Raw genomic sequence first — 60,742 nt, forward strand, 5'->3', positions numbered from 1 at the left:
ATAGACTCTTACGTCACAGTCTAAAATTACGAACACAATACCAATGACTCGACCACGGGGGTAACAAATAACCTAGGTGATTTTTATATGAACAAATTGAAGGGTAAGATAGAAACCCACTGGGGTAAACTGCAAACCAATAAAAAGGGATAGATTTTGTATTTTTTATAAGCGACGCTTTTCGTTTTACCATACGTACAGCTAGGAAGTGGTTCTTCATATTATTAGAGAAAACGAAAACATACTACTTTTCCATTTGACTGTAAACCTAGCCTTTTACTTTTCATAAACACCTGTAATAAAGCCCTCTAACTTTTAGCTTTTTTGTCTACAATATCAGATGACGTCACCACCGCAGTCGAGCATCAACCATAAAAATACAAGTTTCAGAGATTCGCAAGCACTAAGCTTTGATCGCTTACCTACCGTATGCTAGTTCTCAAATCCATCAGAGCACTGGCCGTGATAACTCCGTGCCTCTGCTTGCCCAAACAGCCACCGTAATCCGCGTCCCCACCTATAGTAACTGTGGAAAAAGAGGTCGAATTCCTCCTATGTTGCAATGTGGACTTTTTGCCACCACTCATAAACCCTGTCTCTGAAGGACTCTGTCTTGTCACTGGCTGGAAATAATCGCCATGACAGTTCGTATTTTCGACCCATTCGTGTCTATGTTCAAAAAGTTTGGTCGCCCTTAGAGGTTTGGTGACACTCTGGTCGGATCTATGTTCTTTTATGGGCCTTTCTAGGTGAGGTCGCGGTTTTGGTCGCGCTTTCTGGTCGGCTGATGAGCTCAACAGTTTGGTCTTCACGTAGGATTTGGACAGTTCCGATTCGTGGAAGGACTTGCTGCTTTTGGTTGTTGTTGTAGGTAGAGGATGGGTTTTGTTGCTGTGAATAAAGGAATGTTATAATTAGATTTTTATCCTCAAAAGAATATTAAATGTGAGGATAAGATATTATGGCTGCGGGTTGTTCGAAAGAGATACCGCGGCCCTGGTACATAAAAGGCCTATGACGGAACACGACGGTTTTTAGTCAGTAAGAGTCTGACACTCCCTCACCGCTGCTAACCCAAAGCGGGAGGGGTCTTTTGAAAAAAAAAGGATAAGATATTATATAGTTTTTTTTATGAACTACATCAGATCATAAAAAACGCTATTAAACTATAAATTACACTCAATAAGGAACATATTAAAATTAATTAAAAACCTAGGACTCTCTCAAGCATTGTGGGTCGTAAAATACAGTCTAATTTACCTCGAATGAGTCTTCCTAGTCTGTCCACTAAACGCTTGGGATCCTTTAGCCATGATGCTGTACAATTTGTTCCTGTAGTCATCCACCGACATTTGCTTGTCATCTCTCAACGGTAGGAGGACGTCGGATAATAACGTTGGTTCATCACGTTCGCGGTGAAATCTATTAAAAAAGAAATTAAGAACAAATAACAATGACGTTGTTTATGATAATGCAATTTAAACTGCCTTAAATATGAGCCTGATTTAAAAGTCATGAAAATCTAATATTTTTCTATAAATTTCTAAAAATTTTTACATTTTTTCACTACAGAGACAAATAATATTTAGATCAACGGCCATTTTTAATCTAATGTCAATTTATTTTTATCGTCTTTACACAAAAAAAAATGCAAAAATAAAGTAGCAAAATTATACTGTTATTTAAACTTAACCACCTATAGCCACAGATTACTATAATAGTTACTCCGTAACTAAAGCTTTAAAAAGCACTCTCATTTATCAAAGTACCTAGAAAATAAAAATCCCACTCACTTGCCCACATACTCATGGTCCAAAGCCTTTTCAGCGCTCAGCCTCTTAGCAGGGTTGAAGACCAACAGCCGTTGTACCAAGTCAGCCGCATCCCGAGGGGCACACGACAGCAGGGATGTCAGCGAAGCTCCCCCGTTCGGGTTCCCTGCCTGCTCCCGGATCAGGGACGACCCGTACCCGCTACATACTATCGCTATATCTACAAGAGTTTATGAAGTGGTTTAATTATTCCCAATTTTGACAATATTGAAGAGTTCGTCCGATCTAGTTGGGTGTAGGCGAAAACCAGTACCTAGGTATTTGGCAATTATTATACTGGAATTTTATTATCAAAAGTTCAATGGAGCTAGTGTTCAGTACTTCGGACTTTTAATTATTTGACGACGATAATATCCATAATGTTGATGTTGTCTACTACAGTAAAAACTTTTCCAAAATGGCAGCAGAACATGACAACAATATTTTTCATCACAACCTTGATACCTATTTGAAGGAGATCAAGTCTGATCAATTTTTGTGCACCTGAACTCACTGGTGGAAAATAAAATTCTATGATATATTATGTAATATTCACAACACTCCTATTTTAAAAAGATCAAGTCTGATCAATTAAATACAGGCATTTGAACACAGTGGTAGGTAGAAACAAAGTCTATAAAATACGTAAAGTAATCTACTCACCCTCAGCAGAAGGCCTAGGCAAAGCCGACATGATCCTCTCGACCTGGTTGACCGTGGAAGTCCCGGGGAACAATGGCTTGCCCGTCAGCATCTCGCCTAGAATACAGCCCAGAGACCACATGTCTATGCCTTTGGTATAACTGGGAAAGTAAAGAAAAATTGAACTGTTACTGAAATGCTTGTATTCTACGTAAAATTAGGGAGAAGCATATTAGTTTTATCTCTTTTGTATGCTTTGCCTCTAAAAAGATCCATCATGTAGGTAGGAATACCCTAAAAAAAAGAACCAGCGACAATCTGCTGTGTAGCAATCTGCTACTTTAGCAATCTGCTACACAGCAGATTTTAAACTATGTAAATTTTGATTTACGATTATTGTAGTCGGGTATTGGCCGCATTATTAACACAAATACAAGCTTCATTTGTCTTGAAATACCTAATTAACGGATCAATATTGTAAAAAAAAAACATCCTTCTAATAAAAATAATATGGTAAATAAGAAGCGAATTAGTACAAGTTGTATACTAACTTCTTGCTAGCGATGAGTATTTCAGGGGCGCGGTACCATCGGGTCGCCACATAGTCGGTGAGACAGGGGTCCGCTCCCTCCTCGCCGCCCGAATACAGGCTCGACACAGACCGAGCTAGCCCAAAGTCTGCTAGCTTCACCCTGAATTATTTCAACAAACATAGTATAGTAAGTATATGTAAGTATCTGCAATTTATGTCACATGTTTCTATTGACGGTTAAAATCAAATCAGATCAATTATTTCCAAAAAACAATCAATTTTACAAGAGAAAAAGAAAACATTGTCAGGAAAATTAACATTGAAAATATTGAAATCGCCAAGACACCAAGCAAGTGTGGTGTTTAATAACCACTCAGAGGAAGAAAACTACTAAAATAGAGTTAATAGAGAAACGTTGATGTTTAGCGATTAATACAAAAATTATAAGTAACCAAACAAATTATTCCAAGTCTTTTTTTCCTTTTTATATTTTGATAAACTTTTAATTTGATTAAATCGAATGATTAATCGTCACCCTACTAAGGATGTAACTGTTGCTGACAACGATTTTTCTTTACCTACTGTGTCAAGGCAAACTTTATTTAGGTCAAAACATAGATTTTTGTATTTACTAAACAATTGCCAATCATAGTAGTATCACAACATGCAAACTGAATAATTAAAATCCTTTAGACATGCCACTAGTTATTGTAATACAAACTAAAGCAACATTTGTAGGTATTCGTTTTTAGCATAATTTATTATTTTAACTAGCTTCCGCCCGCGGCTATATAAAAGTTTTTAGTCTAAGAAGATAATGTGAAAAAAAAATTGTTTCGAATCTATGTCCGACTCCAGACTACCCATTTCCGAGCCAAACTACATGTCTATTTGTTCATCCTTTATAGCGTTAGCGCATAAAGGGGTCTACACACCAAAGCCGCTGAAACCGGCGGCACAGCCCGGCGGCTTAGTGCCGGCGGGTTAACCCGGCGGCTTCAGAATGTCCAAGCAGAACGACTTTGCCGGCGGCAATGCCGGCGGCAAAGTCGACTACTAGGATAGCTACTGTCGTATTCAAAATTTTAATTACGATTGATTGTAAAAATATTTATTCTACACATAAATATGCAACAATTAAAGAGAAAATTTAGGTTTCCTGTCTTCTTTAAAAACCGTATAACATTAAGATTGAGTTGCATTATCTAACTATAATGATAAGCAAACCATAACCAGCCGTGTAATTGGCCCCATGGACCAAGTCGGCGCGGCGATTTGACAACTGAAAATGGTTCGGTTATCGTCATAGTTAAATGGTGCAACCTTAAGAAAGTCTTACCTGCAAGCGCTATCAATAAGCACATTACTAGGCTTCTGATCCCTATGTATAACATTACCAGAATGTATATACTTAGTCGCCTTCAGCATCTGGTACATAATGTACCGCTTATGTATGTCCTTGAGTATGTTCCCGCGTTTGATGACGTTGTGCAAATCAGTCTCCATGTACTCGAAGCCTAGGTAAATGTCGCGGTTGTTCAGCGCTCTGGGGGTAAAACGTAAAGTAGGGTAAAACGTAAACTGGGGTAAAATATAGAAGGGTAAGGAACCGTAACAAGGGTAAAGAAAAAGAGGTACTTTTAAAAAAAATGTAAAATTGTAAATGATGTTCATGGTATACTGTTAAATGGACTGTCTATGAAGATTTTAGCAATAGTCTACACCTCACTGCATTGGGTGACAAGGAAATAATCTTGATAGGAATTATATCACTATAGCATAAGTGTGTATAGTCTAAATAAACATTTAAGTAGGTACAGCCAACTTAGCCTTACATTCTTACATACTTAAAGAATTTGCAAGTTAATAGTGCATCTTATCTATTAGAGCCCTATGACTTTAAAACATTCCACTTTAAAGAATAAGAAAATAAAATCCAACGATACATTCATGTAATACCTAATGTAGGTATTGAACGAAGTACATCAGTTCAACTCATTATAAAAGATTACGATTTACCTAAGACGACCCACTGACCTGACTGATCTATAATCTAGTAGTTACAGCTCAAAAAAACATCCCCCAATGGATAAAAATCTGGCCCGAGTTCGGGGGTTTTGCCCATACTCAACGTGATATATAGATCCATATGAGAAATGTACATTCGGTTTAATTTGATTGAGTAGGTAGTCATGATGGGTAAAGGACTCAGGTCGGGCAAGTACTACCAATACAACTTTGTATGTACTTTAGTTTCTCTTAGACACCATTGACTGTGTTTCAGATGGCATGTAAAACTGTAGGTCCTGGCTGTTATTGAACATCCTTGGCAGTTCTTTAGGGGGAGTCAGAAGCCAGTAAGTCTGACACCATTCTCACGGAGGGGTTGCCCGGGTAACTGGGTTGAGGAGGTCAGATAGGCAGCCGCTCCTTGTAAAGCATTGGTGCTCAGCTGAATCCGTTTAGACTGGAAGCCGACCCCAACATGGTTGGGAAAAGGCTCAGTGGATGATGGTTGAGTGGTCATACTATAGCTGGAACTTTTGGTCAGTCTGAGATATCAACTGGGCCACCACATGTTACTCAGCAACTCAGAAACATTGTGGGCCAGACCAAGATGTACCCACAGTCACAAATAAATAAAATACTAAATACCTGTGTATACTATGCAGCTTCACAATGTTAGGATGGTTTCGGAACGATTGGAGAAAGATAATCTCCCTGAACGTCCTCTGAGCATCGGTCTGGTTCCGGAAAGCGTCGAATATCTTCTTAATCGCTACCACATCCTTCGACTTTTTATCAACAGCCTTCCAAACAATTCCGTAAGCGCCTTTTCCAAGCCTCTTTTTAATTTCAAACCTTTTAAGTATGTGTTCGTCAATCTCCGACATATTCTTATCGGGACTCTTCTTTTGAACTGGTTTTTGGCCCACATCTTTTTTCCTGTCGTCCTTCTTACCTTGATTTTGTGACATCAGTACTTCTTTTCAAGTCAAATAGTTACGCGGTGACTGTAAAATCAAATTCTGCAACCGATACCAATTAAAATTCATATATTCGCAGTTTTCATGTTTTGCTATCAAATGGCTATATAAAATGTAAATTCGAAGGGTATCGTGAGCTTATTTGAATACCAGAAAAGCGTGACTACCATCATTGTCAAAATATTGATTATTTACGCTAAGCAACCAGAAATATGTCGATAACATCTGATGATTGAAATTTAATCAAAATTTTGAAATGTAACGTTTTAAGAATGTACTTACGTAAAAAACAGCAATAATATTTCACAAATCCCATTATACATTTGCTATTTTTTAATCAAATCTGGGTATTTTGTCAATATAACTAAATAGACGTCGGCACATTTGAATTCTGCAAGTTGAGTTTCATTTGTTTACGGCCGCTCAAACAGCATGTCTGTTTCCATGGTAACCAAGGATGTCAACTATAGTAATGAGTAAAAAAGTATAATCGATAAAAAAGAAAAAAGTGAATCGATTGATTATGATTTCGTTTTGTAGCGTTAATCTGCGTTAACAAATATTTTAATGGAATTTGAATCCAAGATGCGCTAAGATGAATTTTTCTTATGTTTTTTTATGAATGATTTTCCGTCCCCCTGTGGAAAATGTCACGGGTTTATTTAATTCAAAATTAATTCAAAACAAAACAAACAGGTTTTAAAAATGATTTTTATTTAACATTAGTACAGTAATTCTGTCAATAAACATTTCTCTTTAATCTAGGAATTGTCTCAAAATACTTCGACATTTTTACTTAGACAATAATTATTGAATGCATAATACTTTCTTAGAATGCGATTATAGCAGTTTTAAGTCATAACACCTTTATAAAATGTAAGATAAAATCTAAAAAAAAACATAATTCTTATCGAGATATGAACAATATTGTAAATGCAATAAAAAAAACGTAAGCCTTTAAAAACTGACCCACGTAAGTAATCTAATCAAAAAAACATTATTAACAAAATATAAATAATATCTCAGATACGTAACAAGAAATCTACAACCAACATTCGACCCTATTTTATGGAAATAAAGGTAGTTTTAACTAAATCTACTTTTGGCGGTTAGGCCTTATTTATAAACGCAGTGAGGTAGCATAGCGTGATCTTTATGTTTGCCCCTTGTCGGGTTATTAGAAAGGGCATTTGTCATGCTGCCAATATCGGAAGTAACACGGAAGAAGAAATATAAATACAACGATTACGAATAGAAGTAGTTAATTAATACTTAAATTAACAGAAAATAAAGTAGAAAAGATTATTAAGGGATGATGATACTCTGTAAGTATATAACATAACATACATACAAGGAAGCAAATGGGAGTACAGTATTTGAGAAGAATATTTTAATTTTATTAAACATAGGGGAAGATTTAAGGATTATTATTTATTGATTTTTATAATAGGAACCGCGTTTGGAGAACGTTTTTAAAGTTTCATTGATTAAATGATAGCCGCAATTTGTAGCAATTTGATTAATTTTAAAATTTTAATGTACGCCATTTAAGTACGCCAATTTTTCAACTAACTTAGATTAAATTACATAATATCTGCTAAGAATGTAATAGTTACAATACACCATAGAAAACTGTAACTTTTATTTTAACTTTTGACTTCTAGAATTAACTACGTTTTTTATTTCAATTTGATAGTTGTGCCTCTAAAATCTAGCTGTCACTATATCTGCATTTCCCTTAGGCGAAAACGTTAGTAGGTAATAAAAACGTCATGAAAAGTGCTCAGCAGAGCACTAAAACTTAACGACTGACTGTGACTGTCGGGCAAATGGTTTGACATTGAATCCGATAAGAATTCCTCTCTTATGTAAGAATCCGCTGCGGTTACTCTCACTTACTTATTCAGTCGTAAAACTGAAACTTAAATGGAGTAAGAACCTACCTATTGAATATTAACATACATGTCCCCAAACACACATTTGTAACTTTTAACCTTAAAACGACATTATTTATGAGCTTAAATCGTGTAATTTGGTACTGCTACAAATTATACATTTGAACTCTGTCTATTATAAGAAGCCTTAGAAGTACTGACCTTGTCACTGAAGGTTTAGAACTCCAAGCCGCAATACGATTTTATTTACTTTCGAAGGTTCATCGCGTATTATCGGTCGCGTTACGCCAACACAGACAAATATACGATAAAACATTCAATCTTTCACACCTAACCGATGATGCGTTAGAGCGTCGATCATACATTTACGATACCCTCGACGCATTTTCCATCAGATATGAACCTTCTCTTACCACTAGGTTTTCAAAATGTTCCATTTTCGCCAAGAGAAATGCAGTTTTTTCAAAAGATGAAGGTCTAAACTACCCGCTATTTTGATCTACTTTGCGGTGAAGGCACACGTAGTTCTTAAAGCTTCATCTTTACAATAGGGGAGGATGTATTTTCTTCTTTTCTTCGACGTCAAAGCGTCCGAGATCGATGGAAGATGGCGTCGGAAGACCGCAGGGATATTCGAGGTAGTCCGCTTCGTGTGTCATTATGTGTTCGGCTTCCACTGTAACGTACATATAGACCTTTAAATAAAACTAGACTTTGGTGATAATTACAAGGAAAAGACAGAAAATGTAGGTATACAGTTCGTCCTACTCATACTATGCGTAACAGCTATGCCGTTGGTTGTCACGACAATATATTATGGCTCAAAGATTCTTTTGAATTGTGTTCAAAATTTAGCTTGCCTTCCGAATTCATACTACTAATAATATAAATCTGAAAGTTTCGTTTCGTTTGAACGTTCTATGACTACTAGTATGGTCGGAAAAAAGTTCATTTATCGAGGAAGGTCGAACTTCTAAAGTAGAAACCTTAAAAGCTTTTAACGACCTAAGAATCTAGTCTAGTAATTAAACAAAAGGTCAAGGCTATATTATTATGTTTAGTACGTAACTACAATGGTTATGCACTACATTGGTATCTGAGACGAGTACTGATAAATCAATAAGCAGTATTTATCTGTATTTGTGCAATACAATAAGGTTTATCCCAGTAGATAAGTGGCTATTTTAGGATTAAGATTTTGTGCTACATTATTTTCCAGTCATCGTGAATCATCATATAGATTTCGTAAACTTGGTAATTTTACGACAAATCAATCATAAAATAACTTATAGCACATAATGATGACTAAGCAATAAGGAATAATATACCTGTAATTCATCATAATGCCATTTATAGTTAAAACACTAATCGATTTTTAGATTCCTTACTAAAAGATTTTTCCGTACCAAATTATAAAGTCGCTTCCGAAGAAAGCTGCTGAAACTTAAGAAAGCGCTTTCTGAAGGAACTACTTTCTGTACCGGGATAATAGCGTTCCCCTGGTACTTGGGATAAACCGAGAGCGGAAACTTATTTACCATATGAATTTTATCTTATAAATAAATAATGTCTGGACACATTTTACTTTTTTACCAACACTAACATCAAATTACATAATAACTTAACTTAATCGAGTTTTCGTGACAAAAAGTAATTAGTCGCAGTCATATTAGAAACAGTTATCGAGCTATAATTTTTAACCTTTGACTTGGTGATATAATCTCATAAAAAAAACTTGTTTACCGGAATTGTATAGTCCAAAGTACGTATTTGTTTAACTTACTTCTGATCCTGTGGACTTTGTTTCCATAAGCGAGGTCCCAATAGTAAAGAGTCACAAAAGTGAGAGGTATCATCGGCACTAAAAGATATGGCCTTTTTGTCCTTCTGAAACTGTTGAAAACATATTTCTTTAATTTCTTTGAAAAAAATATATTATTTTTTTAAATATTTCAGTGAATTTTTTGTTATTAATCATAAATAATAACTTCAAAATTACCCAGTGATTAGGCCTGTTGCTGCTGTAATATAGAATGTTGTGAACCAAAGGCAGGTGTCTCTACTCCTTGCAATCTGCATCGCCATTAACCTTTCTTGCATTTGATATTGCAGCTGAATTTGTCGTTCCATCTAAAAAAAGTATAAAAAAAATAAAAAAATGCAAAAAAAACCTTTTATAAAATAACCTACTGTTATCAATATCTTACATTAATGGCGTGCATGGTTTCTTGATTTTTTCTCATCTTTTCTTCCAAATTGCTTGTGAAGTAGTTTCCCATTTTAAAGCTCTTTACTTTCGTTTTTCAATTTTATCACAACACAAGACGACTGCGCCCTGCCCTTTACTGATAAATTATTGTGTAATGACAGATGTTTGTTGTCATGTTTTTATCAACGCTACAGTATTGACGTTTTGTTACTGCGTTTACGCTGTTGGTTTTATTTCGCTTACTTCTTATATAATGAAATATCTTTAATTTACAACCATTTGTTTGAATAAATCACAAGCATAATCAAGTATTCGAAAATCTCGACTTACCACATGTTATAATCAATATTTTTCAAACATGCACATCACTATTCAGTGTTGAAAAATTGACAGTGACACTGACGATAGGAACGTGCATATTCCCGCCAAATTCGTTACGCGTGAAGAATTTGTTGGCAAGAGAATTCTATTGTGATTACATTTTTCTGTGAAGTTATAAGTAAATAAAAAGCAAGATGGGTATTCTAGGCTTATCTAAATTAATAGCTGATATAGCACCACATGCTATCAAAGAAATGGAGATCAAAAACTACTTTGGTGCGTAATATTTTGATGGAATCAATACGTAACCACGAGAGCTTGATTTTCATTGTTTAATTTCTTTTACAGGACGTAAAATTGCAATTGACGCATATATGAGCTTATATCAGTTCTTGATAGCTGTTAGAAGTGAAGGTAAGTGATTAAGTTCGTATCACTAATTAAGTACGATCCCTTGCCGTAAGTACTTATGGTACAAAAACCCGTTCTGACTCGTCTGTATCGAAATTGAGCCGATTTATTTACAGTAGAATTTAAAATTATACATCTAACCATCAATTAACAATATTGTTTAATGTATTTTTATTCAATAAAATCATGGCACAAACAATTTTCATGTACTCTGTTATTTAATGGCGGCGGCCTACGTTCAGCACACCACATAGAACAACCTATTCAGTTTTTACCTCTATCATCATCATCACCACCATCTTGCCAGCTTTTCCCCCAATGTATGTAAATAAGCTTTTACATGAAGCGAAATTCTGTCTCACCTCACACACTTACCTTAATATTAGGGACCGCTTGACTGCTCTCTGTCTGATAGATTGTTAACCTGTAATTGGCGACTGTGTAAGTCCTAGTAATAACAGAAATTGTACTCTAAGCTTTAACTACACAGGAGCTGTTGGTAAACCCTTTAATAAATAAATAAATAGATCCCCTTAACACTTGAAATTGATGAGCCACTAAAACACATTTCTTCACACTCCTAGGATCACAGCTAGTATCCACCGACGGAGAGACAACATCCCACTTAATGGGCACATTCTACCGGACCATCCGACTGGTGGAGAATGGCATCAAGCCTGTCTATGTGTTCGACGGCAAGCCTCCGGACATGAAGTCTCATCAGCTGAACAAGAGAGCCGAGAGGAGGGAGGAGGCGGAGAAAGAGCTGCAAAAAGCTACAGAAGCTGGTAAATAAAAAATATTAATTAACTTTTTATGTAATACATAAGGATCTTATTATTATCTTTTACTATTAAAATCCTTCCTAACTGCATAATTGAAGATGATGTCCTCCTAGCCGATTGTCGGCTACGGTGGCTGTTCTCATGTAAGGAGAATAGCAATCTGCACAGGATATATTAAAGTCCACAAGCATTTGCACACATCTGACACGACTGGAGAGAGATCAGGCGCAGGACCGACATTCATTTGCTCTCCGATGCACGGATGTATCAGTCACCAACTCTCAGGCTCCAAGCTGCTTTGTGAAAGTTTATAAAACTCACAAAGCAATTTCAGCCCAAGCCGAAAATCGAACCCCAGACCTCATGCTCAGTAGTCGCGCTTGGGATAGCTAGACCGTCACGAGGCAGTCACTCGTTCCATAGTTCACACCAATGAATTATTCCACAGGTGACCAGGAGTCCATAGAGAAGTTCAACCGTCGCCTGGTGAAGGTAACGAAGGTGCACAACGAGGAGGCGAGGCAGCTCCTCAAGCTGATGGGTATACCGGTCATCGAGGCGCCTTGCGAGGCCGAGGCTCAGTGTGCTGCACTGGTATGTAGTCATTACAATTACAATTACACATATAGCACACAGACAAGAAAAATAGAACAATCAAGTCAGTAGACTGCACATCAGTGGTAACTGTCATGCACCTTAACTCAATAGTAATAAGTGCGATTGTCCTATAAGACTGTTACCACTGACCTGAAGTTGACTGTACAAAGGCACAGCTTATTTCAAATGATTCTACGCTTTCAGGTGAAGGCCGGCAAAGTATTTGCTTCAGCGACAGAGGATATGGACGCGCTGACATTCGGCACCAACGTGCTGCTGCGTCATCTCACCTTCAGTGAGGCTCGCAAGATGCCCGTGCAGGAGTTCCATCTCGATGATGTGTTGAAGGGACTTGGCTTGGAGCAGAAAGAGGTAATTATAATTATATTAACTACCTATTTAAAAATACTGAAGAATTTGTTTGTTTGAATTTACTGATCCCAAGAAGTATGTATGTGTTACATAGCCCATTTATCTATGAAGGCTTTAGGCCAGTTTTTATTTGATTGCGCGGAGTATATTTTCCACGCTGGTGAAAACTAGATATTCTGCGAAAAACTTGCTCTTTAGTTAAATATAGTTTGAAAAATACAGACAAATTCAGCAGTCTATTTTTATTACACATTTATCTGTTTAATGATGTAATCTAATCACGTGCAGAGATATCTTACGTGAGATCCTAATTGCATGTTTGTTATTGTACAAAAAGATAACATCTAAGCTTCTACTTAGATCAGATTTACTCTCTAGACTTCTATAACACATAAAAAATGTTTTAAAATTAATATTTTTGTCCCCAGTTCATCGACTTATGCATCTTACTAGGCTGTGACTACTGCGGTTCCATCCGCGGCATCGGACCCAAGCGAGCCATCGAGCTCATCCGACAGCATCGCAGCTTGGAGGAGGTAAACTATCGAAACTTCACGACGAACGAAATTAATTTATTAGGGTTCCGTACCCAAAGGGTTAAATGGGACCCATACAACAAACGTGATTTTTTTGCTAATTTTTGCTCTGGTACGGAACCCTTCGTGCGCGAGTCCGACTCGCATTTGGCCGGTTTTTTTCTATTTCTAGATCAATCAAATTGTGTGGTATTTAGGGGAAACAGGCAAATATACGATAAACACTCAATCATTCACAACTAACCACCTTAATACTCGTGCTTAGTAGCCTTAGTGCGTCGATCATACATTTAAAATACGCTCGACACATTTTCCGTCAGATATAATAATAATAAATCATTTATTTGCGAGAATTATGGATAGGATCTTCAAATGTGTAAGTTTGTGTACTGAACATATTTCACCCTTATTTATATGAACCTTCCCTTACTAGAGTAACAACTACATGTTTGTAATCACTTCACTGTTGCACTAATTTGATTTATGCAAATTATGTTTAATGAAGTTGTAAACGATATATTTATATAAACTAGGTGCTGCGCAACATTGACACGACGAAGTACCCTCCCCCCGAGGAGTGGGACTACGAGCGAGCGAGGGAACTCTTCTTACAACCAGACGTCACTGATCCTAAGGAGATTGAGGTTGGTTGCTTATGTTGCTACTTGTTTTTAACAGGTTAAAGTTGCGATTTTTTATGAAATGAGAAGAGTAATTTATAACATGGCAATATATTGTATTCAAATCGATTCAATTGAATGCATCCCATTTTTTTTTGAATAAGTTTAAAGAGTAAATTGAAGATTTTAAGTTATAAGGGACATTTTTATAGACCATATATTTTATACAGTCAATAATTATTAAAAAAAAAAACATTTCTATTCGAAAATATAAAAAAAAAACGTTTTATTTATTTAATACTACTTTATGCTCATTTTGTACAATGGCGGACTTAACGCCCTAAACGTTTTCTCCCAGTCTACCTTTGGGTGGTCACAGTTTTTTGGAGTCTTACTAATATCAATTGTTATATTTTCCAGTTAAAATGGTCGGATCCGGACGAGGAGGGCCTGGTGCAGTTCCTGTGCGGCGACAAACAGTTCAACGAGGAGCGCGTGAGGAACGGCGCCAAGAAACTCATGAAGGCTCGCAGCGGCACCACGCAGGGACGACTCGACGGATTCTTTACGGTAACGATATACATATATACTTGTAAACTAATACTAGCTTCTGCCAGCAGTTACACCCGCGTCCTGTGGGGGAACCTCTTTATGAACCCAGATAAAAAGTCTATAGCCTATAGTCTATAGCGTTCCTCGATAAATGGACTATCTAACACTGAAATAATTTTTCAAATCGGACCAGTTCTTCCTGAGATTAGCGCGTTCAAACAAATGTCAGCTTTACATAAAGGGCTCCAGAAGGAACATGGTGGCTTTTAGTCAGTAAGAGTCTGACAAGCCCTCACGCTACATCCACAGCTGGAAATCATCAAATGGCCAAAACCAAGGGCCCCAAAAAGGGAGGGCCTCCCTGCGCTCACGCCGCCTGACCACACAATTAATTACTTTGGACCAATAGCAGCAGTCAAGTCAACATCAACATCATAACGTTTTTATAGTGTAAATTAAGTAACAAAGCCATACTTTCAATAAAATATTTTATAAATTCATTATTTTTCCAGATATCAACAACTCCGAATCCTAAACGCAAAGCGGAGGAAGACAAAAAGAATTCAGCTAAGAAGAAGGCTAAAGTCGGCGGCGGCGGTAGAGGACGTAAACCTAAGTAAAATAGTTAGTTTAACTAATTTAAGCATTATTTGTATAGAGAACAAAATGACCAGCGGAGGTGCCATAACAGAAAATCTCCTAAGAAAGTAGCGCGACAAAATGTGGGTATCTCACCCTTATATGCCTTCTTTGGACCCGACCATGTTCTGTAATACTAAAAATCGTTGACAGATGTCTCAAGGAACCTGAAAGCCTCGTTAATTCACTTGTATCTGATCATTTTGGTCATGCCCACCGTATGAATTTTACCTAGAAGGGGCCTGACCCACCTGCATTATAAAATAAATAAAATAAAATAATCTTTATTTCGGATAAGTGACATCCATATGGGTTAGTAAACAAAGAAAAATAAAACCTATGTTAGCAAAACCTAATATATATCTATCTATTTAATCTATTTAAAATTCTTTTGAAACAAGGCGGTTGTTCACGTAGCATCTGTGAACAACATCACCTAACAGAGAGAATCGTAAACATATTACATCGCACTGCCAGCGCCCTACGTTCCCTCTCAATATCTTCTTGGTCATTAAGCTCCTCAGTGACGTAATGCCCCAAATATTTAAACTTAGCCACTTGCAGTAAAGCTTTCCCATTAAGTTTTATGGGGGGAACACAATCAGGAAATTTACCACCAACAGCCTTAAAGACCAAGAATTAGCTCTTCTTGGCATTATAAATGAGCCCATGTTCCTGAGCATAGTGCTCACAGCAACTCAGCAGCTTTCTCAGCGCCCTAACTGTTGGGCTCAGCAGCACCATATCGTCAGCATAACGACTGTTATTGACGCTCACGTCATCAATGCGACACCCAATGTTGTCAATGGCATCTTCGCTCATCTTTCCTTACTCCTTGATTATTTGTTACTACAGTATTTCTTCAAGATATTAAAATTGTCTGTTGCTCAAGAGACCCCATGGCCTACCTCAATCTTATTTTTAGTTCTCGTCCATGTTCTATTGATAAGATAAGTTATATAAATCTTGTGTACCTATGAATAATGCTCTATCCACTCTGACGTCCGTGGATAGTACAGTATCCAAGAAAAAAGTAGCGTCATACGCCCATGGATACTATAGTATCCAAAGCGACGAGTTGTGTTTAACTCCATCTATTTTAAAATTCAGTATTATTTGTTGAGTTTTGGCAGATTATCTATACAGCTGATGAAATAGTTCGACGAAAAAATAAGAGATGGTAGTGTAATAAGCTTTTGACAAAAAAAAAATATTTTTTTAAGTTCAGTTGACGCGTTTGTCGTTCGTTTCGTTAAGTGTTTTTATAAGTGTCAACTATTATGTCGTTTTGTTTTATATATTTTACAAGTGTTATACATCAAAATAAACTAGAAGATTTGGGCTTTACGATGATGTTTAAATATCACAGTTTTAGCTGATAAATCTAGTCTAATTTTAACTTCAAACGATTGTTGTTTCGAAAAAAGTCCGGTCAAGGTCATAGGCCAATCTTACTTTTGTTTATGCATATTTTACATACTTTGCATTAAAATATTATATCTAGTATCGTAATAAGCAAAATAATACATTTTTCAAACAGAAATATACTAAATTCATTGAAATTTTCATAATAGCCTTCTAGAGCGCGGGAGACATCGCGGTAAAATTACGAAGAGTAGTGTTTTGTTTCGATTTAATTAAAATACTTAGAGTTAACCGAATATAATCAAATATATATCAAAAGAAAGGGTAATAAGCCTAGTTTGTTCTGAAAATATTTTATTGATAAAATATGCAACAGTTGTCCCTTATATTTTAAAATGGTAGAAATAAATGTGTTTTTTTCTTCTTAAAATCATGTTTAACCCGGATTTTAGTATCAAAGATTATAACTAACGATTTTAAAATATCATTAACTTTGATCTGTATTCTTTTATAATTTTTTTTTCTTTATTCTAGCCATTACGGTTCAGTAGCTGTATAGGTTTTTTGTTACGACGAAGTTGCGAATCGCGCGCGGCTCGGACGCCGCGCGCGGCTGGACGTTAGAGAGAGAGACGGTCGCGCGGCCCGGACGTTAGAGTGGCTATGACTGAGTTCCTGACTTAAAATGCGCAGGACCGCATTTATTTTGTAACTGCCTTAAATGTTAGTGATTCTCTATTTTTAACCGACTTCTCAAAAAGGAAGTTTTCAATTCCTATGTTTATGTTTTTTTTTATGATATAAGTACTGATCTTTAAAATATTTGAAATAAATAAGTAGTTTAAGAATTGAATATAGTTGTTTTGTTTTATCTCTATAAAGGGAAGTCTAAATAAGCATTTGATCAACTAATTATTATTAAAACTTTTAAATTATGTGATGGTTTTTTAAATTCTTTTGCTCAGTGTCATAAACAGTTAAATCTGTCAAAATGGTAAACAATTGTAAAAGAAATTGACACAAATATTCGTGTGAAACAATGTTTTATTAGTAAAACATCGACAATAACATACAATACATAGACATTAAATACATCTCTCTAGGAGTAACAGCTCATAAATATTTCATACATGATAAAACGCATACACTTAACATAAATACACTTTAAGTAGGGGCTTATATAGAAACAAGGGTCGGTTGTAACAATGATAAAATTAGTCATTTTATGTATTTTTACTCTTATGTATTACGAATATGTATTTCGCTCGCTTTCCGTGGCAACTACTGCTAAATATAGCCTATGTTACTCGGGAAGAGTGTAGCTTTCCAACTGTGAAAGAATTTTTCAAATCGGTGTTGAAGGAACTATTGCAAATACGCTATATTAAAATGCGATATTATATGCTGTTACAACCGACCCCTAGTACATATTAACTGATTCTACATATTTTTGTAACAATAATACCATTTATAAAGTGCGCTATACACAGCAAAAAAAGCATAAAAACTCATTTGTTCAAGATCTAAGGTTTATTGTAAATACGAGCAAAATGTACTTTTGAAAGTTTAGATCTCAAAATAATAAATGTATAAATACGCCGTTTGTTGAATGCGTTTTTAAAAACAAATAAAAAATGTCAAATAATTTAATAACTTATCTTTTTTATATAAAAAATGAGATTTTGTGGTCCACTTTTTTTTATAACGAAATTAACTTAGATATTTAGGGTAGGTTTCGTTAAAACTACAAACCATAGATCTAAAAATGTTTTTAGACACCTTTAGTACTCGAAAAAGTATGAACATATAATTTCAACGCAACCTATCCCAAAAAAAAGAAATTTCAACTTTCGAACGCAATCAAACGGCCTTTAAATTTGAAAGATGACCTTCCAAACTTAAAATTAGGGCTTCTAAATTTAAAAGTTGGCCTTCAAGAAGTTAATAAGGCCATTAGTGGATCCGTCGTGTGAGGAGACGGGTGTATTGTCCTGTAGCTCGGGCTCGATGGCCTTGGCGAGCTGCTTGCCGAGCTCGACGCCCCACTGGTCGAACGAGTTGATGTCCCAGATCACGCCTTGAGTGAAGATCTTGTGTTCGTATAGGGCTGTGTGGGGGAGAAGTAGAAAATTAGGGAATTTTGTTTTGGCTCATTGCTATTTGTAAGTGAAATAAAATAATGTGTGAGCCTAATCACAAAAAATCTGTATCATGTCCGTTTTTCTTAAAACAACTGTTTATTTAAAAATTTAACAATCAAAGTCTTATTAAACTTTTAAGAAAACAGTTGTTTTAAGAACGATTATGTTGGTAAACTTGGGTCTAAATCGAGAACAGGCATTTTTTTTAATATGGTCCACCCAGGTTACTTATAAGATTGAGAAAGTAGATCCTTATTATAATTAATTTGCCACCACCTTTGTATTTCATCATTAAATGATCAGTCTAGTTAAACTGTTACTGAATTTGATTATGACTGATCTTATGACAAACCTCTTGATCTTGTGACCTACTCTATAACTGTTCAAGATTTGTCATATAAAAGCCAAGAATAACTTTTTTTATATCAAAGCTAGAATCAGCCTAATTAAAATAAAATACAAAGATATAGATAGTTCTTTAGACATAAAATACCATAAAAACTTTATATTAGAACTAGAATCAGCTTAATTAAAATAAAATACTAAGATATATTATAGTCAGTTCTTTAGCTACTTCAAATATACATACCAATAAGAGCTCCAAGAGTGAAGGGCGTGACTTTCTTGACGACGATAGAGTTGGTGGGGCGGTTGCCCTTGAACACCTTGTGAGGAAGGATCTTAGCGACCGCGTCCGCTGCCATGCCTGACTTCTCTAGCTCTGCTTTAGCCTGGAAACAGAATATGAAGTGAGTATCATAATTTGAAGAAGGTAAGGAAATGTATAAATACCAATAAATATTTTTTTGAAAGAAACATGGTGGTACAAAAGTATAGAAAAATTTATGAGAATAGGTTGAAAGACTTTGCTTTTCGAAAGTCAGAATAGTCAGTATTGTTGTTGTAAAAATGTAAATGTTCAAAATAGCTTCGAATGTGGGCTAAAAATGTAACTTCAATCTTAGAAAGTGAGCAACAGTAATTTCTGATGGTTTATTCATCAGATCATCGGAGTTTAAAACTCATACTGACAATTAAAATTAAATCTATACATATAATAAATCTGTAAAAAAACTGTGTCTGTACATTGAATATATTTAAAAAATAATAATTGGGTGGGGTTTAGAATCAGTAGTGGAGCACAAATCCAAAAAAAAAATTCTGTCTGTTTGTCTGTATGTCTGTATGTCTGTTTGTTTGTACACGCTAATCTTCGGAACTACTGGACGGATTTCAATGATTTTTTCTTTGTTGTATCAGTATTAAGCCTGGTCAACATATAGGCTATAATTTATCTTCGAAACTTGAAGACCTGGTGCAGAACTCCAACAGACCAATAAAACTATAAGAGATACAAATATGGTGCCATGGTAAAAATTGTTTCATTTGATGAGCATTTTCAGCTGAGATAATAAATTTTAAGATCTGGAACACCTGATGTGGAACCCAAAGAGCCCAGCTTCTCTGTACCATATACAGGTATGACGTTTTAGCAAAAGTTGTTCAATTTGATAAGCACTTTCTATTGACTTATACAAATTGAAGATCTAAAACACCTGATGTGGAACTCCAGGGGCCCAGCTAGACTGTAGCATATAGAGGTATGACGTTTTAGCAAAAGTTGTTCAACCTGATAAGCATACTCTGTTGACTTATGAAAATTGAGATGTAAAATACCTGATGTGGAACTCCAGGAGCCCTGCTAGACTATATGAAGCATAAGAAGATATGACGTTTTAGCAAACGTGGGGCCGAAGCCAACACGCTGAAGCCCTTTTGAGACAACTAATGAAATGGTGACACAAAACCGACGATTATCCCTTTAAACACAATAGGAATTAACCCAAGGACAAACCCCGGTGGACGTCGTTAAAAAAAAGACAATCCCCTGTTCTGTGCTAAACTATTGCTAACTATGGACGAAAACTACTTGGGCTATTGTGATGGGATGTTAATGGATGACAATGTTATAGGTACATGTAAAAACAGCAGGTGGAGACTCGCCACCTCACTTACTGGGCCCCTGGGAACCAGTCACTGAATAGCAACAAGAGGGCAACAGGGACATGAGCGGCTGAAGGGTGAGGATACCTCGGCGGACTTTAAACGCAGATTACGCGCTCACTGTGCTTACCATGAGGCACCTACCCTCCGAGCAGGGCTACTAATCCTGCTCTAGCGACTCTACTCTGGACGGCCAAGCCAAGCCAGAGGCGTGAGACCTACCCCCGTCATGGTTCACTCCGACCGGCCGGAGTTGGGGGACAGTATGCACTCCCTGGAGAACTCAGTATATATAGCCCCGCGGGGTCGCTACTACCCGTCATCAGCCTCAGATGTCCCAATTATGTTAGGGTCGACATCCAGTCACGATGCAACTGAGTACCAGTGTTTTACAAGGAGCGACTGCTTATCTGACCTCCACAACCCGGTTACCCGCTCAACCCAACACCAAATCCAAATAACGGTCATTGGTATACAAAATATACGTAGAAAGTACATACGAACTTAGAAAAGTTGCATTGGCAGGCACTTGCCAGACCTGGAATCAAAGACGCACGCTCATACTTGAGAGATTGGTTCTCTACCCACTAAACCACCACGAATTCCACTAAGTCACCACGACTTTGTCATCTATTTAATGTTTTGTACGTAATAATACGTGTAATATTTATGCCTCACGCAACTTAAATGCGGACTAATTAGAATCACTACTTTTATTCCGTCACGTCTATTGCGACTATTCAGATCTTTGATTTTGCTGACCCCGTAGTCGCTGGCATAAGGGACAGGATCCGCGTACGAAGTCGCGGGCAGAAGCTAGTACATAATATTTTTTTCCAAAATAACAGTTTTACATGTTTAAAGTATTCTTATATTTTTCCATTTTAAGCCTAGTAAATAAATGACGATGGATAACTTTTACTCCTATAGAATATATATTTACCTCGTCAGCAGTCTTGCCCTTCATGAGCGCCTCTGTCTGCGCGAGGAAGTTGGCGAGCAGGATCTTGTGATGCACGCCGCCCGAGATCGGGTTGTGTGTCTGCGCCGGCGCGATGAAGTCGCATGGAATCAGCCTGACAACACATTCGTTGTAGTCAAATAAGTTTGCTTTTCCGAGGATAGCACGCATGCGTAGTGTTATTTTGTTTATACATTTCGACTAACGTGTGGTCATGTAATTTCGGACAGCCAAAGATTCTCGACGAGGTGTATCTTCTGGTATATAACAATAACCGATATGACTTGAAAATGCGAATCACATATATTTTTATGTAGATGTATCTTTTTTTAAGATCAATATCGCTTTATTTCACATACCTACACTTACATTTTTAAATATTAATTTAAAAACTTAGGTTAGCCCCGATTGGGCATATTTTGGTTGTTTTTAGAGGTCCAGTGAAGGTATAAGCGAAGTAAAGGATAAGCGAGATAAAGTTTGTTGGGTCAGCTAGTAAATAAATATACCTATGTATAACATTAGTATGCTATCCTGTTACCTGGTGCCCTGATGTATGAGCTGGTAGAAGGCATGCTGCCCGTTGGTGCCGGGCTCGCCCCACACGATGGGGCCGGTGCTGTAGTCGGCCTGCGCCCCCGACCGCGTCACGTACTTGCCGTTACTCTCCATGTCGCCTTGTTGGAAGTACGCCGCGAATCTGGCCAGAAATAGTGGGGAAGTAGGCCAGTTAGAAGAGCTGATTAAAGAAACAGCTAGGCTATTGACTAATTAACGACATTCAATCTCACATCTATACGTTATTTAGCCGGTTTGTTTTAAAATAAACTAAAAACGAAATCACTCAGTCCTTTGACTAAAATGAAACTAATTGATTGAATTACTTTTTTCACCAGTTGGCTGCAAAATCAACCTAAACGGTGGATCCTTTTTGAGCCACCCTTTCAAGCAGTGAGGTTGTTTGAGTGTATCTCATAGCAAAGTTTCTGCCTCAAGCCACGAGAAGTTTCAAGATATTTCCTTGAATACAAACTTAATTATACAAAATAACGTATCACTAATTACATAACAAGTCGTCGAAGTCGAAGTCGTGGTGGCCTAGTGGGTAAAGAACCAAACTCTCGAGTATGAGGGTGTGGCTTCGATTCCAGGTCAGGCATATACCAATGCAACTTTTGATTGGACATTGGTGTCTAAGATATACTTAGAAAGTTTGTATGTACTTTCTAAGTATATCTTAAGGGGTCTACACACCAAAGCCGCTGACCCGGCGGCACAGCCCGGCGGCACGACAGCCGCGGCATGTGGTGTTCTAGTAATTGTCAAATACTCTATGAAAGCCGGCGGCATGATTGTACAAAATACGGCCGGCGGGTTGGGCCGCCGGGCTGTGCCGCCGGCATCAGCGGCTTTGGTGTGTAGACACCATTAGACACCAATGTCCAAAGATATACTTAGAAAGTTTGTATGTACTTTCTAAGTATATCTTAGACACCAATGGCTGATAAAAAGATGAAGAAAAACATCTTGAGGAAACCTGGACTATAAAGTCTGAAATCACCAACCCGCATTGAGCAAGCGTGGTGATTAATGCTCAATCCTTCTCCGTGTGAGAGGAGGCCGCAGCCCAGCAGTGGGACAATAAAAAGGCTGTAACAGTAATTACGTAACATATTTAAATAGTATTTATTATTTGTTTACCTGTGTAAATACTGGTCGTAAGGCAACAGCGCATGTGTCTCGGCGCCGTAGAAGTTAGAGTACCAAACTCCAAGCAATGCCAGGATTATTGGGGCCTATAGACAGACAGACATTAGGAATTATGATAAATGGTGGCTAATTATGATAATTATGGCTAGAAGTAGACAAACGTGATTTATAAAAGAAATATGTATTGAAAAAAGGAAGGCCAAATAATAAAAGCCTCAGTTGTTAGTCGACCCGTCCTGTAGAATTTCAATGTTTTTTTACCAACTTCAAAAAAAGCAGGTTCTCTTTTTGTCGAAATCTTTTATTTTTTTAATAAAAAATCGTATATAAATATGTTAGCGCCTGCATAAAAAACCTTAGAAATAAAGATATAAAAGTTTTCTTACATTCTTCTCAATGGGCGCCGTAGTGAAGTGCTGGTCCATGAAGTTGGCGCCTTCTAGCAGTTTTTCGAAGTTATCGTAGCCGATGTATAGTGAGATAGACAGACCAATGGCCGACCACAGTGAGTACCTTTGGAGATATAGATTTAATTGTAAATAATTTGTTTTTAGCTGTTTGAGTGATTATTTATCCTGCAGAGGTATTGTACATAACATACTTGCTGGCCAAAGATCTTTTGAGGATAAAAGATATGCAAGCTATCACATTAGAAAAATAAAGGTAAAAAATCTTAATGTGTCTTTTTATTATTTTAAAACTCAGTTTAAAACTAAATTTTTAATTTTGGCTAAAAGTCAATGTAAATATAATGATAACAATTTATTAATCAATTGAACTTTTTTTACATTAATTTATTTGTTTAATATGTATTTGTGAATAAAGTCCTAGGTATATAGATTTTTACGTATATTACCTGCCACCAACCCAGTCCCAGAAACCGAACATGTTGTTAGCATCGATGCCGAACGCCGTCACCTTCTCTCCGTTGGTCGACAACGCTACGAAGTGCTTCGCTACGGCTGATGGCTGAAAAAAACAAGTTTTTATTGTACTAGATTCTAGAGAATTAGCCATATAGCAAGAGAATCGTGTGTCCCGGGAATTCTTCTCATATTCAGATAAAAATAAGCCTAAGTATATTAACCGATAAATGGGCTATATACTACTTTAAACTAAAACATTTTCAATAGAAATCGGAGCCGTGCCTGAGATAAGCGCGTTTAAGCAAACAAACTCTTCAGCTTTATAATGAAAATATAGATATCAAATGTCATTTTTAACCGTATTTATGTACAGGACTGAAACCAAAAAGAGTGCTCTAACCATTATGACTATTAGCAACAACATAGGCCCCTATCGCAGGGCTCAAAAGTTGAAGGGATCATACTAAAGTACTGAAAGTTAGTGGTACAACTCTACCCACTTAGGTACTCTGTACTTTGGGCTGCTTTCTGAGAAAATTTTGTTCTACCAAACCTAGAATATTTAATTGCTATTCTAGTGTACCTAGTTTCTTTAAAATTATCCTGTATGAAATATTTATAGACTTACATCTTTAGCGGCTTCGAGGAACCAGTTCTTGGCTGACGTAGCGTTGGTGATGGTCTCCTGCGTGGTGAAGGTCTTGGAGGCTATGATGAACAGCGCCGTCTCAGGGTTCAGGCGTTTGAGCACCTCGGCCAAGTGTGTGCCGTCTATGTTGGATACGAAGTGCACCTGAAGGAGATTAGGTGATCAATTTAATGATTAAGACAATTATATTAATAATTGTGAGTAAACATTTATACGAGGAAAATAGGTTCTAATTTTTTTTTGGATTGTTCAGACAATGGCTTTGTAAAGTCAAAAACGTTAATTGAAACTAGGCTAGTTTTTAGCACTTTTCACGTCAAATTTACAAAAGGACAGCACCCCCAAAACGCCCCCCTTTCACCACTTCCTAGTGTTATGGCTGGGAAGAAGAAGTGGTGGTTATGTTTTTAAAATGCCCTTTTTTATTGCAACAAGCAAATTGTTGAATTTTGTTTCTAAGAACTATGTATGATATAATGACTGCGACATAAAAAAAAAATTTTAGCTATCCTCAAAATATGACGTAGGTTATCAGCATTTTATGTTTGTAGATAGAAAGTACTCCAACTACTCCAAGAGAGAGTAGTAATGTAAGTTCTGGGGCTTAATTTTCTCAAATCTTGAAGTCTGCCGAACTAAATACTGACCCCTTTCAAAGAACATAATATTATGTACATTAATATATATTCATTTCACAAAAATATTTGAGTATCTTACCTTCAAATGGTTGGCATACGGCTTGAGTGCCTCAGTGACCATCAGAGGCCCGAGGTCGGAGCCACCAATACCAATGTTGATCACATCGGTAATAGGCTTGCCTGTGTACCTGATAATGAAATGTTAATTAACTACTGTGACAATAGGTGTATGGTCTAATGAAGTTATGTGATTATGTACCTGCATCTAGATATTGTCTATATTTCTATACTTATCTAACAAACTTAATTCTTTTTTTCTTTCTCCTGCCCTGTTCCCAATTTAACTTTTCTTCCATTTTCCCCTGTCACTCATCATACTGACAGTACTGACACTCACTTCCTTCCTATTCATGTCATCTTTCAGGCAATCCATCCATCTTTTCTTAGGTCTTCCTCTCCATCCATCTACATTCATACTTAGCACACCCTTTGTTGCATGCGTATCATCCCTCCTCATTACATGCCCATACCATCTATCAAACTAAATTATGGCAAGTTAAACTGTATGTAGGTCTTGGCTGTCATTAAATAACCTTGCCAGTCGTTACGGGTAGTGAGCTAGTAAGTCTGACACCAGTCTAACCAGGGGATTGCTCAGGCAGCCGGGTTCAGGAGGTTCGATAGGCAGTCGCTCCTTGTAAAAACTGGTACTCAGCTGCATACAGTTAGACGGGAAGCCAACCCCAACTTATTATGAAGTTGGAAAAAGGCTTGAGAGATGATGACAGAAGATTTATTTATTTATCACATCACAAAATTACTTTGCCTTTACATCACATACAGCCACGGAAGGACCTAAGTGTTAAAATAACAGCCAAAACAATCTCGAACACAATTAACGCCATGCGTCGAGGAAAATCTCCTGGTCATGACGGTCTCAGCATTGAGCATCTACGTTTTGCTGGTCCGCACTTGCCAAGAGTGTTGGCTATGCTTTTCACTTTTTGTCTGGGTCATGCTTATATACCAAGTGACATGATTAAAACAATGGTGGTGCCTATAGTCAAAAATAAGACTGGTGACGTGGGCGATAAGAATAATTACAGACCAATATCTCTGGCCACAGTCATATCAAAAGTGTTTGACAGTGTGCTTAATGCTCAACTTAGCAGTCATATACATGTACACGATAACCAATTCGGTTTCAGTTCTGGATTATCCACTGACAGCGCTATATTGAGTGTGAAGCATACTGTGAAGTACTACACGGACCGTCACACTCCAGTTTACGCATGTTTTCTGGACTTGAGCAAAGCTTTTGACCTGGTTTCATACGACATCTTATGGAGGAAGATGGAAGAGGTAAGTGTTCCATCAGAAATGATAAATACATTAAAATATTGGTATGGAAACCAGGTTAATAAGGTGAAATGGGCTGGTGCCCTATCTAGGCCGTATGGGTTGGAATGCGGGGTGAGGCAGGGAGGGTTATGCTCCCCTACGCTTTTCAACCTGTACGTCAATGAGCTCATTGGCAAGCTTAGCAGCATGCGTGTCGGATGCCATATTGATGGAGTGTGCTGTAATAACATTAGCTACGCTGACGACATGGTGCTGCTGAGCGCGTCAATCTGCGGGTTAAGAACACTCGTAGCCACTTGCGAGCAATTTGCCAGACTACATGGTCTAGCATATAATGTTAAGAAGAGTGTAGTCATGGTGTTTGAGGCTCGTGGTAAATACCCAGAAGCTGTACCTTCAGTGAAATTGAGTGGTGTACCCCTAGCTAGGGTAAACCAAGTCAAATATCTAGGGCATGTATTGACCACTGGCCTCAAGGATGATGACGACATTGATAGGGAGCGGAGGGCGTTGTGTGTGAGAGCAAACATGATTGCCCGCAGATTCAGACGTGCCTCTAAACAGGTCAAGAGCACTATATTTACTGCTTACTGCACGTCCTTTTACACCTGCAGTCTGTGGGTTCATTACACTCAAAAATCATACAGCGCCCTGCGAGTGCAATATAATAATGCATTCAGGATATTGATGGGGTTGCCCCAGTACTGCAGCGCATCGGGGATGTTTGCTGACGCTCACGTACAGTGTTTCTACACAGTGATGCGGAAACGGTGTGCTTCCTTGGTCCGTAGGGTGCGGGGCAGCGCCAACAGTATCCTGTCGATGATCGCAAGTAGGCTCGATTGTGTGTACGTAAATCACTGCTGTAGAGTTTCAGCGGGGCCTGTCACCTTGCAGCAGTGACGTCTCGAAAAAGTTTGTTTTGTGTAGTACTAACATAGTTTATAAGTATAATAATTGTTACTAACACTATGAGTCCTGTTTGTTTCGTTTTGTTTGTCCATATGTATAAATATTGTGTATTTGTGTATAGCTAGTCTAATAATGATAATAAACTCACCCCTTCCACTGTCCACTGATGACCTGCCCGGAGAACTCCTTCATATGTGCGAGCACAGCGTTGACATCAGGAGTGACATCCTTGCCCGCCACCAGGATGGGACGGTTCTGTCTGTTGCGGAGAGCAATGTGCAACACCGCTCGGTCTTCTGTGAAGTTTATCTTCTCACCTGGTGATGGAAAGTGAAGTTTGATTGGTAAAGTAAGTGCCTATAGGTCTTTTCTTTTATTTCAGTCTAGATTCCACCAAAATAGTTTTGTTCATAAATAAAAATTTACGCATTGGAGTGATTCCTCTGCAAGTACGTGTTTGCATTTTAATGTTTACAATTTGTTACTTTTTTCTTAAGCGAGTGTAAACGTGAAGAAAGACACGCTCTGGTGGAATATTGTCTTTATGAAGGTCCCCAAAATAAGTAGGTAGGTCGTCCGATTGGGTCAGTAGGTTGGAAGGCCGTCTCGGGAGGTTGCCGATGCAAACTATGTCAAGGAGTCGCCTTTCCGTTTAATAGTATTTGGTGTTGACAAAGTGCTCTAGACTGCAGGCATTAGAGATGATGCAATTTATGCAATAAAAACGATGGTGTCATAATGACACAATTTCTTTTCAAAATTACATCAGCCTATTGAAATTTGCAAGCAATCTCGCTCAATCCTTCTCCGTGTGAGAGGAGGCCTGTGTCCAGTAGTGGGACGATAAAAAGGCTGAAACGAACGAATATCTGGGGACCACATGCATTTTCCATTACTACAAAGAATATGAGATATTTTAACTGTTAAGTTATAAATAAACTAAGTTGAACAAGCTGGTGAAGAAACTTACCCGAGAACATAGCGTCCCTTGCTTTCTCCACATTGCGGCTCTTGGCGAGGTTGAGGAGCAGGGCCCACAGCTGGTCATTGATGCGGTTCTTAGAGTAGTCCAGCAGGATCTCTCCATCATTTGGGGTCGGGATGCGGAGACTAGATTCGTATGATAATTATAAATCGAGAATTGTTATAAATTAATTAATTTTAAATAAATTTTTAAAAACTTACTTTACTATTACTTTTTTAATTTTAGTTTGCAAGTAAGTTCAGATAAAATTCTTAAATTATTTTTAAAACATAAATGTTATAAGCACATGCTATTCATGAAACCTACAGTATTTTTTAAGTTTAATTAAGGAAAAAATAATACTTGGATGACATCATAGTGAGCATACATTAACTAAAGAGAATAAACCAAGATATATATATTTCATCATTTAATTTATATTTCATTATTTAATTATATTTCATAATTCAATTTATATTTCATTTAAGAAAAGAATATTCTATTCTGACCATTATTATTTCTATAGGAGTACATCATGATTATTTTATTACTTTCTTATCTAGCTATTATTTGCAATTATTTGCAGAATCGTGATAATTGTCAACATGCCTAAGTATTTAATATTGATATGTCATTGACGATTCTTAATTGGACGGTAACATTCTACTTAAAAAAAATGACAATCGTGATCGCGACCTTTCAATAACTTTTTATACGCGATGATATAACTACACGAAACTATTCGAAATTCACCACAAATGCTAATTTTATTAACTAAATAACAATACTAGACTTCAATTAATAAAAAACCGACACGCTTTTATTTATATTAGCAAAATAAAACACAGTAAAAGTGCACAAACCTGAATTTGTTGAACCGATTCGCGTCTTGCTGAAATAATTGCTGTATGTTTATCTTGTCCCAGTTAGCATCGTAGAATATCTGAATTTCCACGTAAGCTGGGTCCTGTTTTAAATTAACTTTCGGTTCCATGATTTTAGTCGAAATAAAACAGTTTTTGAGACAGCGGCCGCTGGATAACTGTTTCACACTTGATAACAAATGTCTTTTTGACATTTCAATGATATCTGAAGGTTATTCGCGTTTCGTTTTTGGTGTCAACATTTTGAAACTTCACTTGTTTCCGCGATTTAGAAACAATGTTGTTATCATTTTATTAATAGACCTGTTAATTTGACGTTAATTAGGTACGAACAACATAATCGTCTAGGTACCTAAAGTAAATGAAAGTCTATTTCATTTTGATTTTTTAAATTAACTTTACATTTCAAACAAAGAATAGGTTGTCCAATTAATTAACTATTTTTAATTATCATCCATTTATGGTCCAATGAAAAAAATAGAATTAATTCATTTTATGAATAACAAAATACATAGAAGTAAGTACAATAATCTTTAAAAAAAAAATAAGGACTCGCGCGCGATCAGGATCACGTAGGCATCCTTTTTGTACGTGGTAAAGCACGCGCATCCCAGTCGACGGAACATTGAATATTTTACCTATAGATATTGAATTTTCAATAGCAAGATCTCGCCAAAAAATACAGCTCGATTGGTTAAAGATATCTACTTACTTCAAAGAATCCACCGTTACATACCTACATACATACAAAGCAAGTTAAATAAAAACTTTTAACTTAATTAAGTTTTAAAGTTTATAGTTAACAAATGGAGCATATGGAATACTTAAATAAAACAATAATTTAAACTTAACTTTTTATTATAATCACGTGAAGTTACAATATCTTTGAAACTTGACAAAAAATCGATCCTACACATTTTGTTCGACCCACATAAATTATAAGACACATTTGACTACATCGCTCTTCATTTTGCCGTTTTATTGTTATTTTTCGTCAAGTTTTTACAATATATTATATTATAACTAAAACTAATTATATTTTTGGACTATGATCTAGATACAAAACTGATCAATTCATCTCTTTTTAAGATATTTTATTACTAAATATGTTTTTTTTTTTATAAGGCTAATATCATAGTAAGTAAATGTTTTTTTACATGAATAGTGACGTCATATAAAGAAAAAAGTATTTAATCATGAAGGTTTTTTTTAATTGCGAGATTCCGATGAGGCAGCCATATACGTTGGAATGATGGCTATGTTTTAATCCTGATGAAAATAATGTGTGAGTCATTAAATGATGCAAGATAAAATTATAAAAATTTTTGTTAATGACAATACGATCCATGAAATCTAAAGGCCCAGCGCACACCACACATTTGAAGACAACAATTTAATATAAACCTTAACTACCTTGATATACGGTTTACAAAAGAATAAATTCGCTGGGCCTAAAGTGATTATATTATTAACACAAAATTGTCTTCTTTAATATAAAAATATACGATTATATTAATAACCACTTCACTGTCCGTGATGCAGACACAACAGTTTAACAAGCAGTGTGTATCACATATGACTCATGGAACAGGGAAGTTATTAAGCTAAAATAGTTGTGAATGAAAAGTTAACTCAAGCATAAAGAATGAATAGAAAAACATAATTTTAACACTTCAAATCCTGACTTATGCTATTGAACCATAATACTTTTACAACTAAATATTAAGCGCTCATTCTGTTTCAACTTTCTACACATAAATGACAGAGACAGAATGATATATTTTAAATACATTAAAAGAAAAATAATTATGAGAACAATGACACAATCCAGTCTAAATGTGTTAGGAATTAACCATATTTTAAGTGTGAATTTATAATTAATTTTAACTTTCGAAATCCTTCCATTTCATTCTTTGAGCAAATCAATTCAATTTTATTTGTCTACCACTTATCTAACTACTGCTTTATGCCAATTTTGAAAGTTTTTTATTTTAGTTCTAAGCATAATCTTGAATTTTAAAAAGGTTTCATTCTATATTTTAATTTCATCTTGGCCTACATTTTGGCATGTTGTTACTCGAATTATTTAAATATATCAATTCATATACATTTTTACATCCCTTAATTTGCAAAATAATTACAATATTAAGTCCCATAGTGGTTATTGATAATTTAAAAAGGCCAAGACTCAAGTTCATAATATTTAATCTCTCATATTATGTATTATAGCAAATTGAATTTTACTAGGTGATAAAACATGTTTAGACTCTAATGAAAAAATATACATGTATACATTTTTTCGTCCTGCATTATATAAAAAAGAGCTCTATTTATAAGGCGATAGAAATTAATTTCCTTTAACTATTTTTAACAAATCTTCGCTTCAACTTTTGTGTGAAAAATAACTCTATGACATGGTCTTTTTTCCTTCGTACCTAAGAACATCTCTTATACTACCTTTTTAACAGGAAGACAACACATATTTATAGGAAATCCTCAAAAATTATATATTGTGCAATGTACAGTAAACTGCACATCAGTGGTAACTGTCATGCACCGTAACTCAATAGTAATAAGTACGATTTTCCTATAAAACTATTACCACTGACCTGAAGTTGACTGTACATCAAATTAACGCCATTTTCGATATTAAGTATAAAGGGATGTCCTTATAAACAGGTATGGTAAAAAGTTATTCAATATTATAGAGATATTATTTGCTGTACTAAAATAAGCTTTATATATGGCCCATTTGTGGATTATTATACTTGTAGCAATATAGTTAATTATAAAATTACGGCTAGGTACCGTAAGTTGATCAATTAGCTAAAATTCAATGCGTTAAATATACATTTCAAATGCCGTTTATTATTTTCCTAGTGTTTATCAACTACCTAGGAAATTTATCAACTTACGAGTCTTGTTATTTTCCGGTGACATATACACAGCTGACACACAGCAGAAATTCCTTTAGCTCTTTCAAGGCCTTTAAGACACTTTTCTTTTACTCACTTCGTCGTACATTGGTATAGTAAAATAGACGCTAACAAAATAACCGTATCTTAGTGGGATTAAAAAGGGCTTTTAAATGATTATTTTATTACAAAAAGAACTCTACAACAAGGCCTTAAAGACACTTTTCCTTCTTCTGTCTCCGTCCTACATTGTTATAGTAAAAAGGACGTTATTACAATGTGATAAAGATGCGTTTCCTGTGTAAAGCGACGCCGACGGACAGCCATATCAGCATGGCGGCCGCATGAGTCGCTAACAGCTGCGCGTGAGTGGGAGCCGAGAGGGCCCAGTGCAGAGAGAAGTTACCTACTTATTACCTTTATATTATGAAATTGTATTAAAAATAACCGTATTTTGGGGGGATTAAAATGTTTTTTAAATAGTTATTTTATTGTTGTAGTAAAAAGAACCCTATGACAAGACCTTAAAGACACTTTTCCTTCTTCCGACTCCGTCCTACATTGTTATAGTAAAAAGGACGTTATTACAATGTGATAAAGATGCGTTTCCTGTGTAAAGCGACTCCGACGGCCAGCCATATCAGCATGGCGGCCGCATGAGTCGCTAACAGCTGCGCGTGAGTGGGAGCCGAGAGGGCCCAGTGCAGAGGGAAGTTACGTTTCAGGAGTTCGCTGCCGATGTAGAGGAAGAGGGCGTTTTGACCTGTGGAGGATAGAGTATGTTAATTATGTTGCAAAGAATATGACAGTTCGTGGCTAAAGGCCGTTCCCTATATGCTATCTGTTGATTTGAAGTAAGTATGTACAAATAATAATGTAATGTCAAATCCCTATCTATAATAAGCAAAACTCAAGATAGATAGAATATTGGCAACAACCTTAAGTCTAAGCCACTCGGATCATTCGATCATAAGGTTAAGCAACTCTTAGCACGGTGAGTCCGTAGATGGGTAACCATATTATCATGACAAGTTTTTTTGTGTTTCGGAAGGCAAGATAAATTGTGTGTCCCATTTAAAAATCTTTGGTCGTTACGGGTCGGAAGTCAGAGAGTCTGACAACAAGTCCTACCAAGGGGTATTGGGTTGCCCGGGTAACTGGATTGAGGATAGAGATAGGCAGTTGCTCCCTGTAAAACACTGGTACTCAGCTACATCCGGTTAGACTGGAAGCCGACCCCAACATAGTTGGGAAAAGGCTTGGCAAAAGATGACTCACCAGCATAATAAAGCGGTCTGCCCCCCCACTTGGTCTTGAGGTCCACAATGAAGTACAGCGCGGCTTGTATGGCGAGCGCGAGCGATGACGTCACAAGACAGTACGACACCGACCATAGGTTCTTGTTGACGGGTATCGGACCTCCGTTCTTTGAGAACATGCATAGAGCTCCGCCGGAAACGCCGAAGATTATCGACCAGAATACCCAACGCATTATTCGGGCCCTGAAATATAGAAAATAAATAAGTATATTTATATGTTATGAATATTATAAAGCTAAGAGTTTCTTTGTTTGCTTGAATGCGCTAATCTCAGGTACTCGGTGTTACTTAGCGTATTATTTTTTTTTCCTGGGGTGATTTATCTGTAATAATGTTACAAAACTGAAAAGTTTGCTTGAACACACCAATCTTAGCAACAACTGCTCCGATTTGAAGAGGTACTTTCAGTATTAGATAGCCTATTTATCGAGGAAGGCTATAAGAAGTACGAAACTTTTTATAAGGACGCGGAGGTGTACCCACGGGACGCAGGTAAAAACGCAGTAAACAGCTAGTCTTTGATAAAGTTCATGCCAAACTTAATGGTAATTCGGAGCTTCGCAGAAGTCATTCAGAAACCATTTTTATTTATATTATCTTCCATATATTTATATTCCATATATATATTTTCCATTGATACCTATCAGCGGGCGCCACTCACCTAGCTCGAAAGTTAGTCACGGGCCGCCATAGCGTTGACCACTCACCTAGCATGGTTGTAAGCGAGCATGATCCTGGTGGCGTGGGCGCCGGCCTGCACCACCAGCACCCCGGACAGTACGCCCAGGATGCCCTCGGGGTCGTGGGGGACAGTCGTGTGGTACAGCGCGTGGAATGTACCGCGCTGGTACAGGTGTGCTGGACCTAATACCAGGTCGCTTCGAAGCTTTTGTACTATACGCTCGGAAGTTAGTCACGGGCCACCATTAAGTTTGTCACTCACCTAGCTCGGAAGTTAGTCACTCACCTAGCTGGTCGCCATTAAGTTTGCCATCACACACCTAGCTCGGAAGTTAGCCACACACCGCCATAGCGTTGACCACTCACCTAGCATGGTTGTAAGCGAGCATGATCCTGGTGGCGTGGGCGCCGGCCTGCACCACCAGCACCCCGGACAGTACGCCCAGGATGCCCTCGGGGTCGTGGGGGACAGTAGTGTGGTACAGCGCGTGGAATGTACCGTGCTGGTACAGGTGAGATGGACCTAGTACCAGTCTAGAATTGAAGAAAGTAGAGATTAGTACAAAAATATTTAAAAATATGGTTGAAAATGCACTTAAACGAAAACCTATTTTAGTTAAATATAATTTAATTAGTCAAAAGGACCAAAGGGCAATGAAATTGTGTAACGGTGTAATGAAATTGAACCTAACTGCCATATAACTAAGTGAAGGTTTCAGCACTGCTGATCATAATAACACAAGTACAAAGTGTACTAATAAGTTTTTATTTTAAGCTTTAATGTAAATTCTTCACTTTTCACTTCATTCTTCACTCTTCACTTTTTTAACAATCTAGTAAATAACTGTGTGTGCATATATTAGTTGTAAATAAATTCAAATTCAAATTCAAATCTTTATTTGCGTTCCATATGTCATACAGGTGGTATTTTTATAAAGTTTAAACAATATATTTGAAACAATATGGACCCGGTAGGGCACAGCATAAAGAGGTAGGAGAGGTTTGCAGTACTTATAATTATTACCTAGTTTAGTTTTATTAAATCTATACTTATTACTAAATAAAAATAAAACTGAAATATATTTACATGTTATATTCTTATCTTGTGTGTGTGTGTGTTTGTTGTGTATGTGTGTGTGCGTGAGAGTCTGTATGTACTTACTTATTATTTTTTTATTGACTTATCGTCCATGTACTCTTTTATTGTATAGTAGCATTTAGAGTGTAAAAATTTCTTTAGTTTACTTATAAACATAGTCGTTTTCGTTTCATCTTTGATTGTTTTAGGTAAGTTGTTATATATTTTTATTGACATTGTTAGCGGACCGGAAGAATGTATTTTAAGGTGGGATGTAGGTAGGTTTAATCTATTCTTGTGTCGTAGGCTATATTTACTTTGAATATCTTGTCGGGTAGTATAGAATTCAGGGTGATGACGGACGAATTTGCATACTTCTAAGATGTATAAACAGGTAAGTGTGAGAATTTTATGCTTTTGGAAATTTGGTTTGCAGCTGTCTGTTTGTTCAATATTGGTTATTATCCGGATGAGTTTCTTTTGCAAGGTAAAAATGGTGTGCGAATCTGTACTATTACCCCATAATATGATGCCATAACTAAGCCACGCTTGGGCGTAGGCATAGTATGTGGCAAGTGTTGTTTGTAGGTTGGTAGTTTTTTTAATTTCGCGTAAGGCGTATAAGAATTTTGATAACCATAGTAACATTTAAAGATTAACCATAGTAACATTTAAACGTCTGTTAAACACTTGTCAAAAAAAATGACAAATTATGACGTTGAAATGAGATCCGTTTTGCAGCCACACTTTTTTTAGACAAGTGTTCAACAGATATTTAAAGTCTTTGTAGTAAGTTCACATACCTGTCGATGTAGCCGGCGATGCCCGCGGTGCAGTTCTGCAGCGACTGGTTGTAGGCGGAGAGGTGCAGGCCGCCGGGGCCCATGTAGCCGCGCGGGCAGCCCGGCGCCGCCACCAGCAGGGTTATGCATACCTAATATAACAATTCAATTTAATTCAATATATTTATTTGTGAGCGTAGGTATACAGAAAGGTCTTAAAATTAAACATGTCAGAGCTCTATGTTCTACCAAATGAAATTGGTGTAAATTTTTTTTAATCCTATTGAGTTTATATATAAAAATCATAGTGTTATCATAGTGTAGTATAGTGTGTGTATCATAGTGTTGAAACATGATAAAGGAACTATATATACACGTGGTTATCACGTAACTTTTGAAAATATCACTATTGAGTGGTCTATAGTTCTTTCTCCGTTTAAGATAACTGACTTAAGGAGATCATATAGGCAGTCGCTCAATGTAGAACACTGCAGCTTCATCCGGCCAACCACATCATCCTCCTCCGATCCTTTTTCCAACTATGTTGGGGTCGGCTTGCAGTCTAACCGGATTAGGGCATGCAATTTCGGTAAAACAAAAATTACCGGTAAAAATTCGGTAATAAAAATATTTTTACCGGTAAACCGGTAAAACGGTAATTTTTGTTTTTTTTTTAAATGTGATATTATAACAATAAGATTGGGTAGTCTTAAAGCAAAAACTAAATAAATATGCAAAGTATAAAGGTGGTAAACGTTTTTTGTGACGTGGGCCGTAACAAAAAACATGTCAGTACCATCCGTGCACGATGTCGCCGACAAAATGCAAGAGAAATGGCTACGATGGTACGGAGTTACGGACATGTAAAAAGGAGTGACACCTGATGACATCGGCAGTGTGAATGTGGATACTCAATCTCAATATACCCGGTCAAAGGCGCAAAGGCAGGCCGAAACCGTGGTGGTTGAGTGTCGTAATGAATGACATGAAAATCTGCGAACTCGAAGAGGAAGATGTCTATTCAGGAGGATAGAGCGAAGTGGAAGAAGGAAGATACGGAAAGCCGACCCCGTCATACGGCGGGATAAACGCTAAGAATTACCGTAAAAAAATATATTTTTCATTGAAGTGAAAGCCCTTTTTTATGGCAAATTATCAAATGACAGACTCTTTCTGTCTAAAACCCATGTTTTTAGTAGGCATTTTATGGACCAGGGTCGCGGTAACTCTTTAGAACAATCCTGTGGCCCAGGCAGGCCTGTCAGCAACCCCGGTGGGGCCCAACAGGTGGCCCTGTTGGGCCCCACTGGGGTTGCTGACATCTCCCTGAGGAGACCGTGGAACAACGCGCGCCGCTGACAGGGGTCTGTTGTCTATGCAGACGGTGGAACGATGAGCCACCCCAACTCACCGCCCACAGACCGACGCCTACGGTGGCCGGGAGTTGTCTCTCGACCCTTGGCGCCCGTGGTGTCTTCCTGGTCCACTACAGCGGCTGGGATGAGAGGTGCTACTCGCAGTCGCTCCGCCGTCTCCTTCTCGAGCATGACTGCTTCGCAGAAGGAGGCGACGGCTTCCCATTCCCTCTAGCTCCGGACCATGGCTTGAACCAGGGAAGGACGCGAAAGGTCGCCGCTGCCTATTGCCTTGACGACAATACGGCGGTACCCTTCCCAGGCAGTGCACACCTGGACTGTGCTGCTCCACCGAGTCTTCAGAGCTGTCCGCATGGTGGTGAAGTAAAAGCCCTTGCTCAGTAAGGTCATAGAGTAGGTAAAATAAGCATTAGCTACATTTGTACCTAGTATGAGCTGACAGCTATGAGGATAAACAAAATAACCGAATGAATACAATTTGTTTAGATTTTATAAATTAAGATGAGAAAGAAGATTTGTATCTAACCTAGAGATAGTTAAGGACACACAAGTTTACTTTCCTAAAAAACAGCAACTTTAACACTTACAATACGTAATGTATACAACATTACATTATATTCAGGCTACATAACAAAGATTTGACGTTAAATGAACAATTGCTATATTTTATCAGAAAAATGTAAAAACCGGTAAATTACCGGTTTCATATTATTTTTACCGGTAATTTAAAACTCGCAAAAATGGGCGATTTACCGGTAAAAACAAAACCGGTTAACCGGTATTGCATGCCCTAAACCGGATGTAGCTGAGTATCAGCACTTTACAAGGAGCGACTGTCCTATCTGACCCACTCAACCCAGTTACCCGGGCATGGTAGCCAACCACAACATAGTTGTATATGTAAATGATGAATTACCTGTATGGCAACAAGTAGGAGAGTTGCCAACCATTGCTGCCATCCAGCGCTGATGTCCCGGAATAGAGAACGACCTGCAAATGAAACAAATATTATATAACTGGCCAAGTGCGAGTCTACTTAGTAGAACATATAATGAGGAAAAATCACTTTTGTTGTGTCCTCTAAAATATTTATATTATTCATATTCAGCTTTGTTGTACTGTCGGCAACAGAAATACATCATCTAAGGAAAACTTCAACTTACTATCACGAATCATGAGACCTACCTGGTGATAGACGGACAGCAAAATCTTAGTAATAGGGTCCGTTACCCTTTGGGTACAAAACCTTAAAAGCTTCAATAGTCTTCTTATTGAACTAACTGCACTACTAACTATACTAACTATTGAATGAACTGCAAAAGTTCAAGTCGGTCCTGCGCCTGGTCTCTCTCCGGTGGTGTCGGATTGCCGTCCCATCGGGTTATGAGAGTGAAGGAATAGTGAGTGCACCTGTGTCCAAGCAAATGCTTGTGCACTATAACATGTCCTGCGCAGCTAGCTGGTTTCCTGAGAGTCGAGGCTCTGTAATTTAGTTACCTGGTGTAATATCCTGGCTGGTCCTCATGAAGGCACACTCCAGGGCTCCCACGATGAGGTACATGGCCGCCAAGCGTTGCAGCACTCCTGGCAGACGCACGTCCAGCCACGACGCGTTGGACGAACCCAGCACTATGCCGATCATGGACAGCATGAGGGAACGGGTGGCTACCTGGTGAAGAGACGGCAGATTTTGAAGAAACTGTGCTAAGATGTTCAGGGTTTTGGGTCCAGGTTTATCGACAGTTGAAACGTCAGTTTTTCTTTAAACAACTGTTTACTATTAATAACTTCGATACACACCGATTGTTTAACTATTGTGTCTGCATCGTGGACAGTGAAGGGATTTACTTTCATGCAAAAACTGGAAGGATTTTGATGAAACTTGGCAGTAATGTAGCTTATTTTATCCAAATAACATACCTACTTTTAGGCTAGTTTTTTTTACATAAGCGGGCGAAACCGCTTGGCAGAACATAGAATTTTATATTTGAATCGAATGGTATGGCGGCCGCCAGCGTAATATTATATATTTGAATACATCATAATATTCAGGTAAAATTTATTAAATCTACAAGAAAATATGAAAAAAAAAAATCACAAATATTTTCTTAACTATGTGTACTTACTTGCTGCAACGCATTGATCCTCGGCAGCGAAGTCCTAAGCCGGGCATTAAGAGAGAGTACGAGAGCCTCTCCCATAGCGAAGGCGAACCATGGGAACACCACGTCTGCCACCGTGAGCCCGTTCCATACGCTGTGAGAGAATATGCCGTACCCACCGCCGCCCGCGTTCACGAAGATCTGTAGGAGTTAAAGGGACTTTTAGAAAGTTCTAATTTGACATGTTTTACAAGGAGCGACTGCCCTATCTGACCTCCTTAACCCAGTTACCCGGGCAACCCAGTACCCCTTTGTTAAACTGGTGTCAGACTTACTGGCTTCTGACTACCCGTAACGACTACCAAGGATGTTCAATGAAAGCCGGGACCAACAGTTTAACGTGCCATCCGAAACATTGCATTGGTGTCTAAGATATATACTTCTGTAGGAGTTAATGGGACTTCTAGAAAGTTACAATTTAAACCGGCTGTCATGGTATGGGCTTGTGATGCGGAGGAATAAGAGTCATGTTGTGAGGAAGGTGATGAGTATGAACGTGGACGGATATAGGGGAAGAGGACGACTGAAGAAACGATGGATGGATTGTGTGATATAGTAACCCTTGTCGGTGGACAGAGTCCCTAAAGATTAGATATAGACTAGGAGTTTTTTTGTTCAAACCCTAAAGGCTCCAAAACCTGAACCGATTTGAAAAATTGTTTCACTATTGAACATGGCTATATTTTATCCCGGTACCGACCTCAACGTAGTTGGGAAACAGCTCGGAAGATGAGGGGCAGCAGTTATATAGTTGGTCACTTACCATAAGAGCGATGGCGAATCCTCTGAAGATATCAAGCGAGCGCAGGCGAGAGCGCGTGGGGGATCGAGGCACGCTCGCCTCCGCTGTCAGGACGCGAGTCTCGGAGCCCAGCTCATTGTCTTCTCTGTAAGTATATTGTTTTCATGAAGTGAAAACCGCGAAATATATGAATCCGGATCTGGCTAATGAATGCTAAAGAGATGTGTTGGTATTGCAAGAAACTGTTCTTAGTTTAAAACTTTTAGTGTCCATTGCAACGACAATATATGTTTTTGTACACGATAAGATTTTCTTCACCTTCATAGAGAAGGTGATGTTTTTTGATATTTTTTGCCCTAAAATTAGATCGCATTTGCTTTAGAAACTTCACAAACAATATCTTTGACAATTTTAGATTTAAATACTATAAATATGTATCCCCTAAAATTAAAGCATGATGTCTTTCTAGCCGATTGTCGGCCACAGCGGCTGTTCCCTAAGGAGATCAGTCAGCATGGTTCAAAGCATGCAGCAATATGCACATGCAAAAGGAACAAAATGTCAAACCGCGAGTCAGGTCTATCCTGAGGGCTCTCCACTAATGCCATAGGTTGTCCAACACCAGTCGCGTTCCGTGACGTCACGTGCGAAGAACGAACACTTGAAGATGTGTTGTGTTTTATGTTTGGCCTACAACGCGTTACAGTTTAGAAAAATTGAATTTTATATTTAGAGAAAAAACATGTAGGTATACCATCATTTTCAAGAGTTCCCTCTGCATGTGCATATTTTATGGGACAGTTTCCACTTTCCAATACCATATGACTCATGTGCATTTTTATTGAAAAAACTTTCTAGTAATTCCAGCAGTTTAAGGCCTAAATTCATCGACAGCATAAACCATCAATACGATTGAATCCTAAAGCAAGGTTAGATAGGAAGTATTATTTCATAAAATACCTATTGTAGCAGAAAAAATATCATAGTTTAACCGACCGTTTACTGAAGCTACTGTCGATGAAATTAGGCCTAACATAGTCAACTCAAAATTAAAAAAATAGTATGTAATACATATAAATTCTCACTTACCTGGCAAAATATCTAGCATAAAATCGTCCAGCGACCACCCTCTTGCCGATGCCCTTAATGACATACCACAGAGTCGCCATTGACAGCAGAATGACCACCGCCGTCAATATCGGCAGGAAAGCCGCGTCGGGCTCCGCTGTCATACGGGGCGTGCACGGTTGGTTAATATCTTCGGTGAGGTTGAGGGAATACTGGCCATATTCACCGAATTGGTATGTCGCTGTGGAAAGAAGGTTGCATGTGAAGTGTCAGTCTTTTTTTGTTTCAAACTGGCTGTGACCCGAGGGAATCAGGGAATTGTTCCGCGCACCTGGATGAAAAGTAGCCTAAATCCCTCTTCGATAAATAGGCTATCTAAATACTGATAGAATGTTTCAAATCGGTATAATCATCGGCACGGATATTGAGCCCTGACCTTCACCTGCGCAGAAGTGATTTATTGCCTTAAGTGTACAGTGCGCAAAGCGATCCCCACTCTTCCGCCGAGAGCTCATTATCCGTGCCGATAACTAAACAGTAGTTCCTGAGATTAGGGTATGTGGAGTAGTTCATATTGGATGAGGGCTAGCTAAAGCCAACTAATTATATGAATACTATTTTTCAGTGGCTCTGGAAAGATTTTAAACAGCCTATGATGAAATAATCATAGCAATAAACCAAGTTATTGTTTAATACATGTATGTATGTCTTTTGAAATAATAAAACTTGTATAATAAAAAAAATCCATTCCATTAGATTATGTAGTACTATGCTATAAATTGAATTTTAATATTCAATGGTTGAAGGTTCTATTAGTTTTATTACATAAGTCTAGGATTAGCAATAAACTAGGTTGTTGCACCTTTGGCCTTTACAGCCATATTGCGAACAAGCTATGGAATAATAATAAAAGAGATTATTTGATAAACAATCCAAGATGGAATTTAAATATCTCATCGATAAAATCTTTTTGAGAAAATAAAACTATTTTAATAATGAGAATAAGTTGCTTGTGAACTTTTCTATCTAGAATTTTATTGTAAAATATCTTAATATTATAATCAAGAAAGTAACTCTGCCTCTGTGTCTCTTTGCTATCGTTCTTTCACGCCAAAGCTACTGAACCGATTAAAACTATTTGATACCTAGAACCTACACAGATAGTCTAGTAGGGCCTAAGAAAGGACATTGGCCACTTTTTGCCCGCTTGGGTGAAAACGTAGGGATACATGTTATTCACTTGTAGGTATAAATATATGCCAAACAATAAATATTGTTTGCTTAAAGTTCAAGCGTTTCTTTGAACATTTTGTGAGGGTACAGAAACCTGTTCCTTGCTTGTTGCACTGTAACCTGATACCAGAATAAACGGACTAATTTAAATATTATTTAGATCCCCTAACTGAATTTATGAGTAGAACCTTAGTGTTTATATTGATTAGAATTTAGTGTGGACCCAGCGGTAGGTGCAAAATCAGCATAACAAGTCCTTATCCTATTTATCAAACCAGTTTTTGAACACAGCATTTTAGTTCATTAGTTATTCTGTATTCGTTTAAGATAAAGATATTTACTTGAAATGAATATTTATAGAAAATTAGCTAGAAATATTATAAAGTTACTTCTTAGGTCTGGAAAGTATGAAGTTTAAGGTGGACAAGACATAAACTGTAAAATAGGTATTTAAATTCCTAAATTAAACCTGTGGTTCCATCTATCTATAGGCTAATTACTCCCGACATTATTAATTACTGCCATAATTCTGATAATTATCACTTTGCCTAACTGCCTACCGTATAATCTTTTCCTTCTCTCTATCCATCTCATCATTCTCGTCTCAATCCATCCTTATCTCAATACATCCATCGGTTGTCTGGAAGAGATTGCTCTCGGCGATAAGACTGCCCATTAAGTCACCTACTATAAATATATAGATTTTAGATCAAGCATGTAAAATTGGTGTACCTAATAAAGAATATATATCTATCTATCTATAATGAACAAACCGTGTTTGTCTGCAGGCTACCTAACATGGGTAAATTCATATGTATCAATGCAACCGTTTCAGAGTGATTGAGTGGCACAGATACAGAATTTTAGACAAGGCGTATTGCTTATGATCGTGGATTATGAAGAAAAACTTGAATGACTGATTAAATAAAAACCATAAGTGAAAACAATAACAAAGGCCTTGTTTGAAATCTATTGTTCTATTTATTAGACTGTTTTATACCAAATCAATGATAATAATTTTATCAGTGTTTAACTTGAAGGAAATACTTAAATAATATGATAACTGACAATGTGACTTTGTTATTGTTTGTTCACTTTCATGATAAAATTGCTGAAAATGTTATATGAAGTTTGGTATGTAGATAGATCAGAGCCTGGGTTTATAGAAGATAGTTTGAACCGGTATTCCTGTTCCCGATCAGTCTTTTTACCATCCTACTGCTGGGCTGCGGCCTTAGCTCACGAAGGATTGATCACCACCCTCGCATTATGCGATTGGCTCTTTCAGGCTTTTTTTTTCAGTATGCTTTTAATTGGAATCCAAAATATCTTAATATAGTAATAATAAAAAGTTCACCCGGTATTGAACCTACAAGCTCATAGTTAAGAGGTTCGTGCTTTACCAGGCCTCTAATCAATTTTTGAACTAGTCATCATAATACCTTACTTAAAGACCTTTTAGCAAAAAGTACTACATATTTTAGAATTCGCCACAATGAAGATGAACAAGACCTGAAAATGGGCATCGATTGCCCACACAAAGGAGTTTCGGCCCTTTATACAATGTGTATGACTAAAACCTTCATGGTACCTAGCCTCTATGTATTTACATAGTTATCAAAGAGTATGAATCACGTGAGTGAACTAAGATAATAGGGTTATGTTTGAACGTTATTGGATTACCTCGTTCACAGCTTCCTTATGTACTACGAACTTATATTAAATATTAAACCTTACGTCAAAGGGATAAGGTATAAAATTGTTTTTGTTAGTTAGATGATGTGAGTCTGCCATTAAATAGTATACTGTTTGTTATATGTTGCATTTGTGATTGCATTGTAAATGATTTTGAAAAATGCATGTTTGATAAAATTTGAATTATTCTTTTGTACAGTTGAAATTATTACAAAGTCAATAAATACAGATTTTTTACGAATGTGGGTAGTTTATTACGACTGTGTATTTTGAACTTTTTGCAGTTTAAATATTTGTGCCATCAAGAAGATAAGAACCAAACATAATGAATAAATAAATAGAATTTCATAACTTATATCTCTTCATAAAATGTTATTAAGATGGCAAAGGCATTACTCATCATAAAGGCAATATTTACAGTCTACCTACACATCAATGTCTACTCGACAAAAAAAAATGCATTGAACCAAAACAGCATTTCGCAATACTACTTTTACTGAAACTTTCACAATCAACCAGAAATGGGCAGCTATGTGTGACTCATTACAATTAAAACAAATATGAAATTCAATACCATAAATATAACAAATCCAGATAGGTTTCAAATTCTCAAAAGTGCTACATATCAAACCTATTTTCTGATATGCACGATTCTAATTTTAAATATCGTGAAGCGTGTTGTTTATATCCGAACAAAGACAAAAGGTGGCGGAACAATAATATTTCAGCAAAGAATGTGTCAAGTTGCAATATACAGCTGTACGTACCAGTGCATATTTCTCCATTGCCACTGCGCACTGCGTACCTCAGCGGGCTCCCTGTACCCAACACTATAGCCCGAGTTTCAGGTATCTTCGCCGTCTCCAGCAAAACACAGCCTTCACATTCTTCATACTGACTCCAAAAACTCACTTCTTTAGTCGTAATAATTTGTAAACAAGCTTGGTCGAATCGTAATTTCGTGCCATTGCAATCCCTTATGAATGATCCAACGTTCTCAAAACTGCCGAACGACATTTTTCCGAGGATATCCTACATCAGTTTCGCGAAAACAACTTAATTATTCAATTTAAAAACAATGTTAGTGCACCGTCACAAAAAACAATCTGCGATTTGCGAATGAATGAAAGTGAAATGTCAACGTCATGTGGGTGATTCATCTGTGAATGAGTTACGAACGAGTGAAGTATATTTTGAATGTTTCTTTTATTTTTTTAATTAGATACGAGTTTTTTGCCTCTCCCTTACATATTTATCTTTTATTTACCAAACGTAATTATTTACTTTTGCTACGTATTGTATTTACTAATTTACTGTTTACTGTGAATTAATCTCGTAGCGAACCATCAATGATAAACGAAACAGTAAAATACGACAACACATTTTTATGTGATATCAAAAACGAACCCCGCTTCTTCTTCATTAAAAGAATTAAGTTGAATTTGATGATTATTAATCCTATAACGAATATAAACTAATCTAATCAATCAACGAAATCCACAGAACTGAATTTAAATTTCGATTTTCAAATAAAATCTGGAGATCCTGGTCAGACTATCGAGATAGGAAGTCAATGGGTCAGACCGGCTGCGAAATATCAAAACCCAGTATCTGCACAAAACCAAATTTTATAGGAGAGCCGAAAAACGATTTCATATCTTTGACAGCTTGCCGTTTCAATAATATTAGTCGTACCGTCCTGGGAGTGATTGCAAAATTTGAGGGAGATAACAGGGTTTTGAAAAGATGTGTTTTAATGCGTCTATCACCAAGTATGTACGTAGAGGAGCAGTTACTAATAAAAAAATTGTTTTCTTAGTTCAAACTTTTTGAGTGTGACAATTTCAAAACCTAGTAAGATCACTTGCTTTGTTTTCATTTAGGTCTGAATTTACTGAGTAGAAACTAAATGCACTTTTATAAACCTAGTAAGAAACAATAGAATAAAACAACGAAATAGTGACAAGCAGTTTTAATGAAAAAGATTAAAAAAAAAACTCTTTTTCTCAGTAAAAAAAAAATAATCACTCAAAATATTTGAAAACAATATTCAAATAAAATAAATTATTCGCTTATTCAAAATTGTCCACCAGAAACTAAATCAACTGAATTATTATTAGTCGGTAAACTTTGCCAAAACTCCCTTCTGTTCATTGGCATAAGCTGTAATAATGATTTTACTATGCCTTCCTTTTTACTTTCTTTAATGCCTCTTGGAATAATTTTTAAGGTTGGCATGGTCAAGGGATTGTGTTTTTTCATAACGTTCGGTATGGCCGCGGGCCGTACACTACATGAACGTGCCCCAAAGGGTGATAGCCATTAGGCTAATCCGGGGGTACCGCACGATCTCCCGCGAAGCAGCTGGCCTACTAGCCAGACTGCCACCGTGGGATCTGGAGGCGAGAGTCTTCTTGCGCCTGTACGACTGGTGCGAGGAGGCTCAGCGCCGGGGGGGAAACCCCGTTGCCGCGGCAAGTTGTCGAGCAGCGGGCGGAGCTCCGGGGCGATCTCATGGTGGCCTGGATGGAACGACTGTCGCAACCCAGTACAGGGCACGCCACCATAGTGGCGGTAAGTCCCCTCTTTGAGGAGTGGCTCGGCAGGAGTCACGCCGCCCTCACGTACCGCATCACGCAGGTCCTCACCGGACACGGTTGTTTCGGGAGGTAATTGCATCGAATCTTTCGTGCGGAGGCGCCCGGGTGTCACCACTGTGCGGACACCCCCGAGGACACGGTGGACCACACAGTCCAGGAGTGCCCTGCGTGGGAAGGGCACCGCCGGGTACTCGTCGAGGCTTTAGGCGGCGGCGACTTCTCGCGTCCGGCCCTGGTTCAGGCCATGGTCCGGAGCGAGAGGGAATGGCATGCCGTCGCCTCCTTCTGCGAAGCAGTCATGCTCGAGAAGGAGGTGGCGGAACGTCAGAGAGTTCGCACCTCTCATCCCGGCCGCCACGCTGGACCAGGTAGACACCACGGGCGCCGGGTTTCGCGAGATGACTCCCGGCCACCATAGGCATGGGTCTGTGGGCGGTGAGTTCAGGTGGCTCAGCGTCCCTCTGTCTGCTTAGACGACAGACCCGCTCGACGGCGCGCGTTGTTACACGCGCTCCTCAAAGAGATGTCAGCAATCCCAGCGGGACCCAATAGGGCCAAGGCCTGCCGGGGCTGCGGGTTGTTCGAAAGAGATACCGTGGCTCTGGCAAATAAAAGGCCCACGACGGAACACGACGGTTTTTAGTCAGTAAGTGTCTGACACTCCCTCATCGCTGCTAACCCACAGCGGGAGGGGTCATTTGATGATATTTGACGTCGTTTAAAAAAAATGCTTTTTATTAATAAAAGCCTTGGAAAACAAACAATCTTGACAATATTATACACTGAAGCGTACTTAAATTTCACCATGTTGTTCTTTTAAAGCACTCGAGATCAATTTCGATCTATAAAACTGAGTTTTGCTCATTTTTAGAGACAAAAACACGCACTTGCAACGACTTCTTCTCACTTACTAAAGTTGCGCGGGAGTTTTGACGTTTATTACAACCATTTCATTGGCTTAGTATCTACATGAACCATTTTATATCCAAGTAACTACAAGCACTTACTAGGTTTTTAAAATGGTTGATGTTAGATACTATGTTTTAATCTTGTAATTTTTGCATTTTGAAAACGTTTACTGTAGATACTAGGTTTCTGACTTTGTGTAACTTCGTTTTTGTCAAATTTTTGGGAGTTTTTGCTATCCTAGTATGTGGATAGTGGTCTATAAGGTCGAAAAATGCAAAAACACGCTTTTTTAAAAATTTGTCAGATACTAGGTTTTGAAATTGCACAGCCGAGACGGGTCACTCAATTTCAAAATTCATTGATCTGAGGACACAATCGTCAATCAGAACGTTTACAGAGCTTTCACACCGGCGGTTTTTCCACCCGTAGCCAAACCGCAACCGCTATGTACAATGATACATTCACAGCAGAAAAATACTCATTTTCCGAGCGGAAAATCCCCCACTGTGAAAGCGCTGTTGAAAAACTAAAATAAAAACACGTTTTGTAATTATTGAAGGAATCATTTAATAATTATTTATACTGGATGGCCAAAGAACAAGTGTAACAAACGCCAGAGAGAGTTAAACAGTTTAATTTTGACTTCTTCCGGCAAAAGTATAGGACTTTCGCGCGTATCGTGTGCTTCGTAAAACCATTCCGGAAGCGACGATTGCGATCTGATGAAATAATGCCACTGCTTTCTTCCTATTTCCACTATTAGGATAGCGTATGAGCCTTTGAAGTGCAACTGAAAAATATAAAGAAATAATATATCATTTATTCAATAAACAACAACTTTGCGTTGTTAATATAAATGCCTGTAAAAAAATAAGGAAGTATATTTATTTTCTCTATGACGTCACTAATATGTCTTCTCTTTCTTACATCACTACCTGTCTCTTTCATTTCGTGCATGACGTCACTGGCATGTCATTTGTTTCACAACGATCTCTCTTTCTTACATCACTACCTGTCTCTTTCATTTCGCGCATGACGTCACTGGTATGTCATTTGTTTTACTACGATCTCTCTTTCTTACATCACTACCTATCTCTTTCATTTCCTGCATGTCGTCACTGGCATGTCATTTGATTCTCTTTTTTCATTTACCTCTCTTTCATTTCGTGCATGACGTCACTGCATGTCATTTGTTTTATAACGATCTCATCACTTTGTTTTTCTGGTTTTTTACAACGATCTCTTTCTTACACTACCTGTTCTTTCATTTCACGCGTGATGTCATTTTTGTAATATCGACCTCTCTTTCTTACATCACTGCCTGTCTCTTTCATTTCGCGCGTGACGTCACTGGCATGTCATTTGTTTTACTACGATCTCTCTTTCTTTCATCACTGCCTGTCTCTTTCATTTCGCGCGTGACGTCACTGGCATGTCATTTGTTTTACTACGATCTCTCTTTCTTTCATCACTACCTGTCTCTTTCATGTCGCGCGTGACGTCACTGGCATGTCATTTGTTTTACTACGATCTCTCTTTCTTTCATCACGACCTGTCTCTTTCATATATTTTCAACTAGTTTCAGCTGAACATTCTTTCACTGTTGGAAAGCGCCTATTTTCCCGAGTAGGCGAGTAATATAGGCTATATTTTTATCTAGGTATGGGCAATAGTTCTTATGGGACGCGAGATGTAACCGCGTCAAAATGTCTAGTCTTTTATAATTGAGTAACTTACTGCCATGGATGGGGTGCTATCGTAATCATGACTGTTGTCAGTTATGTACGAATCCGGTTCACTGCTTGACGACAAACTGAAATTAGTAATACAATAGGCTTTTAAAAATACTGCCTAAATACCTAAATATCTCTCTAGGTATACCTACTAATATAATAAAGAGGAAATAATTTTTGTTCGTTTGCAAAGGCTTCGAAACTACTGAACCGATTTGAAAAATTCTTTCAATGTTATCAAGGTACACTATTCCCGAGCTACAGTCTTCCCCAGTAACATAGGCTTTATTCTGCACTCGGCATTAACTTTCTAGATACGTACGCAAACTTATTAATCATCTTGATGAACTCCTTCTGTAGATCAGCTCCTGGAGGTGGCTCCACTTCTATATTAGCATGTTCAGGGTCATCTTTCTTCACCCTCGGCTGGGGAGGGCGACGGCGACTGTTGGAAAAGAGGTAAGTATGGAGATGTAGGAGCAACCCTATGTAGATTACTTAGGACCTAAGGTGTCTAACAAAAGCTGATGCCGGCGGCAACCCGCCGGCCGTATTTTGTACAATCATGCGGCATGATTGATTGTACAAAATACGGCCGGCGGGTTGGGCCGCCGGGCTGTGCCGCCGGCATCAGCGGCTTTGGTGTGTAGACACCTTTAGGTATAAGATGTCTGGCTTGACTTCATTGTTAGTATAAGAAGGTTTAATTACTAATATTTCTTGTTATGAAATAAAATGATGTGCAAAGCCAGCCATCATCTTCTTTTCTTGGATTACCTTTTAGGTAGTTAAAAAAGTATTTTAGCGTTAGTAAAGACTAATGAACGAATGTGAAGAACTTACTTAGATTTGATTTTTTAACGCTTATGTAACAAGTAAACAGAAAAAGTAAATAATTTATATTTCAATTACGAACCTGTTATTATAGGTCATTGATACGATTAATTAATTAAATTTAATCCGCTAAACTTCAAGAGCACCCTTATCTTACAAGATAAAATAATAAACACAATTCAATTAATTTCTACGGTAACAATCTTTCCAAAACTTTATTATTAAATAATTCTATCTACCTCGTATAAACAAACCAAAAAGAATTCCTTCGAGCCGGATTTGAACCAGCGACCTATGGATACCAATTTGAAACCAGCTACAGTCCACCGCTCTACCAACTGAGCTATCGAAGGTTCGAGAAAGTGGTCGAAATTACAGTTCCTAAACTGCAAGAGTTATTTAAAGTCTCTCAAGAGTAAATAATGCCCTAGTTTCGTAATTTCAAAACGTTAAAAATAAAAGGTATAAGTATAGAGATAAGGACGTGGTTTAGCCATGTTTTGAAACTGTTGATGCACTTTCTTTTATTACATCACGACTTGTAAATAATAAAGCTTTAATGTACAATTAAAAAATATAGGTGTATATATTTTATGTTATCTATTGATAAGTGGAGTTACTGACTATTATGGCTATTATAGTACACTTAGACGCAGTAAAGAGTTAACTCATCATCACTTACATTCTATTCAAAGGTCCAACATATTCAAAAAATTCCTCCAACTCTGCTGTATTCCCAAGCCTTAATTTCGGGGCCATCCAATCATTTCCACTCAACGATAAAACCCATAAAGGTTCTCCTCTATTTACAAACTCAACCTCTTTACTAACAGGCCCAAGTCTTCTAGGATTTATGGCATAAACACTGGGATCATCGGATTCAGAAAAAAAAAGTTTGGCTGAAGATTTTGAAAAAAGAATTGTGACTATGAATAAAGAAAACATGGCTATTAGCTATGAGCATAACTAATGAACTAATACATGAAATTATTAAACAAATAGGTAACTGCGTAATTTAATTTGCACCTGAGCAAATAGCTGTACAAAGTATGAAAATAGGTATGTACCTATATTAGCGACGAAAGTAATAATATAACTGTTACGTCATAATGTAGGAAGCCAATAAAAAAAAAGCAACAATTTTTAATTAGGTACTCATTTCCAAAATTAACCTAAATTATTATAATTAGCTAGATATACTAATTTTAAAAACCATTGTAATAAAAGACAACTTAAAAATTAAAAAATATCCATTTATTTTTCATTTATTAGAAAGTAGCCCTATAAACACGTTTATCATAAACTTTAACGAATAATCTTTTATTGAAAAGGTTTTTTTGTATAATGCTATGGCTATATTTGTAAATAAAAGTCCCGAAGTTGCGTCTTCATCCTATTTAAGCCTTATAATGTAGTACCTTATGTTCTAGCTAGTTCTTTAAAATAAAATATATCAGTTTCTTTATTATGCACTGATCGTCGGAAACTGGATTAAGTTCCCGCCAAATTTTATGTTGACTCAGAATATTCCAAAGATAACATAGACAACATTTGTGGCGCGGCTTCGCCTGCGTAGAGTTCGGTTATATCGCGTTTCCAAAAGAATTCTTCAAAAGTCCGGGATAAAAACTATCCTATGTTCTTTCTCAAGGTCAACTCTATCTCTGTACCAAATTTTATTAAAATCAGTTCAGTGTTTTAGACGTAAAACCGTAACAAACAGACAGAGTTACTTTCGCATTTATAATATTAGTTGGGATGGGATTTTTATAATCTACCATACATTATGTTGATCTCATTTAAAAATAGATATAAATAACTTTAGAAACGGTTGTACTGTAAAAAATTACTTGTATTTACAAAAAACATTACATATTCTTATTTATTAACATTGACCAGACATTATCTAGTCAAATAGTAGCTTGATTCTATGACAATAAATTTATTTATGTATCTTGGACTGTAAGTGTTCCGAAACATTCAATATAGCCTTTTTACATATTACAGTAGACTTAAAAAAAATAAGTAGAAAACTCTTAACTATAATAATTTTATTTGTTTATACAGAAGCCTTCATATAACTTTGCTTCTCCGAAGTTAGCCGTAGACGCCTCGCGCATGCGTGGTAGTGTTTCAACCTTCTTGAAGTCACTTGCTGCAAACTTCACACAAGCAAACCTATTTGAAGAGAACTTTTTTTGCATTTTTTTTTCTCGCAGTTTCTACAAGATACTTAATAGGAGTTATATAGTAATGGAATGTAGGAAATATCACTCTTATGTGGTAGCAAATAAGTACAGTAATGCTTTGGCAAACTGTATGATCTCTGAGCCTCCTAGTTTGGACTCGCCGTAGACGCGGTCTACGAATGTGATTGGCACTTCTCCGATTGTGTAGTCCAGTTGTCTTGCTCTGAAAAAATAAGAAGAGTATTAAAAACTAATCACCTTTTTGATTGTTATGGCTTCTATTGAAAACTAGCTGCAGCTGTCCCGAGGGATTTGCTTCTGATGTGGATAAATAGTAGCATATGGTATTATTCCGATCTATAAGCTACAGGCCTGACAAGATTGGTCCAATCAGTAAAGTTTCATCAATTCGCACATAAAGAAGTAATAAATATGTACACACTCAATAACAGTGTGATAGTATTTTATGACCAATATTAATGATAAATAACTGTAGTCTTGTATTACCTTATAATCATTTCCATTTGGAATACATAGCCTTTTGACACACAGCTGTCTATCAGTTTCTGTAAGACATCCTTTTTGTATAACCTGAAAAGAAGAAACGTATTACAATTAAATACACTTACAGATAAAGTAAATGATATCTGAACACATAAAGGCTTATGTAATGGTTGTTAACTTGATATAGCTCTTATTCAGGTTATAGATGATTTCTGTTCACAAAACATCAATTGCCACAGGGACTTCATATTATTTTTACTACTTGATTTGCTTTGAAATTGTGAAATTGTAAACTATGTGTATTTCTAGCATACTTTGATAAATGAGTTAAACCAATGAGAACAAAAATGAGCCATAATTGCATTTTTATCTCCAAATAACTGGAGTGAATTGAATATATAAGACATTAATACCTAAAAGACCCAGTCAGGTCTGAAGCTCCAGGTCTCAGCAACATTTGCGTGACAAAATTAGCTCCTCTAGATATCAGCTTCCGTTTAAAGTCCCAGCCGTGTACGCCACCACCGTCCTTATACCGGGTGCCGGAGACAACATCGTAATCATGTTCTCGTTGCAGCTCGATGAACTTTGGAATGAATTTTGGCTGAAAATTTAATAACAAATTAATAGACTGTGAGGTAAGTAGAATAATGAGGAATCTACTGTTGTTTTTTTTAAATCAGATAAATTAGCATTATAGAATTGTTAAGTTTATGGTGTATTTTTATCAAAGAAAAGAGGATAGTCAAAGTTAAATAACTCTCATTATTAGCCAAAAAGAGCTTGTAGGTCCCGCAAACACTGGACCAATTAATGACTAATATATTCAATCATTTTGGTAACTCTTTATTGGATTTCAAAGAAAGAAGTTTGCTTACTTGTGAACAAAGGGAATATTAAATAAATTCTTAGCTTATTTCTTACTTACGTGGTGACTCAAATCTGCGTCCATAATAATAATGAAGTTACCGGTCGCATGTTTGATACCGTGTATGTAAGCAGTGCCTAAACCCAACTTTTTGTCGCGAGGACGTAGCACTATTTTACCGGAACCGTAGATCTTTTGCAACTGTTTCGCAATGTCCAGTGTACCGTCAGGACTTCCATCGTCTATAATGATCACTTCATAGTCGTATCCACTGCAAAAATAAGCCGGAATTAGCAAAAAAATACAAATATCAAACACCGATAGGTGAAGTAAGTGTTAGGTGGGAAATATACATGTTACATAGTTACCTGCTATCTAAAAACTTTACTATTAGCCATATTATGATGGGCAAATTCTCTCTTTCATTGTAAGTAGGCAACAAAATTGAATATTTATCACTTTTCGTGATTTCGGAATCTGAAACCGTGGCCGCCATGCTGTCAAATGTCAAGAGATGTCATCAATAATTGGAACGTCAAAACAAGGATGCGTAAAAATAAAATAATAAAAACACGAAATATCTCTACCAGACCTCGGGACTACAGAGTCCCGGATTTTTGGGAGGCGAACGTGGGGCCGAAGCCAACACGCTGAAGCCCTTTTGAGACAACTTTAATGAAATGGTGACACAAAACCGACGATTATCCCTGTATACACTATATAAATGTACCCAAGGACAATCCCCGGTTCTGTGCTAAACTATTGCTAACTATGGATGAAAACTACTTGGGCTATTGTGATGGGATGCTAGTGGACTAGGAATGGGGAAACTACGGGAACTAGGCTACTCGTACATGCTAAGAATAATCAATATCACTGCAATGATCACTCCGTACTGCGTTAATTGAGAATTTTGCATTGTATTGAAACTTATACATTTCATCATCATCCTCCTGCCCTTATCCCAATTTTATTTGGGGTCGGCGCAGCATGTTTTATGAAATGAAACTTATACATTTATTTACTTTATTACTCCTCTAGCCAATAATCAGCTGTGAAAGTGTACTTGAAAAGGATTTTTCTATTCTTATCCTAACGTTTTATAATAAGTTTTAATTAATTAATTTAGTTTGAAATAAATAAAAAAATATTTTGTCGCGTAGTATGATAATGATGTATGAACCATGATGAACATTGAATCGTAAAAACAAGTTTTAGACGAAGGATTATTGGAGGTTTTATTAAATAGTAAAATAAGCTGTTTGGAACGAAACGTCTACCATAACAAAAAAGATGCAAAAAAGTGACATTATTGACAGCTGGGTGAAAGTATCTGTCAAAATATTGTCAACAAAGCACAGCAGTGGACGTCGCTGCTGTAAAATTATTTACGATTATTTTAAACTAAAAATATACTTTGAACTAGTATTATAAACATAAATTAGATTTATATCATCCAAATAACATAAACGACTTTGTTGACATGTCATAGCACGTTGCACAGTATAATTACACCTTCGCAATGTTTCGAAAGTGAATTCCTATTCCTAACACAGTAAAATAACTTGAAAATGGGGAAAACAAGCAAAGTTGTCATCTGTGGAATGAAAGGGGTTGGCAAAACTGCTGTTTTGGAGCAACTTATATACGGAAATGTGAATTTAAAGTCTTGTTTTTACCCGACGATTGAAGATATCTATGTGGCAAATATAGAGACAGATAGGGGGACTAAAGAGAGAGTCTGTTTCTACGACACGGCGGGACTGGAGCCCCCGCTTACAGGCGAGTTCAAAGGTTTTGTCTAGTTTGATTTATTTTTGCTTCAGTGCTTGTACAGGCTGGCTGGCAGAGCTTGGAATTGGCATAAAGGTTGTTTAAAAAAGAATGCTTGTCTATTGTTTCTAAATTTGATGTATGTTCCATTTTTAAATGGGATATGTAAATAAATTAAATTAATAAGAGTTGTTAAAGTTAATTGTTCCAGTAATTAGGTACATCATACATTATTTAATGTCAGGCATAACATTTTGTCTTTAATCGGTTTATTCTATAAACAAGGTCAATTGGCTAATAAATAGATTGAACATTTTGCAACTCTGTTGGTGTTGTAACATACACACCATTTTGTAAATGCTATGATCAATGAAACCATAATAGTTGATATTCTGACTGTATTCTTATTGGTATTCACAACTTACATTGCAAATCATGCTTTTCAAAATATGAATTAAAATACCTCAAAATTAACATTGCACAAGCCTTAACAAGCACAGCAAAATAAATTGCACTTAGTTATAAGAATTTACAGTTTATTTGTATATAATTTAGATTTTAAGAGCAATATTTTAAAAACTCGTTTTCATTTCCATACAACAAATTGTCCTCAATGGTAGCCAAAAATGTAAAATTAGGATCATCATTACCTAGAGTTGGTTTCCAAGCTAACTAGACAGAGCGACTCTACCTACCTGACCACCACAACCCAGTTACTTGGGCAACACAGTATAAATATGTTTCTTAGCTACAAAAGTCTTAATAAGAATCAGGTCTCAGTTACAGTTACCATGTAAGTCACTGGGTGTGCTTATTGAAACTCGCTTCCACCATTACATTCACCTGCTTCCCAAGGAAACCACTATGTGGGAAGATTTTTTCTAATCGGACCAGTAGTTCCAGAGAAAGGCAGTCTAGTTAGACTGCCTTCTTAGATTGAGTTCAATGGTCTAACAAACTATTGCATCCTATTTTTATATCAAACTGAACAAAAACATGTAGTGTTAATTCTGCAACACATTAAATAAATCTTGGATGCAGGATGTACTACCCTCATGCTTATAAAATGCAGGAGACTCCACAATAAGTTTATTGCCTATCACACCGACTATTTAACCATAGAGACTCCAAAAAAGGTTGTTAAGGTATCACAACTACCAACATCATCTATCTAACCTCTTCACCCACAGGACCTCCTCAATCCCCCACGATGCAGCTGACAGCCAACCAAGTGCTCCAGCGACATTACCTGGGCTTCGCTGAAGGTTTCGTTATGGTGTATGACACCACCAGACCAGAGTCGCTGGATGTCCTCATGTATTTGAAGAAGGATATTGATAGGAATAAGGATAAGAAAGAGGTTTGTATTTTTTTAGTAGACACTTTTTGGTTGAACTTGATTAGTGTTTAAAAAAGAATTTAGATTCGCGGGCGTTCACGAAAACTACTTTTGTCGTCATAAAAAACGTGTAACGTTAAATGCGCAAAATCTCAGACACTTCAAACGATTTTTAATTCAACTGACCAAATTCTGAGATGAAAAAGACATTAAAAAAATAAAGGTTTTTATGAGCGGTTTTTTTATCTACTGGTAAGTTCTGTCAATTCTGATCATTTCTTGCATCTGTGATGAAGCGGCGACGAGACGCTTTTTTGCGACTTAAGTATAGTTCGCGCTCTTGATGGCTTGACCTGTTAATAAATAAACAGGGCAATATTTGTAATGAAGATTTTGCGCATTTAACATTGCACGAAGTATATGTATGGCATAGGTATGATCACCTCTAGGTAGGTATTCCTATTTCTAAACATTTTACCGTGTGGATAAAAAACCGACCGAGTCGGAATCGCGCACGGCATACGTACAGTATTCATGGAAATAATATTTGAAATTATTCACGTTATGATGTCATATTCGATAAAAAATATGATGAAATCTTACAACAATTTACAACAATCAGGATTTTCCATTAGAAAATATGATAACTATCTACTAATCGATATTGTTCATCGTGTTTCTGATTACATCTTTCATACAGTTACAACGACAGTTCTCTTTTGGCAACTCGGAATTTCGGGCCATTGTTTATGATGAGTATAGTTACCGGCACGGATAACGAGCTCTCGGCGGAAGAGTGGGGATCGCTTTGCGCACTGTACACTTATGGCGTAAACCAATAAATCATTTGCAGGTGAAGGTCAGGGCTCAATATCCTTGCCGATGATTATACTATGGTTATACTTATAGACCTTGGAGGAGATAAAAAAAAAATCGGTTACATGAAAATTGAAACCCAGAACTCGAGTGGAAACCGCGCTGGAGGCGGCTAGTTGTCTGTAATACTTTAAAGCCGATTTGTTTTTGTTTGTACCCCAAAAGCCTCCGATACTACTGAACCGACTTGAACTTTTTCATTGTTGGGAAGCTATTCTTTGGCCGATTGAAATCGCCCATTTTATCCGAGACTGGTGGGCTCGGTCGAAAGATCGAGAAGTGTGGAAGCAAGATGGGGAGGCCTATGCCCAGCAGCCTTTGGGACATTATGGGCTAAAAAGTAATAAAAAAAAAACGTTAAGCATTCCCGGGAGGCGGCTGAAACCGCAGGGAACAGTTAGTAATACATACCTAATGCAATATCTTTTAATTAGGAATGACAGGTTTAATGTTGAAGCGTCCCCAGTGGCTCGTGGCCGTGAACTGGGCACGATAAAACTATACCAAATGCTTGTTTAACACGCGAAAATATTTGTGAAATATTCAAGTATGTAGGTATGTTGAAGGAACCTTATTATTTTGTAGCTTTTTTGTTAACGATGAGAGTGCTAGGACCTTGAATGTCTGAAGTATTAATTAGGTCGAGAATAGAATAAAGTAATGCTTCATTGCACACTGAAAATGACTAACTTTCACATGGGACCACCGACCAGTCCTTCCAGAGATTAGCGCGTTCAATCAAACAAACAGACTATTCAGCTTTATCTTTAGGTACTAATATTTAGTATACCTAGATAATATATATTTTTATTTACTAAATTCTATTAATAATTTCCACAGGTAATAATGCTAGTTATCGGCAACCGCACCGGTCCGGACGACGTCAACAGCCTAGAAAACACGTGCTCGAAAGCCTCAAACTGGTGCGCGCGGGAAAAGATCCGCCATTTTGAAGTCTCCGCCATGGACCGCCCCTCGTTGTACGAACCATTCATCTTCATGACATCAAGACTCAACCCCGTACAAAATAAAACAGCGTTCCCACAACTAAGTACGTTAAGCAAGTTGACCCAAAAAAATAACAAAAGTGAAGCCATGTAACGGTACGTTTTTAGTCTATGCCCTTTCTGCTATCAACCGTGAAGGTTGGTAGTCTTGTCTGTGGTTCGAAGCGAGCTGTCAAAATTTTGGCGCGTAATTTAATATGGTGCTTGTAGGTTTTTTGATCGCTTTTTAATGGAATAGTAGTGCTTTATACAAAATTATTGTAGAATATTTGAGAACGTAGAAGTTTACAATATTATCTATATTTATATCATCGACATTTTCAAAATGTTCATTGTCTTTGGGACGACAACAACTTAATGCAGACAAATACAAGCTGTTGATTTGCATCCGTGCCATAGTCAAGGACGTAAATATGCTAATGATTCTCGACCCAAATCAACGAAAAAATGGGTAGGTAATTTTTTCATGTTTTTTTCTTATTTACGTATATCCGTCAGTGTAACCCAGCCGTACTTTAATTCGGCGCGTGTGTTACTAGCCTTACTACCGCGCTGCGCACTCACACAAACGCAAACGATACATGCACAAAGCATACGCAACGATCGTTCAATAAAAATCGTAGATCATCCAGCCTACCCAAATTCACCCAATCACAGTGCGAGTACTCCCACACACTCGCCTCGCCGCCGCGCCGCTCCCCGCGTGCCCTTGAAGCCGGAACAAACAAGCGCCGACGGCAAGCAGTGTGTTTGATGTCGCCGCCGCTGCTGCGTACGTGCGCTTTGAATTCCGCGACGTGTAGGTACAAAGTGCGAGATGACGGAAAACTACACGAACACGAGTTGGTGGCGATGGTCCGCCTGTATGCCATCAGTGACAACAGTGTACTAACAGCCATCCATCCTCCGAGCCTTTTCCCAATCATGCTGGGGTCGGCTTCCAGTCTAACCGGATTCAGCTGAGTACCAGTGCTTTACAAGAAGCGACTGCCTATCTGACCTCCTCAACCCAGTTACCCGGGCAACCCGATACCCCTTGGTTATACTGGCTTCTGACTACCCGTTACGACTGCCAAGGATGTGCAATGACAGCCGTACATACCTATGTTCCGGGAAATGTTTACCGACCGGGAACCCTCATCACGGAGGGTCATGCTGGTCATGTGACAGACTTATGTGCTAGGACCGTCAACTTAGTGCTTTCGACACAATAAAAACGAATGTGATAGTGTTATGTTAGCTGAATGACAACCAGCTACCTAGGTACTTCGTCGTGCTCGATTGTGCCAAGAGTGTGAAGGTGACAGCTTTGAACAGTACCTCCGGGTAACTAAACTAGGTAATTTATTTATTTGTACATTTTGTAAATACGTAGTCAGCTTAATCAATTTTATTAGTGTAAATAAGTTGATTTCTTAACCACGCCAATAATACCTACGAGCCGAAAGAATCACCTCGTGCCTACACTTAACTAACACATCTTTCACCAATTTAATCGAAAAGTAAAAACAAAATTACTACGAAATCTTTACGCTGAATGTTAAAGCAAACCGAAAATGTTATCAATCAGCTGTTAACAGGTCAGTGAACTTTCCTTTAGCGCACTAGTATTACGTCATTAATAAGATTTCCGTGTTCCAAGGTCCTAAGACCGTTAAGAAGGAAGCAAAATTTCTAATTATTAACCAATTTAA

At 37.4% G+C, this 60,742-nt stretch overlaps 8 protein-coding genes and 1 non-coding gene across 10 annotated transcripts; 2 read left to right on the forward strand and 7 right to left on the reverse strand.

The window, feature by feature from the left end:
* Positions 1–221: 221 nt before the first annotated feature.
* LOC110383071 (mitogen-activated protein kinase 15) lies at positions 222–6,561 on the reverse strand. The gene is made up of 8 exons (XM_049845780.2): positions 6,255–6,561; positions 5,641–6,014; positions 4,325–4,531; positions 3,005–3,145; positions 2,475–2,614; positions 1,794–1,992; positions 1,261–1,422; positions 222–891 (listed from the first exon to the last, which is right to left on the reverse strand). The coding sequence occupies exons 2-8, from the start codon at positions 5,961–5,963 to the stop codon at positions 423–425; spliced, it is 1,641 nt and encodes a 546-aa protein (XP_049701737.1). The 5' UTR covers positions 5,964–6,014; positions 6,255–6,561; the 3' UTR covers positions 222–422.
* Positions 6,562–6,669: 108 nt separating this feature from the next.
* Positions 6,670–10,238, reverse strand: LOC110383070 (plasminogen receptor (KT)). Its single transcript, XM_021343789.3, has 4 exons — positions 10,075–10,238; positions 9,867–9,997; positions 9,651–9,760; positions 6,670–8,543 (listed from the first exon to the last, which is right to left on the reverse strand). The coding sequence occupies exons 1-4, from the start codon at positions 10,144–10,146 to the stop codon at positions 8,410–8,412; spliced, it is 447 nt and encodes a 148-aa protein (XP_021199464.3). The 5' UTR covers positions 10,147–10,238; the 3' UTR covers positions 6,670–8,409.
* A 228-nt stretch (positions 10,239–10,466) lies between these two features.
* On the forward strand, positions 10,467–17,127 carry LOC110383072 (flap endonuclease 1). Its single transcript, XM_064041607.1, has 9 exons — positions 10,467–10,673; positions 10,746–10,811; positions 11,393–11,596; positions 12,042–12,187; positions 12,395–12,562; positions 12,991–13,098; positions 13,632–13,742; positions 14,139–14,288; positions 14,783–17,127. The coding sequence occupies exons 1-9, from the start codon at positions 10,592–10,594 to the stop codon at positions 14,888–14,890; spliced, it is 1,143 nt and encodes a 380-aa protein (XP_063897677.1). The 5' UTR covers positions 10,467–10,591; the 3' UTR covers positions 14,891–17,127.
* A 173-nt stretch (positions 17,128–17,300) lies between these two features.
* LOC110383073 (glucose-6-phosphate isomerase) lies at positions 17,301–29,562 on the reverse strand. Its single transcript, XM_064041606.1, has 12 exons — positions 29,345–29,562; positions 28,488–28,627; positions 27,666–27,834; positions 25,323–25,431; positions 24,585–24,749; positions 23,947–24,059; positions 23,477–23,603; positions 23,082–23,176; positions 21,922–22,080; positions 21,363–21,495; positions 19,005–19,146; positions 17,301–18,381 (listed from the first exon to the last, which is right to left on the reverse strand). The coding sequence occupies exons 1-12, from the start codon at positions 29,557–29,559 to the stop codon at positions 18,194–18,196; spliced, it is 1,755 nt and encodes a 584-aa protein (XP_063897676.1). The 5' UTR covers positions 29,560–29,562; the 3' UTR covers positions 17,301–18,193.
* A 643-nt stretch (positions 29,563–30,205) lies between these two features.
* Positions 30,206–45,566, reverse strand: LOC110380743 (heparan-alpha-glucosaminide N-acetyltransferase). Its single transcript, XM_064041395.1, has 10 exons — positions 45,184–45,566; positions 41,510–41,729; positions 40,442–40,565; positions 39,643–39,819; positions 39,014–39,185; positions 38,433–38,506; positions 36,162–36,292; positions 34,647–34,814; positions 33,559–33,782; positions 30,206–33,043 (listed from the first exon to the last, which is right to left on the reverse strand). Exons 1-10 carry the CDS (start codon positions 45,431–45,433, stop codon positions 32,865–32,867), a joined length of 1,719 nt encoding a protein of 572 aa, XP_063897465.1. The 5' UTR covers positions 45,434–45,566; the 3' UTR covers positions 30,206–32,864.
* Positions 45,567–48,467: 2,901 nt separating this feature from the next.
* On the reverse strand, positions 48,468–51,549 carry LOC110380742 (uncharacterized). Its single transcript, XM_064041544.1, has 4 exons — positions 51,175–51,549; positions 49,981–50,103; positions 49,663–49,738; positions 48,468–48,715 (listed from the first exon to the last, which is right to left on the reverse strand). Exons 1-4 carry the CDS (start codon positions 51,435–51,437, stop codon positions 48,503–48,505), a joined length of 675 nt encoding a protein of 224 aa, XP_063897614.1. The 5' UTR covers positions 51,438–51,549; the 3' UTR covers positions 48,468–48,502.
* On the reverse strand, positions 50,757–50,845 carry Trnay-gua (transfer RNA tyrosine (anticodon GUA)). The gene is given in 2 exon segments: positions 50,757–50,792; positions 50,809–50,845. It is a non-coding gene; the product is annotated as a tRNA-Tyr (tRNA).
* A 274-nt stretch (positions 51,550–51,823) lies between the features above and the next one.
* On the reverse strand, positions 51,824–54,987 carry LOC110380749 (dolichol-phosphate mannosyltransferase subunit 1). The gene is made up of 6 exons (XM_064041553.1): positions 54,908–54,987; positions 54,422–54,550; positions 54,114–54,324; positions 53,599–53,789; positions 53,189–53,272; positions 51,824–52,904 (listed from the first exon to the last, which is right to left on the reverse strand). The coding sequence occupies exons 1-6, from the start codon at positions 54,970–54,972 to the stop codon at positions 52,769–52,771; spliced, it is 816 nt and encodes a 271-aa protein (XP_063897623.1). The 5' UTR covers positions 54,973–54,987; the 3' UTR covers positions 51,824–52,768.
* A 411-nt stretch (positions 54,988–55,398) lies between these two features.
* Positions 55,399–60,262, forward strand: LOC110380757 (NF-kappa-B inhibitor-interacting Ras-like protein). Of its 2 annotated transcripts, none has more exons than XM_021340852.3 (3): positions 55,399–55,847; positions 57,017–57,186; positions 58,882–60,262. In XM_021340852.3, the coding sequence occupies exons 1-3, from the start codon at positions 55,625–55,627 to the stop codon at positions 59,140–59,142; spliced, it is 654 nt and encodes a 217-aa protein (XP_021196527.3). In that variant the 5' UTR covers positions 55,399–55,624; the 3' UTR covers positions 59,143–60,262. The 2 variants fall into 2 exon arrangements, with proteins under 2 accessions (XP_021196527.3, XP_049701790.2); XM_049845833.2 differs by having other exon boundaries at positions 55,399–55,835.
* The last annotated feature ends 480 nt before the right edge of the window (positions 60,263–60,742 follow it).

This window comes from Helicoverpa armigera, chromosome 25, assembly GCF_030705265.1.
Source record: "Helicoverpa armigera isolate CAAS_96S chromosome 25, ASM3070526v1, whole genome shotgun sequence".
Taxonomy (NCBI): domain Eukaryota; kingdom Metazoa; phylum Arthropoda; class Insecta; order Lepidoptera; family Noctuidae; genus Helicoverpa; species Helicoverpa armigera.

Bases quoted from the DNA above. Each gene is read 5' to 3' on its own strand.
- LOC110383071 (XM_049845780.2), bottom strand. From the start codon at position 5,963: ATGTCACAAAATCAAGGTAAGAAGGACGACAGGAAAAAAGATGTGGGC. The intron at 1,423-1,793 runs GTGAGTGGGATT...CTTTTTTAATAG, and splicing joins GACCATGAGTATGTGGGCAA to ATTTCACCGCGAACGTGATG. The intron at 892-1,260 runs GTAAATTAGACT...CTTTATTCACAG, and splicing joins ACTAGGAAGACTCATTCGAG to CAACAAAACCCATCCTCTAC.
- LOC110383070 (XM_021343789.3), bottom strand. From the start codon at position 10,146: ATGGGAAACTACTTCACAAGCAATTTGGAAGAAAAGATGAGAAAAAAT. The intron at 9,998-10,074 runs GTAAGATATTGA...TACTTTTTTTAG, and splicing joins AAACCATGCACGCCATTAAT to ATGGAACGACAAATTCAGCT. The intron at 8,544-9,650 runs GTAAGTTAAACA...TGTACGTTACAG, and splicing joins CAAAGTCCACAGGATCAGAA to TGGAAGCCGAACACATAATG.
- LOC110383072 (XM_064041607.1), top strand. From the start codon at position 10,592: ATGGGTATTCTAGGCTTATCTAAATTAATAGCTGATATAGCACCACAT. The intron at 12,563-12,990 runs GTAATTATAATT...TTTTGTCCCCAG, and splicing joins TTGGCTTGGAGCAGAAAGAG to TTCATCGACTTATGCATCTT. The intron at 13,099-13,631 runs GTAAACTATCGA...TATATAAACTAG, and splicing joins AGCATCGCAGCTTGGAGGAG to GTGCTGCGCAACATTGACAC.
- LOC110383073 (XM_064041606.1), bottom strand. From the start codon at position 29,559: ATGTCAAAAAGACATTTGTTATCAAGTGTGAAACAGTTATCCAGCGGC. The intron at 27,835-28,487 runs GTAAGTTTCTTC...TTCCATCACCAG, and splicing joins AAGGGACGCTATGTTCTCGG to GTGAGAAGATAAACTTCACA. The intron at 25,432-27,665 runs GTGAGTTTATTA...TTTCATTATCAG, and splicing joins ATCAGTGGACAGTGGAAGGG to GTACACAGGCAAGCCTATTA.
- LOC110380743 (XM_064041395.1), bottom strand. From the start codon at position 45,433: ATGTCGTTCGGCAGTTTTGAGAACGTTGGATCATTCATAAGGGATTGC. The intron at 41,730-45,183 runs GTACGTACAGCT...TTCTTTCCACAG, and splicing joins CAATGGAGAAATATGCACTG to CGACATACCAATTCGGTGAA. The intron at 36,293-38,432 runs GTAATTCATCAT...TTGTTATATTAG, and splicing joins TCCTACTTGTTGCCATACAG to GTATGCATAACCCTGCTGGT.
- LOC110380742 (XM_064041544.1), bottom strand. From the start codon at position 51,437: ATGTTTTCTTTATTCATAGTCACAATTCTTTTTTCAAAATCTTCAGCC. The intron at 50,104-51,174 runs GTAAGTGATGAT...CTTTTCCAACAG, and splicing joins GTTGGACCTTTGAATAGAAT to TCGCCGTCGCCCTCCCCAGC. The intron at 49,739-49,980 runs GTACGTATCTAG...TACTAATTTCAG, and splicing joins AAGATGATTAATAAGTTTGC to TTTGTCGTCAAGCAGTGAAC.
- LOC110380749 (XM_064041553.1), bottom strand. From the start codon at position 54,972: ATGCAAAATTCTCAATTAACGCAGTACGGAGTGATCATTGCAGTGATA. The intron at 54,551-54,907 runs GTACGAGTAGCC...GACATTTGACAG, and splicing joins ATATTGATTATTCTTAGCAT to CATGGCGGCCACGGTTTCAG. The intron at 53,273-53,598 runs GTATTAATGTCT...TCTTCTTTTCAG, and splicing joins GACCTGACTGGGTCTTTTAG to GTTATACAAAAAGGATGTCT.
- LOC110380757 (XM_021340852.3), top strand. From the start codon at position 55,625: ATGGGGAAAACAAGCAAAGTTGTCATCTGTGGAATGAAAGGGGTTGGC. The intron at 55,848-57,016 runs GTTTTGTCTAGT...CTTCACCCACAG, and splicing joins GCTTACAGGCGAGTTCAAAG to GACCTCCTCAATCCCCCACG. The intron at 57,187-58,881 runs GTTTGTATTTTT...TAATTTCCACAG, and splicing joins GGAATAAGGATAAGAAAGAG to GTAATAATGCTAGTTATCGG.